The 72,089-nt window shown below is 35.0% G+C and overlaps 2 protein-coding genes across 2 annotated transcripts in view; both read right to left on the reverse strand.

Annotated features, from left to right (window-relative positions):
* Positions 1–857, reverse strand: part of LOC117694049 (protein PPP4R3C1-like) — a 3,229-nt gene extending 2,372 nt beyond the window's left edge. The window contains exons 1-2 of the mRNA XM_034484779.2: positions 758–857; positions 1–676 (exon numbers count right to left, since the gene is read on the reverse strand). The exon at positions 1–676 is cut by the window's left edge and continues 2,372 nt beyond it. Coding sequence (XP_034340670.1) covers positions 1–589 — 589 coding nt within the window. The 5' untranslated portion in view covers positions 590–676; positions 758–857. The remainder of the gene's footprint in view (positions 677–757) is intronic.
* Positions 858–32,574: 31,717 nt separating this feature from the next.
* On the reverse strand, positions 32,575–35,124 carry LOC117693953 (protein PPP4R3C1-like). The gene is given in 2 exon segments (XM_034484669.2): positions 32,575–32,925; positions 32,928–35,124. Coding segments are annotated over 2 exon segments (2,391 nt in total). The 5' UTR covers positions 35,107–35,124; the 3' UTR covers positions 32,575–32,713.
* Between the last annotated feature and the right edge of the window lie 36,965 nt (positions 35,125–72,089).

The raw sequence follows: 72,089 nt of genomic DNA on the forward strand, positions 1-72,089 counted from the left end.
GGTTCTGATGCTTTTCACAAGTTTTGAACAGCTGTAGCAATTTTTTAATGTAACTTTCCTTTTTGAAGATCAGCACCAGCCTTTCTTTCTGGTTTGGCATTTCATCAACACAAAAAAATAAATTTGCAACGTTTTCAAGGGAATGGAGTTCACAGTCTGACATCTCAATCAGAGTCTTGATTGGTGGCAGTTCTTCAAAGGTTTCCAGATCATCAGTGAGTTCTTGTGTGACTTCTACACTTGGATCTTTACCTTGAACTTCACAGATAACTTTCCAGATCTCTTGACAACCGTTTGGTGTCAGGAAATGTATTGCCATACCATGGGTCTTAGCTTCAGACCAAATGATTACCTCCTCTTGATATTTCTGATAGGGCACGTTAGGAAGAATCTTGTACTCCATAATTGGTGAGCCATCTGGTTCTGAGTGAACAAGCAGGCACACTCCGCTGAGCCGTTCAATGTATTTGGATGAAATTTGTCCTGCACCTATGACTTTCCACTGTTTGACTTCTACCATGACATAGACTACTACTTTATGAACTTTGTAGTCCATATTGATCTCTGGCCTTGCCTTGCTAGGCCACATTCTTGTACATACTTCAGCTTTTCTATTCTGGCCAGAGGTAACTATCCCTTGATACCGTGGCCAGGAATTTTGTCTGTGGTCACAATTCTGAAAAATCATAAGAGAACAGATTAGTGGGGTTTAATGAAGGGCAGAGGTTAAGAGAGGTTCCAAAGTCATTACACTTACTGAGGAAGAAGACTCTGATATTTCTAAATCCTCCCTTAGTGACCTATCACCAACAAACCTTTCTCAGGAGCAGTTGCTTCCTTGAGACTGCCTTAGTTCTGACAGAATCTTGTCATTCACCCAAGAATCTACTAGAAAAGAATGTGCTTATGTAACAGACTCTGTTAAAGGAGCCTGCTCCCATATCTTAAAATGGAAACCTAGAAAACACTGTATATACTTTCTATAACATATTTTGTTTCAAAGAATTATTTTTACTCATCATAAGTGTGGTACTATTCCACCTGGGTATCCATTCCATGTGCAGTCACCAAAGGTAGACACTGATATGGATGCCCGGAAGTAAATGCTGAAAAGAGACTGATATAGCTGTCTCTTTAGAGGTCTGCCAGAGTCTGATGCATTCAGAGGCAGATGCTCACAGCTAACCACTGATCTGATCAAAGGTTTCCCAATGGAGAAGATAGAGAGAAGACTGAAGGAGCTGAAAGTGTTTGTGGCCCCATGAGGAGAGCAATAATAACAACCAACCAGAGCTCCCAGGGTCTAAACCAGCAGCCTGGGAGCACACAGGGAGAGACCTATGACTGCATCTGTATATGTAGGTGAGGATGTCTTTGTTGGGCATAGGTAGGAAAAAAGATCCTTTGTCCCATGAAGGCAGAACACCAAGTAGGGGGGTGGAATTTGAGGGTGGGGAGGTGGGAGTGGAGGGGTAGATGGGGCCACATCCTCATAGAAGCATAAGGAAGGGGATGGCATAGGAGGTTCCTGGGTGGTTGGAGAATGGGGTAAAGGTATAAAATCTGAAATGTAAATATAATATCTATTTTTTAAAAAGAAAAATAAAGAAGTGTGGTACTTAGTCCCTTAAGTTCAATCCTGTGTACTTCACACTGCATGTCAATGAAAGGCTGGGGCTCATAAGCACACATATATAATCTACAGACAAGATTCCATCCCCAGAACTATCTATCACATGTCTGTATATTTAATGAAGATTTTTTTCTGAAAGCAAATGATATCACTTTCATCAATCCATTTTGTTAAGCTTGAAGTTTCAGCTTCCAATAAGTGAAACATTTCCTCAAATGTTTTCCTGTGCTTAATCTGGAACTTTGTTAGTGAGAAGTACTGGGTCAAAGAGGAAGTGAGTGAAACTTTGCTATGATTGAGAATTGACATATATAAAATATTTCATTTTCTTCCTCTTCTTCTTTTTTACATTATTGTTTTATGATGTCTTGAACTTGCTAAAGTCATTTCTGTGTGCTATCCTGGCCATCAGAAGTCTATTGACTAACTCAAGCAGAGAGTCTCTACTCAAACAGAGTCTACTTTGGCTAGAATACTCGTGAGAAAATGGAAACCAAAAACAAAACTGCCAAAAAAAAAAAAAAAAAAAAAAAAAAGAAGCAAAACATGTCAAAAGAGATCTCAGAAATTGGTACCTAGACCAATTATCACCACAAAATTAGATGCCTACACACAAGTGTAAGAATACAATCATTTTTTTTTGGCTTTTTGAGACAGGGTTTCTCTGTATAGCCTTGGCTGTCCTGGAACTCACTCTGTAGACCAGGCTGGCCCTGAACTCAGAAATCTTCCTGCCTTTGACTCCCAAGTGCTGGGATTAAAGGCATGTGCCACCACTGCCCAGCAAGAATACAATCATAGCATTCAGGGCAGCATGTAGGCACCAGGGTCCAGATATCCTACTATAGCAAACCCTCAATATTCAAGTACAGCTGAAGAAAAAGAAAGTATCATTAAAACCAACTTTATGAAGATGAATAAGATCTTTAAAGAGGAAATCAATAAATCACTAAAAGAAATCAAGGAAAACACACAGAAAAATTGGAGGAAATGAATAAATTACTCAAAGAACTTCTGGAAAACATAAACAATTAGATGATACTAATAATCACTCAAAGAAATCAGAGAGAAAATCAAACAATTGAAGCGAATGAATAAAACAATTTGAGACCTGAAAATGAATTGAAACACTAAGCGATAAACACAAACAGGAAATTCTGGAAATGCAAAGAACTAGAAAAACAAATAGGACCTACAGAAGCTATGATCACCAACAGAATACAAGAGACAGAAGACAGAACCTCTGATATTGAAATAACATTAGAAATAATAGATTTGTCAAAAAAATTGAAATTTAAAATATTTCTGACACAAAGCATCCAGGAAATCTGGGACATTATGAAAAGACCAAACTCAAGAATAGTGAAAATAAAGGAAGGAGAAGATTCTAAGCTCTAAAGCCAAGAAATATTTTTGATGAAGTCATAGAAGAAAATTTTACTAATCTAAAGTAGGACATGCTTATAAAGGTACAAGAAATTTTCACAGCACCAATTAGACAAGACCAAAAAAAAAAAAAACCCTCCCATCAAATAATAATCAAAATAAAAAAATCTACAGAAAAAAGACAGAATATTAAAAGCAAAAAAGGACAAAGGCCAAGTAAGACACAAAGGCAGAACTACTAGAATTATACCGAAGATCTAAACAGAGACTCTAAAAGCTAAAATGGCCAGGCCATATCTTGCATCTTTTAAAAAAAGGAAAGAGAAAGAGAGAGAGGGAGGGAGGGAGAGAGAGAGAGAGAGAGAGAGAGAGAGAGAGAGAGAGAGCCCAAAGGAGCTAAACTAGACTACTATACCCAGAAAATCTCTCAACCACCATAAAAGAAAAAGGAGAAAAGAAGTTATTTCAAGACACATCTAAATTCAAACAATATCTTTCTGAAACAAAACAAACAAACAAACAAACAAACAAACAAAAATACCCACAACAGTTCGACAAAAAATACTAGAAAAAACCCTCCAACCCAAGAATCATAACTACACCCAAGAAAACATGAAATAATTCAATAACAGCACATACAAGAAAATCACATAAATCTCTCTCTCTCTCTCTCTCTCTCTCTCTCTCTCTCTCTCTCTCTCATACACACACATTCACACACACACACACACACACACACACACACACACTAAAACCACCAACATCAAAATAACAGGAAGTGACAATCACTGATCATTAATATCTCTCAATATCAATGGACTCAATTCCTAAATAAAGAGACAAAGGATCAAAGAATGGATTCAAAAACAGGATCCATCATTCTGCTGCATACAAGAAACATACCTCAAGCATAATCATATGTATTACTTCAGAGCAAAGGGCTGAAAACAAGGTATCCAAGCAAATAGACCTAAGAAATAAGCTGCAGTAGCAAATCTAATATTCCATATAATAGATTTTCATCCAAAAGTACACAAAGAGACTGGGAAGAATACTTCATACTCTTCAAAGTATAAATCTACCTAGACAGTGTCTCAATTCTGAACATCAATGCCCCAAACAGAGCAACACCCACATTTGCAAAAGAAGCATTACTAAAGCATAAATCACACATCAAACTCAGTACAATAATATGAAAGACTTCACCACCCCACTCTCATCAATTCACAGGTCATCTTGAAAAAACTAAACAGAGAAAGAACTAAACTAATAGACATTATGCATCAAATGGACCTAACAGATATCTATAGAATATTTTACTGAAACACACAAAAAATACCTTCTTTGCACCTCATGGATCCTTCTCCAAACTTAAACTTACAGTCAATCACAATGAAAGCCTCAACAGATGCAAGAAAATTTCAATAATTAAAACAACAAGGGAAAGACCAGAAAGAATACACACTCATGGAAAATGAACAGTTCTCTACTCAGTAATCTTTGGGTCAGGGAAGAAATACAGAATGAAATTAAAGAGTTTTTTTGAATTCAACGAAAATTAAGATACAACATACATAAATTTATGGAACACAATGAATGTAGTGCTAAGAGGAAAGGTCAGAGAATTAAGTACCTCCAGAAAGAAATTAAAAATTTCTCATATCAGCAATTTAAAACTGCACCTGAATGCTCTCAAAACAAAAGAAGCAAGCATGCCAAAGAGAAGTATAATGCAGGAAATAATAAAAGTCAGTGCTGATATCAATCAGTTAGAAACAAGGAAAATATTACAAAGAGTCAACAAAACTAAGAAATGGTTCTTAGAGAAAATCAGTAAGATACAGAAACACTTAGACAAACTAAACAAAAGACATAGACATAGTATGCAAATAAACAATATCAGAAATGAGAAGGGAGACATAACAGACATTGAGAAAATTCAAGGAATTGTTAGGTCTTACTTCAAATAACTCTACTCCACAAAATTGGAAAATCTTACCAAAGTAGGTAATTTCTAGACAGTTACCACTTACCAAAGTTAAATCAGGATCAGGCAAACTATATAAACAGTCCTAAAGAAATAGAAGTAGTCATTAAAAGTCTCACAAGCAATATAAATCAAGAGTCAGTTGGTTTTAATGCAGAATTCTACCAGACTTTCAAAAAGAGCTAATGTCAATACTCCTCAAACTATTCCATAAAATACAAACAGAAGGAACACTGTTCAACTCATTCTATGATGTTTATAGTCACTCTGATACCTAAATCATACAAAGACTCAATAAAGATAGAAAACTTCTGACCAATTTCTTTTATGACCATTGATGCAAAAATAGTCAATAAAATACTTGTCAACTGAATCAAGGAACACAAGGAAAAACCATAATCAGTTAGGCTTCATTCCAGGTATGATTCAATATATGAAAAGCTGTCTACTCCACCATATATACAAATTGGAAGAAAAATGTCACATAATCATCTCACTAGATGCTGAAAAAGCCTTTGACCAAATCCAAAATCCTTTCATGTTAAGTATATTAAAAAATCAGGAATACAGGACACAAAAACATAAACAAATAAGATACATAATATACAGCAAGCCAATCGACAGCAATAGACTAAATTGTGAGAAACTTAAAGCATTTCCAGTAAAATCAGACACAAGACAAAGCCTCCCATTTTCTCCCTCTCTATTTGAAATGTACATGAAAATTTAGCCACAGTAATAAGACAACTAACGGATAACAAGGGGATACAAATTGGAAAGGAAGAAGTCATAGTATTGCTCTTTGTGGGTGATATGATAGTATACATACACAACCCAAAAAAATTCTACTAGAGAACTACAGCTGATAAATACCTTCAGAAAAGTAGCTGGACACAAAATTAACTCAAAGAAATCAGTAGCCCTCCTTTATACAAATTAAAAAGAAGCTGAGAAAGAAATTAGGGAAACAATGCTCTTTAAAACAGCCATGATTAATATAACATATCTTGGTATAATTCTATCCAATGAAGTGAAAGATCTGTAAGACAAGAACGTCAAGTCCCTGAAGAAACAAATTGAAGAAAATATCAGACGATGGAAAGATCCCCCATGCTTAAGATTGGTAGGATTTGCATAGTGAAAATGGACATTTAACCAGTCCATTTAACCAGACAATCAACAAATTCAATGCAACCCACAGAATAATTTCAACACAAATTTTATATACCGTGAAAGATAAATTCTGAACTGCATATCAAAAAAATCTCCAGGATATCCAAAACAATCCTGAACAATAAAAATCTTTAGGGGGAATCACCATCCCTGATATCAGCCTACACTGCAGAGTAATCATGATAAAAGCCGCATGGTATTGGTACAGATAACAGACATGTTGATTAATGGAATGGAAACAAAGACTCAGAAATAAACCCACAAAACTACTGACAATTTTTGATGAAGAAGCCAAAACTATTCAATGGGGAAAAAGCATCTTCGACAATGGTGCTAGACTAAGTGGATATCTACATGTAGAGGAATGAAAATATTTCTAAATTTACCACCTTGCACAAAATTCAGATCCAAGTGGATCAAGAACCTCTGCATAAAACTGGATATACAAGAAAGTAAGAAATACCCTTGAACTCATTTTGTAGGAGAATATTTCCTGAACACAGTACCAATGGCTTTGGTTCTAAGATTGATAAATGGGTCCTCATGAAACTACAGTGTTTCTCTATGGCAAAGGCCATGTCAATAGGAAAAATCAGCTGCCTACAGATTGGGAAAGGGTCTTCACCAACCCAAATCTGACAGAGGGGACAATATCAAGAATTTATAAACAACTCAGACAGAAATATCCCAAATAACCAAATTAAAAATGTGTCATAGTGCTAAACAGAGAATACTCAGCAGATGAATCTTAAATGACTGAGAAGCACTTAAAATGTTCAGAGTTTTTGACTGTGCTATGAAAATCCCTCCACTTGATGCCTTGTATTTCTACTGGAGGTGGAATCTTACAAGTTCCCTCTCTCCACTGTAGGTCATTTCATCAAAAGTCCCACCTTTTGAGTCCCGAGAGTCTCTCACCTCCCAGGTCTACTGGAACATTCTAGAGGGACCCATATAGTAAGGCTGTATATTTCCATTCATCCTGCTAGCCCTTGGTGATTCTATCTTGTTCCCCCAATAATGGATCATATTCCACTTTTCCCTCCCCCAATTCTCTTCTACCAAGGTCCCTCCCCTGTCTCCATTGATTGCTTTCTAGTCTCTCCCAAGTAGAATTGAGGCATCCTCACTTGGGCCTTTCTGCTTGTCAACCTTCTTGAGTTCTGTGGGTTGAATTTTGGGTATTCTGTACTTTTTTGTATAGTATCCATTTATTATTGAGTAGCTACCATGCATGTCCTTTTGTGTCTTAGTTACCTCATTCAAGATGAGTATTGTTCTTGTCTAAAAGAATTGCTGGGATAAAAGTGAAGAGACTAGTGGAAAGAAGGACCAGTGACCAGTCCATCTTGGAATCCATCTCAAAAAGAAGCTCTATGGCCTGATATTATTACTGGTACTGTGGTGTACTTACAGACAGAAGCCTATCATGGCTGTCCTTGGAGAGATGTGCAACAAACAGCTGACTGAGATAGACACAGCTACATAACCCAATCAATGAACTGAAGTCAGGACCCCTGTGGTTATTTAGGGAAAGACTGAAATAAACTGAGGAGGAGGGTGACCCCATAGGAAGACCAGCAGTCTCAAGTAACCAGGACCCCTGAGATCTCTCAGACCCTGAGTCACCAACCAGTCAGTATACACTAGCTCCATCTAGGCTTCCAACACATATATACAACAGAGGACTGTCTGACCTGGCCTCAGTGAGAGAAGACATGTCTAACCCTTGAGAGACTTGAGGCTGCAGGGAATAGGGAGGCCTGTGGGGAGGTGGGTTGCAAGCAGGGTATGAGGAAATTCTCTTGGAGATAGGGAGAGGAGGAGTGGTATGAGGAAGTATTGTGGGTAGAGTGGGAGGAAGATAATGACTGGACTTAAAAATTAAAAGTAATACAAAATGTTCAAAGTTTTTAGTCATCTGGGAAATGTAAACCAAAACAGCTCTGAGGTTCCATCTTATACCCATAAGAATGGCTAAGATAAACTCAAGAGATAGCACGTGCTGGCAAGGATGTCAAGCAAGGGGAACACTTCATTGCTGTTGGGACTGCAAACTTGACAATGCCTTTTAAACTATCATAAATATAAAACCCAGAATTGAAAATTGTAAGGCCATGAGAGGGATCTTGGTTTTTGGTAGAAACTCTGGCTAGAAGTAGCCCAGAGACCCTGCACGGGATGGTCATTTATTCCACCACATTCCCAGAATCCAGGCTCCTAACAAGTGGCATGGAACTCCATTAACCTACACCATTCAGGAACATAGGATCAAGCCCCTCCAAAAGAGCACAGGTAGAGGTCAGACTATAGGCTTCAGCCTCAAGAGATTTCCATATAATGAGTTACCTAAAGTCCAGAGGGCCCAGTTAATTAAGTATTCTTTTCCCAGTCCCTCCTTCCTTCTCCTTCCCTATTTAAGTCAGGTTCCCCCTGATTAAGTGTGGGGTGGGTGCATATCCAGACTTTCTACCATCAGCCATGGCAATAAAGCCATTTTGGAAATTCAAGGACTTTCTAGTGTTATTGTGGTCTGCTGTCGTGTTGCTGTTCCTGTGTTCTAGCAACAGGGACCCTCAGAAAGTGACTCATTAACATTGTGAGATATATATATCTATATCTATATATAGATATATATATCTATATATATATATAGCTAGCTATATATATATATATATATCTATATATATATATATCTATATATATATAGCTAGCTATATATATATAGATATATATAGATATAGATATAGATATATATATCTCACAATGTTACATATGTATACATATATACATATGTATATATCTATATATGTGTGTATATATATATATATGTATATATATCCTAGATCTAGTTATTATAATGCTAATTATTTCTAGGAAACAAAAAACACACAACTAGCAAACCAAAGTCATGGGAAACTTAATACTATGGAAACTGAGGAATGAGAACAGTAACTGTGGAGCTGTAATCTTTCGTAGCAAGCACGAACCAATAAAAAAGTGAACATATTTCAGATATCCGCCAAAAATCAAGAAATTATTTCAATCTGTCTCAAATGGATTAAATAAAGAATTCATATAGCTGGATGTTCAGAAATGGGGAGAATTCTAGGACAACCCCAAGAAGATTTTCACCTCTGTTTTTCTACAGATCCCTCTGTACACCATTTTTAAAGCATGACATTCTTATTACTAACTATTAAAACAACAGATATATAGGTTGATACGCAAGAGAAAGAAGTGTATGGAGTTTTCTGCTCTATTTTGACTCTAAGAAAATAGGTTCATAGTGCTGTTTTTACGACATTGGCTTCTACTGAGGTAACTGGAAGATTTAACGATTATTTAAAATGTCATAAACTGGCTATAATAATGTATGTACCAATGTACATACATTAGCTTTTCAAGAAATATTTGGAATAGTATATGGAATTTTCTTACTAATAAACACATGCACAATCTCAAGAATATCTACATTCCTACCATAATTGTCATGATTTAAAAATATTCTATCTATCTATCTATCTATCTATCTATCTATCTACCTACCTATCTATCCATCTACCCATCATCTACATATGTATCTCTCTGTCCATTGAATCTCCCAGGAGCCATCCAGGATAAGCTAAAAACTTAGCAGGTGATCCTCCTGAGATGGTTTCACCCTGGACTGTAAAGCCATAATGAATGCACCCTTGTAGGCAAAGACATAGGGACTACATTTTAGTAAATATTACTGCTATTAATATGCTTTCTCTGTTATTATTAAATATATAAAATAATCACTACATATTAGCCTACCCTTTTGAACAGATTTCTGTAGAACAAAAAAGATGTACTGTCTAGTAGTTATGCAATGTAAACAAATAGATTATTTCTTAAATATTAATGATGATTCTATAAGAATTCTTAAATTATACTAGTAATTATTAAGCCCTTTGTAAGAGTATTGCTATTAACTCATTTCTGATATTAAAACTGTAATGAGAACTCTACAAGTCTTCATGAGTCACCAGTTAATTGCTTCTGAGATGGAAAGCAGGCATTTACAACTTAGAACACATTCCAAGAGGTTGTGAAATAATTAACCACATGACGTAAAAAGAGAATTCACGATTTATTGCAGGTGCAAGGACAGAAAGTATATTGACTGGGTTTATCTATACAAAACGTCAGTGATGACTTAGCTGTTGTCTTTAACTCTCTGGGAACCTGTAGAGCTAGTGACAGATAACGAATGTTGAGTATTATTGGATATATATGTAAAGATCTCTGTTGTAAATGTCTTATTCAATTTACAATTTGAATTTATGTTTGAACTTTTACAGAACTTTGGTAAAAAAAAAAAGATGATTGGAAAAACCATATGATCTAATCCCCTAGAAAAGGTGTAAAAAGGCACAAACATTACATCCAAGGTGTTTTTACATCAAAGCAGGAGGTGAAAGTAAGATAAGGAGGACAGCAGTACAAAATAACTTAGAAATTTAAAGGAAACTTAGGAATTAATCAAGCAATACACAGAATGCAGATAGAACTAGGGACAAAGAAGGTGCTGAAAAGAGAGCAGAAAGAGCAGGCAAGCTTCTCTTAGCCATGGGAAGGAACTAGTATTTTTCTTTTTTTTTCTTTTGATATTTTATTTGTTTACATTTAAAATGTTGCTTCCTTTCTCAGTCCTCCCCCTGAAACGACCATCCCATCGCCCCTCCTCCTGCACCCACCCACCCAGTCTCTCCCTGTCCTGGATTCTCCTACACTGGGGCATCAACACTTCCCAGGACCAAGGGCCTCTCTTCCCATTGATGTCCAACAAGGCCATCCTCTGCTTCATATGCAGCTAGAGTCATGGATCCCTCCATGTGTACTCTTTGGTTGGTGGTTTCCTTCTGGGAAGCTCAAGGGGTTCTGGTTGGTTGATATCATTGTTCTTCCTATGGGTTGCAAATCGCTTCAGCTCCTTCAGTCCTTTCTCTAACTCCTTCATTGGGAACCCCATGCTTAGTCCAATGGTTGACTCTGAGCATCTGCCTCTGTATTTGCCAGGCTCTGGCAGAGCCTCTCAGGAGGCAGCTATATCAGGTTCCTATCAGCAAGTACTTTTTGGTACCCACAATAGTGTCTAGGTTTGGCAACTGTATATGGGATATGCCCATGTGGGGGCAGTCTCTGGATCCCTTTCCTTCAGTCTCTGCTCCACACTTTGTCTCCATATTTCCTCTTGTGAGTATTTTGTTACTCCTTCTAAGAAGGACTGAAACATCCACACTTTGGTCTTCCTTCTTTAGCTTTACATGGTCTGTTTATTGTATTTTGGGTATTCTGAGCTTTTGAGCTAATATCCACTTATCAATGAGTGCATACCATGTGTGTTGTTTTGTGACTGGGTTACCTCACTCACGATGATATTTTATAATTCTATCCACTTGCCTAAGAATTTCATGAATTCTTTGTTTTTAATAGCTGAGTGGTACTTCATTGTGTAAATGTACCACATTTTCTGTATCTTTTCCTCTGTTGAAGGACATCTGGATTCTTTCCAGCTTCTGGCTTTTATAAATAAGGTTGCTATGAACATAGTAGAGCATATGTCCTTGTTATATGTTGGCCCACATTTTGGGTATATGCCTAAGAGTGGTATAGCTGGGTCCTCAGATTGTAGTGTGGTCTTTTTCTTAACAGCAAGGCAGGCTTACTCTTAATATAGAGGGCATAGCTTCTTTCTTACAGACTTGTGTTTAATTCATTTTGCAATAATAGAGTAGAAGTGTTTTCTTTCTCCATGCAATAAAGATTGTAGCTCAGTTTAGATCCAGAATGACTGAGTTCTTTCTGCACTGGCATTTGGTCTTTTGCTTCATATGCACAGGTAAGTATGGATGTGTGTGTGTCTGTGTGTGTGTTAAGTATTAATTATGTTAAGTGTTTAAATATAAATATGAAGCTGGACCTAACTTGTTTGAATGAAGGTGTATGATTGTGTATGAATGCATTTGTATATAAATATATGTGAGTTTATGTATATTTGCTTGTGTAAAAGTTTATCCTTTTGCAAATGTAACTCTCTTCTTCTGGTTCAGTAAAAGTTTATTGCTCCAAACCTCCCTCTTTCCTGCCAAGCTAGAGGTGAGACTTCTGGGCAAGAGAGAAAAAAAGTCTTAGCCATTAATTCTTCACTTAATCCCCTGCTGTTAGGCTACATGTGTTAAACATTTAAGGCAGTGGTTTTTACTCCTCAGAATGAGGAAGAAAATTTTTTAATAATATTGAAGAAACTATCAGCAAGCTTTCAGTATAGTTAGAGAGATAGAAGGCCAGAGTTCATCAGTTGTTATAGGTACCTCTGAAGCCTTCAGTCTTTAAAGCTTATCTGTACCTTCAATTCGGTGTCCCACTTTACCACATCGCTGACCAGGCAGGTCCTTTGCACTAATTTATCGTGTGTGTGTGTGCGCGTGTGTGTGCATGCGTGCGTGCGTGTGTGTGTACTCATCTCTGAAGTTGCTACTTTCTTGCAATGTACATTCTGGTAATCAAATTTATGTCTTTGGGCTTGGTGTCAAGTACCTTTATACATTGTTCATTCTCACTGGTCCTCACACTGTCATTTTTAAGAAGACAACAAAACAAAATATTGGGCTGGGATGTAGATCAATGGTAGGGCATTTTGCCTATTATCCATGGGTCCTGGGTTAAACCCCTATTACCATACATAAATTGAGTAAACAAACCTGTTCCGGACTTAAGACATCTAAAGAGTGGGCTTTCATAACCCCTGAAGCAGTGTCTTGGTACTTCCTTACAGCCTGACACCAACCCTGGTAGCATTGTGCCAAAAGTTCAGTCAACCCCAACCACCTCCCCCTATCCCCATTGAAATACATTTCTGCCTCACTGAGAGGTGATGTGATTCAGGATAGGATCCTGCTTGAAGGGAAAATAACATGATTTGAGATAAACAGTTGGTAAAACAAACATCATGAGAATTTGGCCATTATATTAGATAAAGCTTTTTTGGCAATTTTACGCTTTCATAACCTGATAGCTGTACTTTGTACATGAAAGTCTATCATTATTCTTAGAGACTTATATAGTTATAAAAAAGGAACTAGATCTAAAGTGTAACTTTGCTTAGATGATTATGATAATAAATTTGAGTTTGTGTATATGTGTGTGGGATAATGACAATAAATTTGAGTTTGTGTATATGTATGTGGGATATATGATAGACAAAATCACTGCTACTGATCTACTGACCTACATTTCTAGTCTTCTTATTTGTTCCCTCTTTGTGTGTGCTTATGTGTTTGTATGTGTGTGTGTGTGTGTGTGTGTGTGTGTACATGTATGTTTGTGTGTGTGATGGGGATTGAACTCAGGTTCTCACATATGCCAGGTAAACACTTTACCATTGAACTATATTTCTGCCAAAGTTATTCACTTTTCCAAATTTTTGATGTATTGAAGATCACTTCAAAATAAAAGTTAAAAACATGTCATTCTTGTATCATTTTTGTATGCAAGATGTCTATATAATACAGATAATATCAATGTACCCATCAATTTAATTCTCTAGCATTTTCATTAAATGAAACTTCTTTCCAATAGATTCTTTACTTCAGATGCGTATTACTGTGAGATACAAATGGGACCTCATAAAATTGAAAAGCTTCTGTAAGGTAGAGGACACTGTCAATAGGACAAAACAACAAACAACAGATTGGGAAAAGATCTGTACCAACGTTACATTTCATAAAGGGCTAATATTAAATATATACAAAGAACTCAAGAAACTAGAATCTAGAACATCAAACGACCCGAATAAAAAATGGGGTAGAGAGCTCAGAGACCATATGAAGCTCATGAAGAAGGAAGACCAAAGTGTGGGTGCTTTGGTCCTTCTTAGAAAGAGTAACAAAATACTCACAGGAGAAAATAGGGAGACAAAATGTGGAGCAGAGTCTAGAGGAGGGACTGTCTTGAGACCACCCAACCTGGGGATCTATCCCATGTGTAGTCACCAAATGTAGACACTATTGTGGGTGCCAGGAAGTGCATGCTGAAAGGAGCTTGATATAACTTTCTCCTGAAAGACTCTGCCAGAGCCTGACATATACAGAGGCAGATATTCACAGCTAACCTTTGAACTGATCACAAGGTCCCCAATGGAGAAGTTAGAGAGAAGACTGAAGGAGCAGAAGGGGCTGGCAGTCTCATGGGGAGAACCACAATACCAACCAACCAGAACTCCCAGGGTTTAAACTGCCAGGCTGGGAACACACATGGAAGGACCTATGGTTCCAGCTGAATAGGTAGTTGAGGATAGCCTTGTCAGGCCTCAGTGGTAGAGCAGGACCTTGATCCCTGGAAGGCTGGATGCCCCAGTGTCAGAGAATTCAAGGACAGGGAGGTGGAAAGGGGTAGATGGGAGAAGGAACACTCATAGAAGTAGGAGGAGTGGGGATGGGATAAGGGGTTTTAGAAGGGAATAGGTAAATGGGATGGCATCTCAAATGTAAATAAATAAAATATCTAATAATAGTAATACTAATAATGATGATAATGATAATAGTAGTAGTAGTATAAACTAGCTTTTGCAGTCAAGCATTTGAGACTTTTTAAAAAAACAATTAGTATTATCCATAGTACCGCTTTAACTTACAGTCCTCAAGGACAAGGGACTGTGGAAGGGGCCCATGGGACTTTAAAACAATATCTTCATAAAATAAAAAAGTAGAAGGTATATTCCTATAAACAACAAAGTATTTAAGTCATGCTCTTTTTATTTTAATTTTTTAAACAATTTGCATGCTAAGGAACTTTCTGCTGTGTGCCTATGGAACCCTACAATTTGGCATAATTATGCCTAGATGAAAAGGCAGGATCCACTTACTGGCATATGGCATGATTCTGACCAGGTCTCTAATATGGGGAAGAGTGCATGTTTGCGTTTTTCTGCAGGATGCTGAAGGAGCATGGTGGCTGCTGGAGTGATTGGGGAGACATGCTGTTGCTGAAACAAAGAATGATGCTGACCTGTGAGCTTGCTGAGTGCCCTGACAATGGTGACTGGAAAGATGTATTGGACATATGTTCCTGGCCCACCTTTGCTTTCCTGTGTCCCAGATGGGACAAGCTGCCTTGCTTCAAGTTTTTAGACCTTGTGGGAGAGAAAATCAAAAAGAGAAGTTATAATGACACTTGGATTTTTACTAAAGGTGACCAGTTATTCTGACTTACTCATGTACTGGTCTGGAAATCAATCCAATATTGGAAATAACAGTCTTCATTTGGAAATCTGGTTCTGGACATTTTCAGAGACATATTTGGAAGTTAGCTGCAGTTCTCTCTGATGTTATGTTAGCAAGAGATAACGTTGGGACAGGATCTGGATTTCAAATAACTGTTAGTGCATGTGTTAAGGCTCTTTTAATTGTCAACTTAAAATTACTTTTGTTCCTTGTAGAGTATCTATTGTAAGTTGCATTGATTGTATACCTTCTAATTGTGTTAGTGTGTTGAAACCTGGCATATCTGTTATGGGAGTCTATCAACTAGCTTTTGTCTTATTGACCTGAGTATTACAGAAAATTGGTTTAATGAAAAAGTTTGCAAATACTGGAAGAAGTGAGTTGGGCTATAAGTAGAAGCAAGAGGGTAGTGGGCTTGATTATTGCTGGTATAACAACTTTAATTACATTAATTGCTGGCACCACTGCTTCTACAATTGCTTTGTCAGAAGTTAAGGTCTGTCTTACTTAGGTCATTCTGACAAGAATGCCTTCCTTACCCTTTGTTTAATATGCCCTTAAAAATGACCTTAAGAAGTTAAGACAGCTACTTTTCTTAATCATTTAACAACAAAAAATGTTGCTAATGTGTTCAGTATACAAGAGGATTTAGATAGGCATGTGGAAGATCAGACTGATGCTCTTTATAATTTTCAGAGTTTAAAAGTAAGGAGGTATCTCGAATGTCACGCCAAATACCAATGGAGTTGTGTTTCTTCAGAAATTTACAATGACAGTCATTATAATTAGGAAGAAATTTAAAGATACTTGCAGAGTATTATGCATAATTCTAACACCTCTCTGGATGTTTTAACTTAGCATATACAGATTATGAATTTCAAGAATGATGCTCTGCTGAGCTTTCATGTTGCAGATACTGCTGATAAAATTATCCATGGCCTGAGGTCAGTATTTCTATTTTTGTCAAGCTTTAAGAATGGCATATGTAGCTTGATCATGTTGGCCCTTTTTTTCTTGGTAATACTATTACTACTCTCCATCATGTTAAAACTTGTCTTTTACAACATCAACATGATGGGAGCTGAAGTACATGGCTTGAAATTTAAATAAACCCCGTAGACAGAGTTATTAATTTAACTGACTGGCAAGGCAAGGACAGGTAAGAATTTGCACAGAGCCTAACCAATATAAGACAGAAGTGCATTGCTTTTGATAAGGCATATTAAACAAAGGGTAAGGAAGGCATTCTTTTCAGAAAGACCTAACACAGGATCAGTCTTGTTTGTGAAAGGGGAGATGTACAGAGCTTTGGGGCTGCCTGGCAAGAATGTCACATTGGCCAAGGACAAGAAAATGGGCTTCAGACAGAAATCAATCTGACATTAAGCTAGAACAAAGAAGGAATTTCAGGCAGGAATCTAAATCTCAGGCTAGAACAAAGAAGTAGGCTTCAGGCATGAAAATGACTTTGGGCTAGGACAAGAAAGTAGTCTCAGATATTTTAGTCATCCCGATAAGCCCTTAGAAATAGTGATCACGAGAATGAACATGGAACTTTGTTTATTGCCTTGCTTGTTCTTTGATTATTTGTGTTCCTCTTGCTTATTCCTTGACTATTCACATCTATTGTATTGCTAGTTCCTCAACCTAGAACTGACCTTAATACTTGTATGTAATTAAAATGGTATAAAAGCAAAAAGGAGGAGGAGGTATGGGATAAGGGGCTTATGGGGGATGGGGAAAGGGGATAACATCTGAAATGTAAATCCATAAAATATCCAATAAAATAAGAAACAAAGAAAAGAAAGTAACCCATATATGTATATGTATTACTTGATTAATAGATAAAGAGAATGCAGACACACAAACACACACACATACACACACACACACATATATATATTATATAGAGAGGTATTTTATATCTTATATAACTAGAAAATAATTAAAATTCTTCAACTTGTGACACTGTGATTGGTATTATGGTAATTGAAATACTCTAGGCATAGAATGAAAAATATCTTATGACTTGCTTATATGTACACTGTAAAATAATTTATATTTATGAAAGCAAAGAAGAAAATAGCAGTTAACAAGGAATGGGAAGTGGAAATCAATGGTAACATGTTGATCAAAGTATACCAATTTTGAATTATTATTTTTAATTTAAAATTATTTTATATGTATGAGTGTTTTGCCCCTATGCATGTGTACTATGTGTGAGTCTGGTGCCTGGTGGAGGCCAGAAAATGATGCCTGATCCTCTTGATTGTTATACTGATACTCTTATACTGTTATTCTGATACTCTTAATTGTTAAGCTATATGTTTAAGCACCAATTTTGATTTGTCAATAAATAAATTTTAGAGACCTTCTGTACAGTATTATTAGTGTAGTGTTTACTAAAATTTGATGGAGGAATAAGGTTTAAATGTCTTTAACTTATCTCCAAAAAGTGACCACTCTGGATAGTGATGAGTGTATAATGGATTTGACTACTGTAACCAGTACAAGGTACACACACAAGGAATGTGTAATGGTTACATATATACATATTTATCAGTTCCTCACTTCTTGTCCACCTTGAATATATAGAATAGTTTTCAATTAAATGTTTTTGATAAAACATAAACACAATGAATATCCTTGATAATAATTCATCATTTAGATTTTGTACTGTTCCTTTTTTTTTTCTTTAATCAACACAAAAATCCTTAATTTTCATCTTGTGTTTTAAGCACAGCCTTTCTCTTGAGGCATTTTGCCTCTTTCTACAAAAGAAGAATATAAATAATTTCAGTATTTTTTGCATCTGAACAGTTAGCAATGTAATACATCCTCTTATTGCCTCAGGTGCATTGACTCAAGAACTGGGTCAGAGAATGCTGCTAAAGTAGCAATCAAATAGATGGCCACAACAAACAGGCAATTCTCAATTATCTTGCTATTAATTTGTCATCTTTTTTATTCACCTTTATGAAAGCAATATGGCATTTTTGACAATCTCGATACTTATTAAATTTAGAATTAGCTTAAAATAATAGTTAAAATGTAATTTTTATCAATAATATATTTGACATCTCCGTACTTTTCCTATCTCTCATTTCCATAGATTAATGTGAATGTGAAGACAATTATATTTACTAATATAAATTCTCCCCCAACACCCAAACAGAGAGAGACACAGAGAGAGAGACAGAGAGACAGAGAGAGACAGAGAAAGAGACAGAGGGAGGGGGGAGAGAGAGAGAGTCCAGAAGTCACACTAATGATGAAATTTATGTGTCATTTATTGTACAAAGTACTTTATATATTTATTGGTCTCAATTCCTTAAAGTGTCAATTTTGATGATGGTAGCCTTACTCCCATACTTAATTTTAATTAAATAGGCTCATATCACCATTGCTAATTCATGTACTCTAAAGTATTGGCATAGAAAAAACATGAATCATGTAGACTTCTGATAATGTACTTATATTAAGCAAAATACACAAAAGTGCTAGGTTGTTTAGGGATACCTCATTCTTATTTTGAGAATAGTTAAAAATAAAACCATGAAATCAAAGATAACAGATGATAAAACTTTGTCAGGAATGTAGAACATACAACAGTTCAGGACAGCAGAAGCTCTTGGTTGAGATTTGTTAAGGAGATAACCTATATGATTCCAAGCCTGAAACACAAATAATCTACTTGACCCTCTATGTGCAATTAGCAAATATTTGTATAATCATTTATTTTCCCAATTTTACAAAATAAAGGTAAAGCATGAGAGATGAATAAAGTTTTATATTTTGAAAAAGACATTATGTTTATATGATTAAATTCTACAAACAAGGGTATCATTACACAGTGATACTTCCTTTATAGACTTCTTTAGGTAAGATGTCTTTTGAAATTTCATCAAGTGCTTGCTTCATTTTTCTTCACTAGTATAAGGATACTATATTGGGCTTACATTAATTCTAAACAGATGCAATTAATCGCACCATTTTAGGAGGTACCAGTCCTTCTTTCCTTCTTTTATTTCCTTTCTTTTTCTTAATTTTTATCTATTCACATTTTGATTAGTTTTATAAATTGCTTATGCTGTAAACCAAGCATGAGAAATACTTTATACTTTGTGGTTCACATAACAAAACACATTTAGAAATATTTATAGTTGTTATTTATAATAGCTCATACTGAGATCATAAGAATATATGATGATATGGCCAAAGTTTTAGAAATTACAGTAGAAAAAGGAGATAAAGAGAGAAAATAGAAAAAAAAATGAGGATGAAGTTAGAACATGCCCAACTGTTGTCTGGCTTCTGTCACATCTGTCTCTATGAGACAATTTGAATTCATTTTCATCTGGTTCCAGTAAGTGCTGCTCCGGATGTGCCCTGTTCCATTATTCAGGTATAATTGTGTTCTGTTGGCTTGGTTCTACTTGCTTGCCTTTAGCTGCCAGGAAACCATTTGTGGTGGTTATTGCTACTATTATTACTTACCTGTAGAAACCTGCCAAGGTTTTCTCACATCCCATGAAAAATTTTTCAAGGAGAAAATAAATAAAATAAAATAACAGAGGTCTATTTTATTCTCAGATTTGTTTCTCCTTTGGAAAACACAATGTGATGCTTATTTCTCTATGGCTTTTTGGGGGAGAGAATAATTTTTATATTAAACTTTATTAGTATAATGGGGTTAGGACTGGTGGTTGAGTCCCTCAATTTTTGTTTTGCATAGATTTAATAGGACTCAGTTCTTTAGCATATATGATTCAGAGAACTCAGCTATTTTTCATCCTCTGTGGTCTGTTCTTCTCTAACTTCAATAGAAAATCACATGTTCATAATGTAGGCTGAGAGTCTATAAATGTAACAAATATATTTTGTTGGCTTTATATTGCCTCCTTATTTTCAAAATGAGCAAACATGATTTTCATTATTTTCTCTATGTTACCTGATGATTGTTGATAACATTAATTTTCATACTGCATATGTGAAAAATGTTTAATTTAAAATGAAGAATACTTTGACAGTGACCTCATTGATCTCAAATGACAACTGATATAAAGGATGTACAGGATATTTTGTGAAATTAACTCAGTCCTCTTGAGAATGAACCAAATAATAGATCCTCATTAAATCATGGACCTGTTGCTTAAAGACACTTCAATATACAAAACAGTCCACACCTCCCTGCAGCCTGGCTCTCTGTTGTTAGCAACAATATGCTAACAAGGGTTCTTTCTCATCTTTGCCTCTGAAAACAAACCCAGTCTCTCTTCTGCTGTTCAGGACAAAGACAAATTTGAAATATGGCCCCCCTTCTGAGCTTCACTTCTGTCTTTTGAGTAAAGTTATGTATTCTAGACCAACTAGATCACTGCATATAAGCCTGTTCATCTCCACTAAAAACGCTAAGACTTACAAACTCACCTTGTTCTGTAGCTTAGAAAGCAAAGCTCTCTTTGTCAAGACTCCTTCATGGTTGCCTGTTTCCCTGATACTATATCTCACTTGATATCCTGGACATTGAAGAATCCATCTCTCATTTCAGGACCCCTATCATACTATACATAGTAGCTGTCTCTTCTAGTGATCTCGTAATTCAAAAAGTGATTGTGGCTTTCCAATTAGTTACTTTTGAAATATAATTTTGGATCAGTTCTTTTCTCCTTACCTTTTCCTTTCTTTTTTCTTTTCAAAAAATGTTCTTATGTTTGGATTATTGATAGATTTTAGGGTTTATATGCAATTATTTTGATTATATATTTCTTATACACAATTTGAACATGTTTATCTTTTCTTCACTGACATTATTTAGAGTCACTTAAAGAGAGAAACATTTTTAATTTCTTTTTATTGTGAGACTCCATATTGATTTTCACAGTGGACATACAACCCTGCCTCCAATAGTCTTTAAGAGGTCCCGTTTATCAGCACTTTCTCTGGCATTTGTTATTTATTATTATTATTACTACTCTTTTAATTATCACTCTTCTGACCCAGGTGAGATGGAATATCAACATAGTTTGTAAGGCTGCATATCTTTCTCAGCGCTGGGGTGCCTGAGCTCCACTGGCAAGCCACTCAGGGGAGACAGAACACAGTTTTTAATAGGGGTCACACTCTGTGTTTTCCCGGGTGAGAAACTGCAAAGTCTAGGATGGATGTTGTAATTCCCAGTGTCCTGTGTACCCAGACTCTGCTTGGATACCATTTGGAGTGAAGAACAGGGATACTTTGGTCTACACTTCCCCTCAGGGCACCTATATGCCAGGCATGAAGAAGATGGCTGAGCCTATGACAGGAATAGAATTCAGTTTGGGTCTGAGTGAGTAGCTAGAGTACCAACGGCCTGCAAAAGCGAAGGCATTCTCTGGAAGATTTAGGTGCATCTCTTTACAAAGCCCCCCTCCCCCCATGGTGATTCTTGATGAAGGAGATGATTCTTGCTTATCCAAACTGTTTTATTTGATGGCAAATGTAAATGCATACACCTTACTCAGGGTGAACCAGGGATTAAATAACATTTGCAGCAAGGAATGCCCTGGAAGGGAAGCTCATTGGCTAAACACTAGGGTTATATGTAGATACTTCATTAGCATGGAGAACTCCAGGTTTTTAGGTTAAGTGACCAATTGTCATAGTCTCTTAGTGGGGTTGTTATGGTTACATGTTCTAGATCAGGTAGTTTGGCAGACATCTGGCTCTGTGCCTGCCATTCTCCATTCTGAGATTCTCTGGTGTTTAAGCCTGCTAAGCCTTACCAGTTCTTCTGTCTGGTGGCATGGTACACTTGTCCCACAGTAGTTTGAATTCATATTTCTCTGATGACTAATATGGTTGAACATTATTTCATATGCTTATTGGCAATTTTTATTGCATCTTTTGAAAACTGTATGTATGTTTTTATCTATACCTTCTTGGTATTTACCAGACTCCAAGCCAACACATTGCAGAGATACTTGTACAGCACTAATTATTAATCACTATTTATAATAACTAAGAGACTAAAACAACTTAGGTGTCCATCAATAGAATAATGAAAATAAAATAAATAAGAGACCAAGTGCTACATTTTTCTATTTAAATAGCATTTACATTCAAATTATAAAACAACATAACCCCTTAATATTGGTCAAGCTCAAGGTGCTATATATTTAATAAATATATACAAATAAAATGACTTCCAATAACTTAAATCCAACATAAATTTTTATATTTATATATTATTTATGTATGTGGGCCTACACCAGTTTATTCACATAATGTACATACAGATATTCATACAGACCAGAAGGAGGTTGTGTATGTCCTGTAAATTAAACTAAAAGAGTAGTTGTTAGTTGTCTGGTATGGGTTCTGGAAACTGAATCTGGGCCTTCTGCAGGAACTACTTCTCCAGCCTCCACTAAAGTCAGTTTACAGAGAAATATTTATTTTCAGCTATAAGCACACATGTAAGTGTGCATTTATAAAATACTATGATGATGAAGGTCATCATAGAATCTATATGAAAATTTTCTCATCATTCATGGGTTCTAAACCCACAATGACCTCTGTGCCCTCGATCCAGAATGAGTATAAGCCCCAGTTGCTGTTTGAACTAGCAGTTCTGGCATTTGGAAGTAATTTTCTAGAGTCTTAGCCTTCCAACCAGGCTCACAGGCTTATTTCTTTCTGCCCCATAACCCAGATATATTAACTTTTCTATTTGGGCTTGGCATCATTTACACTTGCTTCTTTCTTAACAGTTTGGCCCCTGCTTTCGTTTTGTGCACCATGTGACCAATATTGCAGAAGAATTCCTGTAAATTTTTTGTGACCAAAAGTACTGAGTCACTACCTGTGTTTGTGCATTTTATAGACATTTTAAACCATGAAACATTTCTTTAAAAGTAACTGTGAAGAATTTTAGTTTGCTTAGAAACAAGAGGTATATATGATATATATGGAGACTGAGACTATTACAGATGAGGAAATGATTAGCAAAGCCAATTGCATAAATATATAATGAAAACATGAGTATGTTAGTTAGTCAAGAGGACTTATAGGAACTTTGATGAAACTATAGTCTGGAATGAAACTGTAGATGCTTTTAAAGCTAAGATATATGGAGGTATAGTTACTGAGAAGTTGCTGAAGTTTTTTGATGATGTATACTTCATAATTAAGGTGACATTTGAAAAAATCTAGTGACGTACAGATCCTTAGTTTGTATATTATGGCTTTCAGTTTAGTGTATTTATGGGACTCTTGAGTGAGAGAATGAGTGAGTCTTGAATTCTTATGTCTTCTCTCAGGCTCTTTTCCTTCTGCTGGTTTGTCCTCTACAACTTATATGTGATAGTTTTTGTTTTAACTTATTTTATTTGATTTTATCATATTTCTGAATGAATGAATGAATGAATGAATGAAATCTGAGTCACGAGGGTAAAGGTTAATAACTAAACTGTCATTTATACCTGCTGGGAGAGGGAAAATCAATTTTCTCCTCTAGTGTACCATTGGATATATCAACAGCTCAAGGCAGGCCTCATTTCAGGGTACATCACCTACACTGAATAGATTCCACAATTTTTGTATGCTTTTATTTAATTATACTTATTTTTTTCTTTTCTTTTTAGGACATATTTTTATTTTGTTTTATTGATTTGAGGGATTTGGTTGTTTACTTGGGGTATTATCTATTTTTTTTAGAAAGAACTTAAAGTTGGCTGGGTAGCAAGAAGGAAATGATTGAGAAGTACTTGGGAGAGGGGAAGAAAATAAGCAAAAGATATTTAAACTTAAGAATTGTTTTAAATATTAAGTGAAACATAAAAGCATTTGGCTATGCAAGTATGTTAAAATTTGTTTACTTGTATTCCTTATTTGCCTTGTTTTATTGAAGAAATACTATCATTTAAATTATATAACATATCTAGGACTCATATTTAGCTATATTGAAAATATGGATTATAGGCCCACTGAGAAGCTTGCTATTCCAGGAGGACCTCCACTTTCCTCCCACATCTCCTCTACCTTTATCAGAACTGAGACTTCTGAACCATATATGTTAGCTTCTCTTCCCCAGCCTATATTTTCTTCTTGTGGAGACATCTAGGCCTAGCCAAACTTCCCTGAGCATCCTGATTTCCAAAGGAGACCTCCATTCTCCTACCACCTCTCCTTCACTTCCTTCAGATTCCAGAAACATACAGTAAAGTATCACTTTCCCATCCTATCTTCCCTGCCTTCTTAGCCCTCTGGGCCAAGCCAAGAGGCCCAAGAAGCACGCTATCCCAGGAGGTCCTGTATTCTCCTTCCAACTCTCTGCATACCTTCATTGGACATATAGTTCCTGATCCATATAGACATTTAACTCCTAAATCATACAGACCTGCAGACTGTGAACCCTAAAGACCTGCTTTTGTGGTACTATATTACCCAAGTATACCCATAAGAGGCATGCCACACCAAAACCTTTGAGGTCAACACCCTGCCAATACCTACAACACCAAGAACATCCAGGGACTAAAAACATCAAAAAATATAACTATAAATAAATGCTGAAATGTCCTTGATAATCTTGGTTTTCCTTGTAGAGTTAATTCATGATACTGAGTTATCATACATGTGAAAGAAACAAATGACTGGATGTGTGCATGAGGATGGACAACCATGATTCTCACTGTTGAACTATGAATTGAAAATGGGCAAAAATAAGAAGCAAAAATAATTGGAAACATCAGTTAAATATAAAATAAATATATTTGTGTTTTATATTTAAATGTAATATACTCTTTCAGTTGTTGTTAAGACAGTGTAAAGAAACAACAGCATAATTATCAACTAGAAGACCTAGCATGGAGTACCTGTTTTCTTTTTAACTTTTAAACTTTGATTTACTTTCATTGATATAAATATATATCAATTAAATGATTTCTCAATCACCAAGCTGGGATAATTGAAACACCAAAGTTATTTAAAATTGTCATACCACCAACAGAATAAAAGATGGAGCAATGAGTAAATGTCAATATAAATATGAAGTTTAATAAAGAAGAAAAAAATAAATGTCCCATGAAGGCACAATTAGGAAAGAGGTCAGGAATCATAGATGTAAGCATCACAAACAGAATACAAGAGACAAAAGACAAAGACTTGGTTGCAGAAGATACTATAAAAAACATTAACAAAACTGTCAAAGAAAATGCAAAATTCAAAAAGCTCCTAACTGAATACATCCAGGATATCCAGGGTACAATCAGAAGACTAAACCTAAGGATAATAGGTATAAAAGAGAGTAAAGGCTACCAAATTAAAGGTCCCATCAATACCTTCAACAAAATTAAAGAAGAAAACTTCCCTAACCTAATGAAAGAGATGGCCATGAACATACAAGAAGCCGACAGAACTCCAAATACACTGGACCAGAAAAGAAATTCCTCCTGTCACATAATAATCAAAACACCAAAATCACAAAACAAAGAAATCAGTAAGGGAAAAAGTTAAAATAATATGTAAAATATACCTATCAGAAATACACCAGACTTCTCGCCAGAGACTATAGTATTCATAAGATCCTAGGCAGACCCTAGAGAACTGTCAGCTCAGCCTACTATACTCAGCAAAAACTCTCTATTGGCATAGATGGAGAAGCCAAAATATTTCATAACAAAACCGATTTTATACAGTATCGTTCCACAAATCAAGCCCTATAAAAGATAACAAATAGAAAACACCCAAGAAGAGTAAACACAGGAAATAAACTTGGGGCTGAAATAAAAAAAATAAAAAATCACCAGATCCTACTACAAAAGCCTATATACAACCACACTGGAAAATCTTGATGAAATGGACAATTTTCTATACAGACACCAGTCACCAAAGTTAAATAGGGGTCAGATAAACCATATAAACAGTCCCATAACTTCTAAAGAATTAGGAGAAGTTATTAAAAGTCTCCCAACCAAAGGCCCAGGATCACATGGGTTTAGTGAAAAACTCTATCAGACTTTCAAAGATTCCCTGTTACCAATTCTCTTCAAAATCATCCACAAAATAGAAATGGAAGGAACACTACCCAGTTTCTTCTATGATGCCACAATTACAGTTATACCTAAACTGCACAAAGACCCAACAGAGAAAGTGAATTTCAGACCAATTTCCCTTATGAACATTAATGTAAGAACACTCAATAAAATTTTTGCCAACAAATCCAAGACTGCATCAAAACAATTATTTACCAAGATCAAGTAAGTTTCATCCCTGGGAAACAAGGATGGTTTAATATAAGGGAAACCATCAACATAATCTACTACATTAACAAACTCAAAGAAAAAAAATCCACATGATCATTTCATTAGATGTTGAGGGAGTATTTGACACAATTTAATTCCTCTTCATGGTAAAGTCTTGGAAAGATAAGGAATTCAAGGACCATACTTAAACATAGTAAAATCAGTATATTACAAATCAGTAGCCAACATCAAACTAAATGGAGAGAAACCTGAAGCAATCCCATTAAAAGCAGAGACAAGACAAGGCTAAACACTCTCTACCTATCTAGACAATGTAGTATTTGAATTTCTAGCTAGAGCAATTACACACCAAAAGAGGTCAAATTGATACAATTTAGAAAGGAAGAAATCAAAATATCACTATTTGCATATGATATGAGACTATACTTAAGTGTTCCCAAAAATTCCACCTGATAAACATCTTCAGCAAAGTGCCTGGATATAAAATTAACTCAAACAAATTAGTAGCCTTCCTCTACTCAAAGGATAAAAAGGCTGAGAAAGAAATTAGGGAAACGACAATCATCACAACAGACACAAATAATATAAAATACCTTGTTGTGAATCTAACCAAGCAAGTGAAAGAATTGTATGACAAGAACTTTAAGTCTCTGAAGTAAGAAATTGAAAATGATCTCATAAGATGGAAAGATCTCCCATGCTCATGGATTGGCAGGATTAATATAGAAAAAAATGGCAATCTTGCCAAATGCAATCTAATCACAATTCACTCAATTCTTCATAGAGTTAGAATGAGTAATTCTCAAATTCATTTGTAATAAAAAAAACCCCAAAGAACAAAACTATTCTCAACAATAAAGGATCTTCTGGTGGAATCACCTTCCCTGACTTCAACCTTTAGTGCAAAGCCATTGTGATACAAACTGCATGGAATTGTGTTGCACCTGAGCTGCCCCACGTTTAGGAGCCAAAATGTCGGGAACCACTCTATCAATATTGGAACCTGCACTGTCAAAGGCTTGGGGGCTAAATTGCTAGAGCAATGGGCACAGGGGAAATGTTTCTGAACAGAACACCAATTGTGTATGCTCTGAGATCAAGAATCAACAAGTGGAACCTCATAAATTGCAAAGCTTCTATAAGGCAAAGGACACAGTCAATAGTACAAAACAGCACCCCACAGATTGGAAAAATATCTTTACCAATCCTACATCCAATAGAGGGATAATATCTAATATATAAAAAAAACTCAAAAAGTTAAACTCTAGAGAATCAAATAGCCCTAATAAAAAATTGGGTACAGGTCTAAACAAAGATCCTTCCCATATACAATCACCAATACCAAAACACTATTGTGAGTGCCAAGAAGTGCATGGTGATAGGAGCCTTATAAAGCTGTCTCCTGAGAGGTTCTGCCAGAGCCTGACCAATACTGAGGCAGATACTTGCAGTCATCCATTGGACTGAGCAGGGGTTCCCAATGGGTTCCCGATTGGGGGAGTTAGAGAGGAAGGACTGAAGGAGCTGAAGCAGTTTATAAACCCATAGAAAGAACAATAATATCAACCAACCAGACCTCCCAGAGCTCCCAAGGACTAAACCACCAACCAAAGTGTACACATGGAGGGACCCATGGCTGCAGCCACATATGTAGCAGAGGATGGCCTTTTCTAGCATCAGTGAAAGGAGAGGCCCTTGTTCCTGTGAAAGCTTGATGACCCAGTGCAAGGCAATGAGTTCATAGAGAGGCTGTAGTGTGTGGGTCAGGGACACCCTCCTAAAAGCAGGGGGATGGGCTAGAGAGTCTCTGGAGGGGAAATCAGGAAAAGGGATAACATTTGAAATGTAAATAAAGAAACTATCCAAAAACAAATTTAGAAAATAATCCTCAAAAATGCTAGTCCTTGTGGATCAAGAACATCAACATAAACCCAGATACATTAAAATAATAGTGGAGAACTTGGAGGATAACTTTGAACAGATTGACACAGGAGACAATTTCCTGAGCAGTAGATCCACAGCTCAGGCAATAAGATCAACAATTAATAAATGGTACCTCGTAAAACTTAACAACTTCTGTATGGCAAGGGACATTGTCAATAGGAGAAAATGACAGCATACAGAATAGGAAAATTCTTTATCTACCTTATACCTGACAGAGGGTTAATATTCAAAATATATAAAGAACTCAAGAATTTACATACTATCAAACCAAGTAACCCAATTTAAAAAATGTGGCACATAGCTAAACAAAAAATTCTTGACAGTGCAATCTCTAAGAGCCAAGAATCACTTACAAAAATGTTCAGTACTCTTAGCCATCAGGGGAATACAAATAAAGGACTCTGAGATTCCTTCTAACAAATGTAAGAATGGCTAAGATCAAAAACTCAAGTGAGTGCTCATGCTAGCAAGGATGTGGAGCAAGGGGAAAGTGTGGCTGGTTGGAATAAAAATTTGTAAAGCCACTTCAAAAATAAATATGACTGCTCCTCAGAAAATAGGGAGTTGATATACCTCAATACCAAGCTAAACCAATCCTAGGCACATACCCCAAGGACACTCCAACCAACCATAAGGACATTTGCTCAACTAGGATCATAACAGCTTTATTCATGCTAGCCAGAACCTGGAAACAACTTAGATGGCCCTCAGCCAAAGAACAGATAAAAAATATTGGTACATCTGCAGAATGGGTGTTGCTCAGCTGTTAGATAATATCATGGAACTTGCAAGAAAATAGATGGAACTAGAAAAAAATCATCCTGAATGGTGGTAGAACCAAGTATGACTGGCAAAAACAAAATAGTCAATGAAATGATTACTTTTGATATTGTGCTATGCTCATAGATAAGTGCCTAGCTCTATTTTCATCAGACAAGCATCATCTAGCACCCAAACACTAGGCAAACTCATGGAACCCTGAAGAAGAGGTAGAGGAAGGGTTCTAGGAACCAAAGGGATTAAATACAGCAGGAGAACACAGATCACAAAAGTAACTAAACAGGACACAGAAGGGCTCAAAGAAATTGAAGCAAAAATCTTGGAGTCTATATGGATCTGAGCTAGGTCATCTGCATACATGTTATGGTTGCTTGCTGTTCTTGTGACACACCAAATAGGGGAAGTGCAGAATATTTCTGACCCCTTTTTAATATAACATTTTATTGTTTATTTGGAAATTTAACTTAACATACCCCAATTAGATTCACTTCCTAGTCCTCCCTTGTCCATCACAATACTTGGAACCCCTTCAGTACCAAAGAAAAATAAGAGAAAAAAATACCAAATTAAATTTGCATTGCTTATATACCTAGTGCAGCATGATCTATCTCTCAGTATCCTGTCCCTTATAGAAAACTGTGTCCTTCCCTACTCCCATCCCTGCCTTCCACAGAAATTTGTCAACTGTGAAGAGCTGTACCTCAGCATTCTCATTATTCTTTTAAAGATTATTTTTATGGCTTTCTATCTAAAATATTCCTCTTGAAGTTTGAGTTGTGGAACAGAAGTTGACACAGAATCTTCCTATGTCTCTCATATTCAACTGTAAGCCTGCAGGCCCTGATACCTATGTAGCTTATGTGCCCTTCATATCCAGTGGCATCATGAATCATAGACTTCCACATGGTTTCTGGTGACAGCACAGTCCATGGATATCAACATGTCCTCAGGTGGTACAACAGACAGTGGATATCCCCATAGACTTTGATAGTAACATGGGCCATGGACACTGCCCTTGATGCAGCAAGGCCATGGATACCAACATGGACACCACCAGCAACACAGACCTCAGTTATCAACAGGGCGTCATGAAGGAGACCAGGCCAGGCACAATAATATGGTTCCTGATGGCAGCTTGACCCTCTGATTACATGTCTTCCGGTGGCAGCATAGATGATGGATATCCATATGGCCTACAGTCTTAACATGGGCCAAATGGCCTCCTGCTGCAACAGGACCAAGGACTCAAACATGGTTCTCAGTTGCACTATGAAGCATGGGAAATCTACATGACCTCATGTGGTATCACAGGCCACCCTGTGAGAACCATGATAGTGCCCATGGTCTGTTTTGACCATGGTCTGAGGGTCGTGTTGATGTCTATGATACGTGTTACCAACTGGATGCCATGGGAAATTCAGTGTTCTGTGCTGCCATCTATATCAATCTTGATTTCTATTGACTGTGCTGCAGCTCATGGATGTTTGGTCTGTGTTTCTGCTACAGGCCATGTTGATGTTCATTCAAATCTCTGCACAGTCTTGTCTTATAACTTGGTATGTTATGTTCAACTGATATCCTGGGAGGACAGCTCATTCCTTTGAAAAGAAGGGAAGGTGTAGTGGATTTAGGGCAGAAAGGAAATGGGAAAGTGTGCTGGAAAGAGTAAAGGTAGGGGAAACTTTAGTCAGAATGTAATGTATATAAAGAGTGAAAAACAATACACAATATGATGTTATTACAAGTCACTCTCATATAAAACAACCTGGAAAAAAGACTGACACCAGGTCTCCTGCTGCAAGAAGCACAAACCAGACAAGCTGCCTTGAAAGAGGTTAGGACCAACTGAGTTGCATGAAAAGGACACTCCCCAATGTGTTGCATGCAACTGTGCATGTCCCAGAGTTTCAAATTTTATGATTTCTCATCCTTTCTGTGATGGGCTTTGCTGATACAACTGCCTTTGTGTCATTGAAGCTTACCTATATTTCTGAAAGAAACCCCAATTGCATACATTGGCTCAACAATTTGGACTTTGGTAGAATCTGTATTTTGGATTGTCGTGGGTTCCATTTCTGGGATGAGTAAAGTTGTGTATTTAATCTCCACAGAAAAACTTTTGTCATATGACAGCATCATTACATAGCTAGAGTCCTACGGAATACAGAAGACATATGGTGAGTAAAATGAAAATTGTCCCCACATCATTGGTCCAAGTATTTGAATACTTGGACCGTATTTGGTGACACTGTTTGACAAGAATATGGAATCTTTAGCAAAGTAAAGCTTTGTTAAAGGGTGAAATTCACTGAAAGTTGGCTTTAAGAGTGTATAGATCCTTCTTATTTTCAATTCTCTCTCTCTCTTCCTCCCTCATTCCCTCCCTTACCCCCTTTTCCCTCTCTCCTTCCTGTATAAGGATAAAATATGATTGACAGCTTTCTGTTTGGTCATCTGCTGCTATGTTTCTGCTGCCTTTTATGGTCTCATATATATGAGTACATGACTGTGTGTGCATGTGTGTGTGTGTATGTGTGTCTTTATCCAAGTATTTAACTATTACTGCTAGCAAAAGTACAAAGCTTCATTAACTTTCACAAACTGCATATTTGATGCATCGTGTGTTAGATGCATCGTGTGTTATCCCCTGAAAATCACATAGAAACCACATTATGAATAATACAATATTGATACTAATAGTTAATATTTCTTTTCTACAAAAGAACTACATTAACAATAGCTTCTTTAGGATCTAGCATAGCATTTTATTCATGAAAATATGGACTAAAATGTACTGAATGTTGTTTCCCTATTAATATTCATAATAATGTAGGATTTCTTTTAAATCTTCACAGAAATGCTGAAAGTCTCACTTTAGTTTTCCTTCCATATGACGTTGTCTTCCATATAAACGAATGATGCTTTAAACAATCTTCAATTTATGTAAAGAATGTCAGTGCTAGACCATTTTAGAAAGTGGGTTTTGCAATAAAACCTTTGTAGTCAATTCTATTATAAAGACCTTAGTAAAAATTGTATTACTTAATCAAACTCTTTCCTCCCAATCCATACTGATAAAGTAATATGTTCTTGATTCAAAGTTATTACTCAGTTGTTTTTTATTTTATATTATGTATCTATTTTGTGGGAGGTTTTCTTTATCTAAAATTGAAGCCCCTTATTCATTATTTTGCTCCACTTTCTACTATACCTAAAAGTCCGTTGGAGAAAGATTTTTTAAGTTGGATTTTCAAATTTGTGATATTTATAGAGTTCCAATTGAATTAGGAATTGGGGCCTCTTATAATTTTATGAACTAAAAGTAGGTCTTTTTTGGGGGTGGTTCTTCATCTTTATCTTTGTCTTCATTTTCCTTTTCATTACCATAAGGATCATTGTCATTCTCTCCATCACTATCATATGGGTAATCCACTAAAGTAACCAGGCTGTTACAGGAAGACCTACTCATTCTGTTAGCAGAAGTATCACCATGAGATGGACAACATTTAGAGGCTTCAGATGATTTTCTTTTGGGTGTTCTATTTCATTTTTTCTCTTATTTGTTTTTTTAATTTTCATAAATATGTCATAACGACTTGGAAGGTCATTTTCCATTGGTAGACTAGCATCTTCTGCTCTGATTCCTCTACAACATATGTCTGCCTTTACTTTTACCTTCATAAATTTGATACGTCGACAATATATTTTTGGGTAGATTGTTTTATATAAATGTCTTCTTATTTGACGTTCTCTTTTCTTCTCCTCTTCATATTTAGTCTTCAACCCTTTAAAGGTCTGAACGTACTCAATTGATTCAAAAGCCACAAAAAATTTTTCCACGATGTTTGCAATGAGAGACTTGATGTTTTCTTCTCTTATAAATTCAAATAGCTCAATAATAGCTGAATTTAACATATTGTACCGAGTTCCATTAGTCACAAAAGCATTTATAACTGGTTCAAAAAGGTTTTTCTTAATTATGTAAAGATTGTAAATTTCGTCTTTAAGACCAATCATCTTTCTCATAAACCGGACAGCACTCAAAATTAGAAAAGTGTGCTTTGAATTCATCAGCACCAAGATTCTACTGAGCAAGTTGTTACTCAAAATACAACTTTTTATGTAAGTTGAGTGGCACTGTACACAAAACGTAAGTAATTCTAAAACTGCACCAAGCATTTGTGCATTTTGATAATCATCATGGCAGATGTTAGCCCTATTATTGTCGCTATCATTTTCTACTCTGGTAGACAAAATAGGTGCTATGAGGTTACTCATGCAATGTGTATAGAAGAAATTGAGAAATTTCCTTTTCTTAGCTGTGACACGTATATTTTCTATATCAAGAAGAATATGCAGAACTGTTGTCATAATAATGCCTAATGAAAATTCAGGGTTAGCATCACAGATCATTTGTTCAATCATGACATTAATGATAAGCTCATCATTATCTTCACTGTCTTGAGCTTCTTTCATTGCATAAGCTCGAACAAGGCATGGACAATATTTTACTAGATTAGCAAATATTTCCAGAGCAGCTACTTGTATTTTGTAATCATGTATGTATACTACAGATTTCAGTGCACTCATGATTCCAAGCCTTATCATTGATTTCAGTAATGAATGTTTCTTATGAGACTGTAATGTCTTAACAAATGCACAGAATTCCTTGAAGAATAATAACAATTCATGTCGTCTCTCATCACCTACAGTGTTATCTTTTAGCTGAGAAAAAACTTGAAGCAAAAATCTTTTATCTTTCTGCAGCATGGTAACTATTTCAATTTTATTGAAAAAAATCATGGCAGTAAGATTAGAAAGATGATCTGCTTCAAATATGGGTGGGGTGGGCTCCATAATATCATGAACATATTGCATTCTATAGGTCTGGTGTATTTTTTGCTTGAGTTCTGAGTGCATTATTGGCAGAACTTCCTTGAATTTGGCAGTTTGAGTCAAGAAATTCCTGTGCCTCTTTGGCTGATCAAAACCAGGGCCATGTTCAAGGCACCCTATCACATCCATGATGAATTCATCAGAAAACATCATCTTAAACAAGCATGTATCATTTAGAAGCAGGATTCCTTTAACGATGCTATTTAAATAGTGTAAGCCTTCCAGGTTCTGATGCTTTTCACAAGTTTTGAACAGCTGTAGCAATTTTTTCATGTTACTTTCATTTTCGAAGATCAGCACCAGCCTTTCTTTCTGGCTTGGCATTTCATCAACACAGGAAAATAAATTTGCAATGTTTTCAAGGAAATGGAGTTCACAGTTTGACATCTCAATCAGAGTCTTGATTGGTGGCAGTTCTTCAAAGGTTTCCAGATCATCAGTGAGTTCTTGTGTGACTTCTACACTTGGATCTTTACCTTGAACTTCGCAGATAACTTCCCAGATCTCTTGACAACCGTTTGGTGTCAGGAAATGTATTGCCATACCGTGGTTCTTAGCTTCAGACCAAATGATTACCTCCTCTTGATGTTTCTGATATGGCACGTTAGGAAGAATCTTGTACTCCATAATTGGTGAGCCATCTGGTTCTGAGTGAACAAGCAGGCACACTCCGCTGAGCCGTTCAATGTATTTGGATGAAATTTGTCCTGCACCTATGACTTTCCACTGTTTGACTTCTACCATGACATAGACTACTACTCTATGAACTTTGTAGTCCATATTGGTCTCTGGCCTTGCTTCACTACGCCACATTCTTGTACATACTTCAGCTTTTCTATTCTGGCCAGAGGTAACTATCCCTTGATACCGTGGCCAGGAATTTTGTCTGTGGTCACAATTCTGAAAAATCATAAGAGAAGAGATTACTGGATCTTAATGAAGGGCAGAGGTTAAGAGAGGTTCCAAAGTCATTAGGATTACTGGGGAAGAAGACTCTGATATTTCTAAATCCTCCCTTAGTGAACTATCACCAACATACCTTTCTCAGGAGCAGTTGCTTCTTTGAGACTGCCTTAGTTCTGACAGAATCTTGTCATTCATCCAAGATTCTACTAGAAAAGAATGTGCTTATGTAACAGACTCTGTTAAAGGAGCCTGCTCCCCTATCTTAAAATGGAAACCTAGAAAAAACTGTATATACTTTCTATAACAAATTTTGTTTGAAAGAATTATGTTCACTCATAAGTGTGGTACTATTCCACCTGGGTATCCATTCCATGTGCAGTCACCAAAGGTAGACACTGATATGGATGCCCGGAGGTGCATGCTGATAAGAGACTGATATAGCTGTCTCTTTAGAGGTCTGCCAGAGTCTGATGCATTCAGAGGCAGATGCTCACAGCTAACCACTGATCTGATCAAAGTTTTCCCAATAGAGAAGAGAGAGAGAAGACTGAAGGAGCAGAAAGTGTTTCTGGCCCCATAAGGAGAGCAATAATAACAACCAACCAGAGCTCCCAGGGTCTAAACACCAGCCTGGGAGCTCATAGGGAGGGATCCATGGCTCCAGCTGTATATGTAGGGGAGGATGTCCTTGTTGGGCATAGGTAGGAGAAGAGATTGTTGGTCCCATGAAGGCTGAACAACCAAGTGGGGTGGGGGGCGGAGATTTGAGGGTGGCTAGGTGAGATTGGGGGATTAGGTGAGAGCACATCCTCATAGAAGCATGAAGAGTGGGATGGAATAGGAGGAGAATGGGGAAAAGGGATAAAATCTGAAATGTAAATATAATATCCAATTAAAAAAAAAGAAAGAAAGAATAATAAAGAAGTGTGGTACTTAGTCCCTTAAGTTCAATCCTGTGTACTTCACACTGCATGTCAATGAAAGGCTGGGGCACATAAGCATACATATATCATCTACAGACAAGATTCCATCTTCAGAACTCTCTATCACATGTCTGTATATTTAGTGAAGATCTTTTTCTGAAAGCAAATAATATCACTTTCATCAATCCATTTTGTTAAGCCTGAAGTTTCAGTTTCCAGTAAGTGAAACATTTCCTCAAATGTTTTCCTGTGCTTAATCTTGAACTTTGTTAGTGAGAAGTACTGGGTCAAAGAGGAAGTGAGTGAAACTTTGCTAAGATTGAGAATTGACATATATAAAATATTTCATTTTCTTCCTTTTCTTATTTTTTACATTATTGTTTTATGATGTCTTGAACTTGCTAAAGTCATTTCTGTGTGCTATCCTGGACATCAGACGTCTATTGACTAACTCAAGCAGAGCATTCCTTCTCAACAAGAGTCTACTCTGGCTAGAATACTAGTGAGAAAATGGAAACCAAGAAAAAAACTTCCCTCAAAAAAAAAAAAAAAAAAAAAAAACTCAAAAAAACTTAAAAAAAAAAGTCAAAAGAGAACTCAGAAATTGGTACCTAGACCAATTATCACCACAAACTCAGATGCCTAGACACAAGTGTAAGACTATAATCCTAATATTCAGGGCAGCATGTAGGCACCAGGGTCCAGATATCCTACTATAGCAAATCCTCAATATTCAAGTACAGCTGAAGAAAAAGAAAGTACCATTAAAACAAACTTTATGAAGATGAATAAGATCTTTAAAGAGGAAATCAATAAATCACTAAAAGAAATCAAGGAAAACACACAGAAAAATTGGAGGAAATGAATAAATTACTCAAAGAACTTCTGGAAAACATAAACAATTAGATGATACTAATAATCACTCAAAGAAATCAGAGAGAAAATCAAACAATTGAAGCGGATGAATAAAACAATTTGAGACCTGAAAATGAATTGAAACACTAAATGAAAAACACAAACCAGAAATTCTGGAAATGCAAGGAACTAGGAAAACAAATAGGACCTACAGAAGCTATGATCACCAACAGAATATAAGAGACAGAAGACAGAACCTCAGATATTGAAGTACCATTAGAAGTAATAGATTTGTCAAATAAAATTGAAATCTAAAATATTTCTGACACAAAGCATCCAGGAAATCTGGGATAGTATGAAAAGACCTAACGCAATAATAGTGAAAATAAAGGAAGGAGAAGATTCTAAGCTCTAAAGCCAAGAAATATTTTTGATGAAGTCATAGAAGAAAATTTTACTAATCTAAAGTAGGACATGCTTATAAAGGTACAAGAAATCTTCACAATACCAATTAGACAAGACCAGAAAAAAACCCTCCCATCAAATAATAATAAAAAAATCTACAGAAAAAAAGAATATTAAAAGCAACAAAGGACAAAGGCAAGTAAGATACAAAGGCAGAGCTACTAGAATTACACCCAGTATCTAAACAGAGACTCTAAAAGCTAAAATTGCCAAGGCATATCTTGCATCATAAAAAAAAAGAGAAAGAGAGAGAGAGAGAGAGAGAGAGAGAGAGAGAGAGAGAGAGAGAGAAAGAGAGAGAGAGAGAGGAAAAAAGATAAAGAAAGACCCCACAGGAGCCAAACTAGACTGCTACACCCAAAAAATCTCTCAATTACCATAAAAGAAAAAGAAGGAAAGAAGTTATTTCAAAACACATCCAAAATCAAACAATATCTGTCAAAAACAAACAAACAAACAAACAAACAAAAAACCCACAACAGTTCGACAAAAAATACTAGAACAAACTCCAATCCAAGAATCATAACTACACCCAAGAAATCATGAAATAATTCAATAAGAGCACATAGAAGAAAATCACATAAATATCTCTATCTCTCTCTCTCTCTCTCTCTCTCTCTCTCTCTCTCTCTCTCTCTCTGTCTCTCTCTCTCTCTCTCTATTTCTCTCTCTCTCTCTCTCTCTCTCTCTCTCACACACACACACACACACACATACACACACACACACACACACACACACACACACACTAAAACCACCAACATCAAAATAACAGGAAGTGACAATCACTGATCATTAATATCTCTCAATATCAATGGACTCAATTCCTAAATAAAGAGACAAAGGATCAAAGAATGGATTCAAAAACAGGATCCATCATTCTGCTGCATACAAGAAACATACCTCAAGCATAATCATATGTATTACTTCAGAGCAAAGGGCTGAAAACAAGGTATCCAAGCAAATAGACCTAAGAAATAAGCTGCAGTAGCAAATCTAATATTCCATATAATAGATTTTCATCCAAAAGTACACAAAAGAGACTGGGAAGAATACTTCATACTCTTCAAAGTATAAATCTACCTAGACAGTGTCTCAATTCTGAACATCAATGCCCCAAACAGAGCAACACCCACATTTGCAAAAGAAGCATTACTAAAGCATAAATCACACATCAAACTCAGTACAATAATATGAAAGACTTCACCACCCCACTCTCATCAATTCACAGGTCATCTTGAAAAAACTAAACAGAGAAAGAACTAAACTAATAGACATTATGCATCAAATGGACCTAACAGATATCTATAGAATATTTTACTGAAACACACAAAAAATACCTTCTTTGCACCTCATGGATCCTTCTCCAAACTTAAACTTACAGTCAATCACAATGAAAGCCTCAACAGATGCAAGAAAATTTCAATAATTAAAACAACAAGGGAAAGACCAGAAAGAATACACACTCATGGAAAATGAACAGTTCTCTACTCAGTAATCTTTGGGTCAGGGAAGAAATACAGAATGAAATTAAAGAGTTTTTTTGAATTCAACGAAAATTAAGATACAACATACATAAATTTATGGAACACAATGAATGTAGTGCTAAGAGGAAAGGTCAGAGAATTAAGTACCTCCAGAAAGAAATTAAAAATTTCTCATATCAGCAATTTAAAACTGCACCTGAATGCTCTCAAAACAAAAGAAGCAAGCATGCCAAAGAGAAGTATAATGCAGGAAATAATAAAAGTCAGTGCTGATATCAATCAGTTAGAAACAAGGAAAACATTACAAAGAGTCAACAAAACTAAGAAATGGTTCTTAGAGAAAATCAGTAAGATACAGAAACACTTAGACAAACTAAACAAAAGACATAGACATAGTATGCAAATAAACAATATCAGAAATGAGAAGGGAGACATAACAGACATTGAGAAAATTCAAGGAATTGTTAGGTCTTACTTCAAATAACGCTACTCCACAAAATTGGAAAATCTTACCAAAGTAGGTAATTTCTAGACAGTTACCACTTACCAAAGTTAAATCAGGATCAGGCAAACTATATAAACAGTCCTAAAGAAATAGAAGTAGTCATTAAAAGTCTCACAAGCAATATAAATCAAGAGTCAGTTGGTTTTAATGCAGAATTCTACCAGACTTTCAAAAAGAGCTAATGTCAATACTCCTCAAACTATTCCATAAAATACAAACAGAAGGAACACTGTTCAACTCATTCTATGATGTTTATAGTCACTCTGATACCTAAATCATACAAAGACTCAATAAAGATAGAAAACTTCTGACCAATTTCTTTTATGACCATTGATGCAAAAATAGTCAATAAAATACTTGTCAACTGAATCAAGGAACACAAGGAAAAACCATAATCAATTAGGCTTCATTCCAGGTATGATTCAATATATGAAAAGCTGTCTAATCTACCATATATAAATATTGGAAGACAAATGTCCCACGATCATCTCACTAGATTCTGCAAAAGCCTTTGACCAAATCCAAAATCCTTTCATGTTAAGTATATTAAAAAATCAGGAATACAGGACACAAAAACATAAACAGATAAGATACATAACATATAGCAATCCAATTGACAGCAATAAACTAAATTGTGAGAAACTTAAAGCATTTCCAGTAAAATCAGACACAAGACAATGGGCGTTTCAGGGGAAGGACTGAGAAAGGAAGCAACATTTAAAATGTAAATAAATAAAATATCAAAAGAAAAAAAAAGAAAAATACTAGTTCCTTCCCATGGCTAAGAGAAGCTTGCCTGCTCTTCCTGCTCTCTTTTCAGCTTTTTCTTTGTCCCTAGTTCTATCTGCATTCTGTGTATTGCTTGATTAATTCCTAAGTTTCCTTTAAATTTCTAAGTTATTTTATACTGCTGTCCTCCTTATCTTACTTTCACCTCCTGCTTTGATGTAAAAACACCTTGGATGTAATGTTTGTGCCTTTTTACACCTTTTCTAGGGGATTAGATCATATGGTTTTTCCAATCATCTTTTTTTTTTTTTACCAAAGTTCTGTAAACGTTCATACATAAATTCAAATTGTAAATTGAATAAGACATTTACAACAGAGATCTTTACATATATATCCAATAATACTCAACATTCGTTATCTGTCACTAGCTCTACAGGTTCCCAGAGAGTTAAAGACAACAGCTAAGTCATCACTGACGTTTTGTATAGATAAACCCAGTCAATATACTTTCTGTCCTTGCACCTGCAATAAATCGTGAATTCTCTTTTTACGTCATGTGGTTAATTATTTCACAACCTCTTGGAATGTGTTCTAAGTTGTAAATGCCTGCTTTCCATCTCAGAAGCAATTAACTGGTGACTCATGAAGACTTGTAGAGTTCTCATTACAGTTTTAATATCAGAAATGAGTTAATAGCAATACTCTTACAAAGGGCTTAATAATTACTAGTATAATTTTAAGAATTCTTATAGAATCATCATTAATATTTAAGAAATAATCTATTTGTTTACATTGCATAACTACTAGACAGTACATCTTTTTTGTTCTACAGAAATCTGTTCAAAAGGGTAGGCTAATATGTAGTCATTATTTTATATATTTAATAATAACAGAGAAAGCATATTAATAGCAGGAATCTTTACTAAAATGTAGTCCCTACGTCTTTGCCTACAAGGGTGCATTCATTATGGCTTTACAGTCCAGGGTGAAACCATCTCAGGAAGATCCCCTGCTAAGTTTTAGCTTATCCTGGATGGCTCCTGGGAGATTCAATAGACAGATAGTTAGATATGTAGATGATGCATGGATGGATAGATAGGTAGATAGATAGATAGATAGATAGATAGATAGATAGATAGATAGAATATTTTTAAAGCCTAACAATTATAGTAGGAATGTAGATATTCTTGAGATTGTGCATGTGTTTATTAGTAAGAAAATTCCATATACTATTCCAAATATTTCTTGAAAATCTAATGTATGTATATTGTTACATGCATTAGTATAGCCAGTTTCTGTCTTCCAGTTACCTCAATAGAAGGCAATATTGTAAAAACCACACTATGAAACTATTTTCTTAGAGTCAAAATAGAGCAGAAAACTTTATACATTTCTTTCTCTTGCTTATCAACTTATATATCTGTTCTTTTAATAGTAATATGAATGCTATGCTTTAAAAATGGTGTACAGAGAGATCTGTAGAAAAACAGAGCTGAAAATCTTCTTGGGGTTATCCTAGAATTCTCCCCATTTCTGAACATCCAGCTATATGAATTCTTTATTTAATCCATTTGAGACAGATTGAAATGACTTCTTGATTTTTGGCGGATATCTGAAATATGTTCACTTTTTTATTTGTTTGTGCTTGCTTTGAAAGATTACAGCTCCACAGTTACTGTTCTCATTCCTCAGTTTCCATAGTATTAAATTTCCCATGACTTTGGTTTGTTAGTTGTGTGTTTTTTGTTTCCTAGAAATAATTAGCATTATAATATCTAGATCTAGGATATATATATAATATATATATAATTATATATATAATATATATAATATATATATAATTATATATATATAATATATATAATATATATAATTATATATATAATATATTAATATTATAATATATAAATATATATAAAATTATAATATAATAATATATATAAATAATATATATATAATATATAAAAATATATATAAAATTATAATAATAAATATATATATAATTATATAATATATATAATATATATAATATGTGAGATAATGTGAGATAACTCCATAGATTTGTGTTCTTCAGGCATGGAAGGACCAGGCCCCTAGCCCCTCCATAGGTAGAGGACATGATAATCAGGGCATGTAGCCTCAAGATTGGTGTCCATTTTAATGAGGTACCTAAAGGCTGAAGGGCTTAGCCAATTAAGCTTTTCTTCCCAGATACTCCTCCCTGCAAAAGATATTTAACTTTAGGCAGAACTTGAGAAAATGGGTACAGTTGTTTTTCATTTACTTTCCACCATGACAATAAAAGCTTTTAAACCATGTATTGCCTTCTTTTCATCAGGTTCCACTATGGGGAACAATGGAACAGGCCTTTGCCTAAAGAGCAGCATCTAATCTCCTGCAGAAGACCTCTCTGTGTTCCCAGCCACTGCAACTACCATCTTAATCTGACCACTGCTACAAACCAAGAACTCTCATCCCCCATCCCAGTGGGACCCAGCTGGAGCACTCTCCCTCTCTCCCCCAGGCCACAGGCCAGTACAGCCCATAGGCCCCCACTTTGTTCTCAGCTTTTCCAAGGCTTCCAGTCGTGCCTGGGTGCCCAATAGCCTGAGAACTAGACAATCCCCAGCCACCCTGCAGGCCCCAGAACCCCTGAGCCAGCTCCAGCTGCCCCAGGAACTCAGACTGTGCTCCCCCACCCCTGGAGTGGTGGGTGTCTCTGTGCCTTCACATAGCCAGACTCTTACCTGGCACCTGAGTGGGGTAAGCACAGTCAAACTTCCTGCGTCCTGCCTCCCCAAGCAGCCCTAGCCCCATGGTGGTGCAGTCACTGGACCCCCTTAACCAACAGATAGCTACTGTATTTTAGATAATACAACATGTGAAAATAAAATTACAAACCTGAAATTATGCTTAATGAAATTACAGAAGAACAAGACTAGTAGATGGCAAACTGTGGTTCATGATCTATATTTGGATGCTATTAATTTTACTAATCAAGTTTATTGAGACAAAGTTAGCATATATTTAATGTTTTTTTCTATGGCTGAGATCACATTGCAAAGACAGAGACAATAAGTAAGCAATATTCCTCTTTGACTTCTGCTTCAAGTTCCTACTTAAGGTTTTGTCTTGATTCTCCTCAATGATAGACTATGATCTAGCAGAGTAAGCTGAAATTAACCCTTTCCTACCGAAGTTGCATTTGTTCATTTTTTTTTTATTTTATTAGAGCCACAATAGGCAAACTATCCAGCTTCTATGGTTGAATATATTAATACACATGGCTTTTAAAATTGTTAAACACAACTGTGTAGTACCATTTCATCATTTATTTGAAAAAATTCTTAATGTTTCTGATCTGTATTCTAGAAAGGAGTCAACAATTTTCTATTTCTTCAATAACAAATCATTTTAATGTACTTAAATTGATACGAAAAGAATTGTATAAAAAAGTTGTTATCTATCTGCCTTATGTTACAATCCTTTAATCCTACTAGTTGTTCATGTTGGGGTGACCCCCTTCCATAAAATTGTTTTGTTGTTGCTATTATAAATCATAATGTAAATATCTAATATTTGACCTCTATGAAAGGGTCATTTAATTCTCCAAAGATGTTGCCACCCACAGGTAGAGAACCACTGGTCCAAACTCTTTTTCAGAGAAGTACTTGGTTATCCAGATTCTTCTGGGTAATGCTACTTTTTCCCTAAATTTAAATCACAACTCTATCTTTTCTGTGACTTCTATAAAAAAATACAAACTGGGTGGCTTACATGCAACAGAAACCTATTTTTCATTTTTTCCTGCAGCTATGAGTTCCAAGACCAGTATTCTTGAAGATTCAGCTTTCAATGAAACACCATTCATCATAAGTGGCAACTGTTTACCATATCTTATAAATTAGAGAGGATCCTTCTTGGGACCCTTTTAAGAATGGAATTAATTTCACTAATTTGAAATCCATTCATATGACTTACAATGTTTCAAAAATTCTTAACCTCCTAATATCAGCACTTTGAGATTAAGATATCAAGAAACCAATATGGGGGATCCAAACACTCAGACCATTGCATATAACAAGAAAGGAGATAGCTTTAGACTGGCAATAACCACAAGAAACTCATTCATCTTTCTTATGTTTTCCAGATTTGGCAGTTTCATCATTATTCTGTGTGGCCCATGCAAACTAATATAGTCTTCTCCATGATAGTAATCAATATGTCTTCATTTTATTTTAATCAACTTTCAAATAGAGATTAAAGATTATTTTGTCTCACCTTCTCCATAACATACCCACCAAATCTACTTACACTTTCAGAGCACATATGAAACAATCCATGTTCCTTATGTGCATAGACTTCAAGCTACCTTTATCTCCAGTCTGTAGTTCCACATATTTGGCCAGGATTGTTCTATTATTCACTTATACAGCAAATTTCTTCAAGTTCTTTGTCTCATAATGCTTATTCTCATCAAAGTGTCCTAAACATTATTTAAAACTTGCCCAATGATGTTACATATCTACTGAGAAGATGACAATAGCTTCATGTTCTTCTTCTAGTCTGAGCTTTCCAACTTGATGCAACATTGGAATAGTTATGTTGTTCTTCATTGTATGCTAAAGAATTAAACTTATTATGATCATATAAGTGATATTCACAGAAATGTTACTCTATCAAATGGATTCTTTTTTGCTACATATATTTTTTGATTACAGTGATGAGGAAGTTCCAATAAAAAGTTATTATTTTAAGATAAGTTATAATAAATAGTCTAATGCAGTATGTATTCCCAGGTGAATATGAATACAGATTTTATTTTATTTGACCTGCCCATATATCTAAAGATTGGACTCTTTAGTGATCTCAATACTTATGACTGCCAATGTCGATTTATTACTCTGATGAGCAGAAATCTTGAGCAGTCTAGAATAAAGGAAGATTGAAGAACATTTAAAGAAAGCAGGGAATCTGAAACTAGCATTCTGTGATGTTACAGAGAACCATATTTTAAATTTTCACTTTTTTGGACAGATTGCCAAATTGTCATGTAACTCCCTTATTCTGAAATTATATATACTGCTATATTTTACTCTCACTGAAATATTTTTGATTGACTTTACACATCTACCTTTTTTCTTATTGATTCTTTTAGTGAAAATAATTATTTTCATATAATATATTATGATTATGGTTCCTTCCATCTTCTTTTAGTTTATCCCCACTTTCCTTTTTATCAGATCCATACCTCTTCTGTTTTTTCATAGACAACATACATGAATCTAAGGAATAATAATAAAAATAAGATAAAACAAATGAAACAAACTGGAATAGAAAAAAAACAGAAGAAAAAGAGCCAAAGAAAAAGCACTAGAAAAACATAGATGCAGACACATAAGTACACACACACAAACAAACACACACACACTAGAAAAACATAGATGCAGACACATAAGTACACACACACACAAACACACACACACTAGAATAACATAGATGCAGACACATAAGTACACACACACACACACACACACACAGAGAGAGAGAGAGAGAGAGAGAGAGAGAGAGAGAGAGAAATCCCATAAAAACACAAGACCAGAAGCCATAGTATTTAAAGAAATGACCTGTAATGTAAAATGAAAAGTATCAACTACCTTGATACAACATTTTGAAACAAAGACACCCCAAAGATGCCATTTAGGTAAAATTATGTTGGCCATCTACTTCTAGGCATGGGGCCTACCATTAAGAGAGGAGTTTCCCTAGTGAGAGTTCTTTGGAGAAAACTAAAATTTTTATTTGCAAGCACTTATCAATTGGAAATAGCTTCTGTTTTAGTGATAGGGGTTTTTATCCACTTCTTTTTGTTCTAGGACCCATTCCAATATAGATCCATTCAGGCCTTGTGCGTACTGCTTTAGTCTCTGTGATTCCACATGAGCATCAGTTGTGATGTGTTTAGAAAACATTGTTTCTCAGTGTCCTTTATTCCTTCTGGCTCTTACACTCTTTTTACTAATTCTTCAGTAGAGTTCCCCGAGCCCTGAGGTGATGAATTTGATGGAGACATAGCATTTAGGAATGAGTATTCTAAGGTCCTTTACTCTCTTCACTATGTCTGTCTGTGAGTCTCTATATTTGTCCCTATCTATTGCAGAAAGAAGCTTCTCTGACAATAGAGGATTGATCTATACATTTTTATGATTTTCTGATTACAATACAAAATTTTTTAGAATTGTAGACATATATTCTGTATTGCTCCAAAGATCATGATTCTTTGAATGACTACTTTTATCTTTTAAGCACTAAGACTTTGGATCCAGGACATATTTCTACTTGATCTATCAGCTAAGAAAAGTAGTGGGCAGTATCCAAGCTTTGTGGAGCTCTAATATTTCAACAAATTTAACATATATATATATATATATATATATATATATATATATATATGTATATATATACATATATGTGTGTGTCTGTGTGTGTGTTTGTATGTTGTGAAGAATGCACATCTGTCATATCATACATGTGTATGCCAGAGGACAACTTTTAGGAGTGGTTCTTTCATTCTACAATGTTTGTTATGGGGATAGAATTCAGATATCTTCAGTCTTGGAGATGGCAAGTAACTTTACCTGGTGAGACATCTCACTGGTCTGAAAACTTGAACTTTGAATGAATTGTTATCCCATGTAATCAAGTAAGTTGTCTCAGATAGCATCAAATGAACAATGGTTATTTGTGTTCTTCATCTTTGCTTTATCCCACAATGAATAATCACTGCCTTTGTGACTCAGCTTATCCAATGGGGTACAAAGGAATGCTGTATCCATTGGGGCATAAAATTTTAAGGTACTTGTAAACTTCATGCTTTTATACACTTAAACATTCTGAGCTATCATGTATAAACTTTGCACAATAAGAAACAGCTAAGAAAAGTCTCTAACACTAAGTTGAAAAAGAAAGAGAGCTAGTAGACCTTGTGTCCTGACTTCTGCCTGTCTGCCATCCTTACCAATGTGTCAAATATATTAATGAGGTATCGTGAATGTTCTAGTCTAGTCATACTTTCAGATTATGGCAATACAGTCTAAAATCCTATGGAATAGAGACACAGTATCCAAATGAGCCAGTTTCATAATCATAAAATAAAGAACACCAAATTTAACAGTAAATTGATAGTAAAATTGAATTTGTCTTAGGTGACCAGAAAGTTTTCTGATGTATTTTTGTATGCTTTTATTTTTAAGAGTCTCAAAGAATCTTCTGAGAAGATTTTGTATTTTCTGGTACATTTCCAATACCGTTTACCTGACAAATCTCAGGTCATGCTAGCCTTACAGCAATTCCATTATAAAAGTACTTTATTGACATTTATTTTACTGAATTACAATAAAATATCACATATATTTTCTCTAACTTTATCAGTACTCTTAGAAAAATAAACATTTACAATCTTTTCTGTTTAGTATAACAAATTGGAGGCCAATAGGTATTTTAATGTTTTCAGTTAAAAAGATAAGTGAATCAACAATTTACAAGCACAAACAACTTATTAAACTTGCAATTAGATGAATGGAGAATTGAAATTACTCCCTTGTAATCATCAGCGTTGTTTCCAAAGGATATGAATGTAAGAAGATGATAGTAGTATACTAACTTGAAACCATTTTGAAAACACCACAGTCTGGAAACAGAACATGCAAAAAAGAAGGTTAAATTCCTTCATAAGAAATTTATATTTTCAAAGTACCCATTTTAAATTGCAACTCGTTTAACAAGCAGGTGCTTTTAGAAATATGTCACCATTTTTCATATTTTCAAAAGAGTTTTTAACTCTTTTCCAAGTAGCAATACCATTTATGAGTGAATAAGACATAAAAGGTCACACATCAAGACATATTGTGCCTAATCCCTGATGACAATCTAATAATTCACCTGTTCAAGAGCATCATTTTAAAGATGTGCAACATCTACCTGGCTGTTGGATTTACAAACGGCTACAGAAACTAAGAAACTTTTATTATGCTAAGCCAAAGCAAAATTTTGTTGGGGGCCGACTTTTAGCAGAAAGTGGCTATCAGCTTTGCAGCCATCTTGAGCCATATACCCTGACATTCGACTTGGATTACAATAGCCTATAACAGCTGAGCACACTCTGATAATCTTGGTTTAGATACCTTGAGTGTGTGAGATTAAAGGTGTGTGAGATTAAAGGTGTGTAATTTAAGAGTGTGACTTAGAAGTGTAGAGATCAGATTTAGAGACAAGACCTAAGGGCATGATTAAAGGTGTGCCCAAAAGGCATGGCTTAGAAGTGAGACATATAAAAAGGCAGAGGCAGACGGGTACAGAATCAGACAGAGATCAGAGAATCAGAATCAGCAGAGAGAAGACAGAGAAGGAGACACTTAGAGGAAGAGAGACTGAAGAATAAACAGGATTGAAACACACTCTGTCTGGTCTCCATTCTTCGAGTCCATCCTCACTCTCTCTCTTGCTGAACCCCTACCCGCGGACCGGAGCGGCAGCTTGGGCTGGGATACAGTGGCCACAAACACGGGGTAGCCCGGGCCTCAACATTTTGCTCAGGTCCCAACATTTTTTGGCCGCCCAAAGTGGGCCAGCTTAGGCCTCAACAAAATTTAGTATTAGTCCCAAGGATATAGTCATTTATTGACTGAAGAAAAGAAATACATTATATATCACATGAATACAGTAGTAAAAGTACATAGGGTTCACAAAGGGAACTAACAAGATGGAAATGGGTTGAGAAAACAGAAGGTAGAACACTAAGGGGAAATGCTCTTGAATTTTCTGGGAGGAAAGAAGTTGGAAGAAAGAGATAGAAAGGTACATGTAATGTAGATGTAGTATTCATGTATGACTTACTCAAAAAACAAAATAATTCAATTAAAAAATAAAAAAATCATCACTCTATCAAGTTATGGAAAGCAATCACCATTTTTGTTTGCTGGTTATTTTGAGAAAGCATCTCTCTATGTGGACAAGGCTAGCCTGCCGCTCACAGAGTTCCACATTTTGCTGCCACTGGTGTCAGCCCACCCAGATTCAATTGCCAATTTTTTTGTTATTTCTTTTATTATGATTTTAATAATCATAAGGAATACACTAAAAGTTCTTTATTATATCTTTTTGAGATTATAGCTTCAATATCAACTATCTTCATGGGTTTGTGGATACCTGGGAAAACATCACCTTTGTTCAAAACTATTTTGTGATTTGTTACAGAAGTATTAAAGAGGAAGTTTACCAAAACCTTCAATTCAAAAAATATAAATAATCATTTCCATTAGTAGTTAGTGTTAATTATCAGTTTGACAAAATATAGCATCTTCTGGGAGATGGGATTCTGTGCATTCCTGTGAAGCATTATTTTGACTGTAGTTTAATTGCAATGACAAGAAGTTGCCAATATAGTATGTATCTGTTTCAACTTCATAGAGCCTTGATTTCTTCATGATGATGGACTGGAACCTTGAGCTATGTGCTATAATAAAACTTTTCTTCTTCAAGTTAATTTTTAGGGTATTTTTATTACAGCAAATAATTAAGGCTGTGCATCTCCTAGGAAAACCTAAAATTTGGAGAGAGAAATGGAAGAAAATGTCACACTACTTCCTATTCCTATTAATTTCCTCTCATAAAATTTCTTGATAAAGTGATCCAGTATGCATGGGTAATGAGTATAAAAGTGATTTGTCTACTGTATTTTTCACATTGATGTCTTTAGAGTATCCCTATAGACTGTTTAAACTCTTGCTTTCTATTCCTATCACTTTCAAAATATCAACCAGAAATCAGAACTATTTTATCATTCTGGTATAAAAATTTAAGTAGATCATAAAACAGAATTTATTTTATTAGCATTTATATCATGCTTATGCAATTTAGAGCAAATGTGAAAATTATAGTAAAGTATGCTGTTTCATTTTCCTGTTATATTTTCTGTTGAGTTACTTTATTTTGTTTGTTTGTTTGTTTTTCCCCAAGCTCAAACTGATGTATGTGCAGAAGCTCACTAGTTTGGGGGTATGTGGATATGGGAACAAGTCCATCTCTATTTCCTACATGGCAAACAGCTGTCATTACTCAGTGACTTCTAATAAAGCACTTTTGACGTCTACACCTAAAAAATATCAGCCTCGATTTCTGATTGTAATCTATAATCAGTGGAAAAATGAGTTTTAGACACAAATAAAGGACAGTATGGCATTCAAAGAAGAGGAAAACAAAGATTTAAGAGATAGGGCAATGCTTTTTCTGAAGCAACACTGCTACCTAAATTGTGTATGTTAGACTATATGTTTTAAAATAATTATTTATAGTTTAAGGCATTATGGAAAAAATAACTTATTTCTTTAGAAATCAATTTGAATCTTAATTGGCTAATACATTAAAATAATAGTACTCTGTATGAGGAAAACAGAAGAGAAAAATGGAGAAATGTCAGCTTGCGAAGTACATGTTTCAATATCAGTTTTGAGATGAAAAGCTCTCAAATGACATTCAATAGGACAGAGAAATCTTCACAAAGATCAAATTTAACTAACAAGTGGATGAAAAGGGAAATGAATTTTCCTCCAGGCATCCAGAAACTCTGAGGCAGAATAAATTGGCATCAGTTTAAAATTTTAAAACTTTACTCCTGAATGTTAAAAATCACCTGTATGGCATTGTATATAGTAAGCAGGTTTTCTACCATGAAATTCCATCTATAGTCCTACCCATTTTAATTTTAATCTGATAAAACCCTAAAATATTACATTTTTTAAAGTTTCTTTATTTTTGATATGGTATTGCAGCAATAAAAAACTCATAATGTTCATAAAGTAATAGCTTATTTAACATGGTGACATAAATATTATACCTATCAACATGTAATCTCAGTCGTATAGCATACTGGTATCTCCACCACAAAATGAATCTTTTTTAATGATTAGATCTGTGGTCTCTCCTACCCATAGAGATGGATCTTTTTGCTCTTTGAATAACAGATTCTCCTTTATGGGAACTACCATGCACATATGCAAATGAAAATGTTAATATTTTTAGTATGAGCAGTCTGATATTGTTGCTAGTGTATTGTTTGAATATGCATTTTAATATGTGTTGACTGATAGATCTGTTATTTACTCTTTCTAATTCTCTGTTTTCAATTATCATTGGGAGTCTCAATTTTTTAAGGTAATCATTTTAGTTTAAATTAATTTATATAGTATATTCTTATTACAATTTTTCCTCTCCCAACTCCACCCAAAATTCCTCAAACTCTTACCCACTAAAATCTATACCTTTCCTAGGCTCACTTTCATTAGAAAACAGACATCTTAAGAGAAAAAGTAAGAGAAAATAAAAACAAAACAAAATGGGGAAACCTAAATAAAACAAAACAATCAAATGAGCAAAAATAAAAGATTCAAAAAGAAGTACAAGAAAGACATATGTAGGTAGAGACTTACACATTCACATACCCAGAAATTTTATAAAGACATAAACTTGGAAATAATAATATATAATCAAAAGATCTGTAGAAAAAGAAAAGTACCACAGAAAATAACAGATAAAGCAAAACAAAACCCCTCCAAAAATAATACTGAGTTTATTTTGGGTTGACCTTATACTGCTTAGCATGGGACCTTCCTTCTGTGTGGTTTACATATCCAGATTTCATTTTTTTAGTGCTCATGTGGGAGCTAGCTTCTGGGATAAGAATAGGGGACTGTGCCCTCTTTCCCTCTTATTACTTGAACCCTATCTGGCTTAGACCACTGCAGGCTTGTGGGGAGCCAACAGAAGGTGGCTATCATCCTTGCAGCTATCTTGAGCCATACACCCTGACAAGAGACTTGTTCTCAACAGCCTACAACAGCTGAGCACACTCTGATAACATCTTGTTTTATATACCCAGGATTGTCCCTTGGGTGCATGTGACTTAAAGGTGTGACTTAGAGGAGACTTAAAGGTGTAACTTAAAGGTGTGACTTAAGAAGTGAGACTTATAAAAGGCAAGAGGCAGACAGAAGAAGGACTGGAAAACTTGGAACTTGGAGGCACTAGAGACTAGGAACTAGAGACTAGGAACTCAAGACTTGGGACTTGGACTAGGAAGAGAGATTTGAGAATAGACGGGACTGAATCACACTCTGTCTGGTCTCCATTCTTCACGTCTACCCTCACTCTCTCTTGCTGAACCCTGACTCACAGACCAGAGCAGCAGTACTAGCCAGAACAATTTAACCCCCAAAGCTTGGGGTACTACAGGCTTTAACAATTTTGGTCCTCGAGCTTTTGGCAGTGTGGGTTCCAACATTTGGCAGAGCTGTCCCCGACACAGGCTCTATGAAGTTACCAGTCTTTGTGAATTCAAACGTGTATCAGTTCTGTCATGCCTAGATGGTATTGTTTCTGTGGTATATTTCATCTCCTTTGACTCTTACAATCTTTTTGCCCCTCTTTTGCAAAGTTTCATGACCCATAAGGAAGGGATCTGATGGAAACATTCTACTTAGGGCTGATTATTCCAAGATGTCTCACTCTGCATTTGGCCCAATTGTGGGGTTTTCTATCTATCCTATAGGCACTGGGATACAAGATTCCCTGATAGTTTCAGAGTATGACATTAATCTATGAGTACAGCAGACTGTCATTAGAAGTCATGATATTGCTATGTACCTTTAGCAGCATTTCATTTGATTTTTGCCCAAATTCATGGCCTAACTAATCTTCCTCTTGACACAGGGCTTAAATAGTGCCAAGTTTTTATTTTGTGGTAAGAGATGTATAGTTGTTGTTTTCTCTCCTATTATTTGGTGATTCCATGTAGAGTTCTTACATATATGTGTATATTTTAAGACGCTTGTACTGTAGTAGATTACTATATAATATCACAAATGTCCCTTAAGCTTACTTGTACCTAAACATACTCTCTCTATTACCATGCACATATTTTGTTCATTCCCAGTTTGATTCCCCTATTCTAATCTCCCTATACCCTCCCTTTAATTTATAAATGAATGAAGAATACAATACATAGTTGGGTAATGCCTTAAAAGTTGAAGAGTTTATAAACTTGTAAGAATGAGATTGACACACAATATAGTTTTCAGTAGAAACATTAGTCTGTTAACTAGTAATATTTAGACAAAAGTTTAAATAATTCAAGAGAGAAAATATTCTCAGAAATTGGTCAAACTGGAGAAGGAAGTAAAGTGTTATGTATTTTTGTAGATTTTTATATTGGAATAAGCATGTTTCCACATAGGCTACAGTGTAAGAACCAAATAGTCACAAAATGTTTGAATAATTAAAGTGGAGGTTATTCTCTCTGGGTATCAGAGCCTGTGACCTGTGAAGCAATGTGGTTTTTAGTTCTCTATTTTGAGCTATTTGAGTTACTTGCTGATCTTCCTTTTGCTGCCAATCCATCTACTGACGTTTTCTTTAGTACCTCTTACACTATCATAAAAATCTGTCTACTTCTAACCATGTTCAGATAATGTAGGTTTTGGGGTGGGCCAACTCAAAGTTCTGGGTCTGGGTAGTAGTTAACTTGTTCTTTTATCTGAATTTCCTGCATCAGTACCACTAGGGCAAGCTCTCTAGTCTTACTCTAGCTAGGCTACCAAATGCCTCCATAAGCACGAGGCAGGGTCACCTCTCCTGCTCTTTATGCTCTAGGGGCCAGCTCAATTGCAACCACTTCTCTAAAGTCAGCTCTACTTTCCTATCCAGTCCAGTTACAGATCCCATTCTCCCAAATGTTGCAGGCTAGCAGGCTATGAGGGACTGGGGAAGATCCCTTGCTATCACACCACGGTGGCTGGCTAGCCTCATGCTTTGGCCATCAACACCAGCTCCACTCTGTTTCCCAGGATAAGTGTAAGACCTACTCTCTTCAGTGCTACAGTCAGTGAAGAATTAGGACCAGCTCTCCAACTCTCATTGCCCTTGGGGTAAGCTCTCCTGACTACTGCAGGTGACCAGGGGAAAGTCGGGGAGAGCATCACCCCTGTACCCATACCACCTAATGTCAGAACAGTGGTGTCATGAGATAACCAGATCTCACAAGATTTTGCCTTCAGGGCTGATACACATGCATCCTCTCCCCCCAGTGCCAGCGTAATGGTGCTGCTCAGACAAGGTTCAGTGTCCATTCTCCCAAGTGCTGTGGCCTGGAAGAGACAGGGCCAACATACCCAAATGGTTGTGATGCATGGAAGGTATAGTTCTGCTGATTCAAAGCTTCAGTGTCTCCATGACACAGCAACAAAATGACAGGGAAGAGTCCTAATGAGAATACAATTTTGATGTGTCATAGAAACCAGACATCTTGAAACAGACTACTGACTCATTGCAATGAACATATACAAGTGAAGATATGAGGACAGTGGGATATAATGTGGGACACACTGTGAAATACTACACCTTCCATAATGTTATGTTTCTATGCTTTGATTTGTTTGTCTGTTTGTTTTCTGTGTATATGTGTATGTGTGTCTGGGGAAGAGGTTGCAAGGGTGAAGGGCAGATATGATGGGATAGGAGGATCAGCAGGATTAGGGCTCAAGATGTAAAACTCAGAAGAAGACAATAATTTTTTAAAAAAAAATTCTGTCTACTTTCCTACATTACCTTTTTATTGATAGCTGAATTATGTCATTGCTCTAAAGTCAAAATATAAAATCAACCTTTTCTTCAGAGTCAATCATTGTCAAGTATCTGAAATAGTAAATTATAGAACATTCATATAATAAATTTGGTGAGTATAAATATGAAGTGGGCTTTTTATTCATATCTTCATATCCTATTGGAATCTATACCTCTATGTCTCCTCATATCTCTCCACATTTCTATCTCTATATTTCTATCCTTCTATATCTATACTAAATTATCTATATAGAAACTTTTTCCTTATAAGTATTGTATAAGTACTCACTAAGACTGTATAAAATACTTATAGCATTCCCTACATTTGGTAAATATTGTTTTTTTTTTAATTCCTTCCTTTTCATTCATTGATCTCAAAAAACCTTAACTATAGGCTAAATATTCTTCTATATCCTTGGCATACTTTAATGTAAAAAAATAAGAAATTATGACAATGTGCAGCGAATGAAAAACTTTGTAAAACTCAGCCCCAAATTCAATGTCTTTATCACATCCTCCCCTCAAGGCTCAGGGATCTATTTAGAAGAAGTGGGAGAAAACCTGTAGAAGCCAGAGGTTGTAAAGGACTCCAAGGAAACAATGTCTTTCATAAATACACTCACACATGCATAGAAATAAATAAGGAAATAAAGTAGAAAAAGAAAATAACTTATCTTTCAATTTGATATCTTACAAAAACAAATATTTAAAACTAAAGTGATTACAAACCTATATAGAAATGACCTTTACACATAGGAAATATTTGAAGAATATAATATTTTTGAAAGAGTTATATAAAAACAAAGAAATTAAAACTAAGCCATTAAACCACTGGCAAAACAGTTGCAAATGTATCAATCATGGGGGAAACAAAACCTCATGAATACTCTTAAAAGAGAAGCAAGTTGGATATGGTATACCTAATACAAGTGTTACTTATACTTAGTCCCAATTTCAAAATGAAGTTTTTGAATTGAACAGATGGCTCTGTTCAGCACTGTAATTATTAGCAGCACTATATAATAAATTTTGTTTGCTTATGTTAAATGCCAATTATGTCTGTTTTCCTTATTCAAATTAAAACAAATTCTCTTTTAGAAATGAATTTTATAAGAAAAATGGTAAGTTAATTATAAATTATAAAATTCATATTTTGTTTAAAAAGCAAACTATCTCATGTAAATGATTTATATTGATGTCTTCTTAACTTTCAAAATTATATTATGATATGCAAATGTTTTAGTGAGGTTTTCAATTTTTAAAACATTTCGTACCAATGATTTCACTTCAGACAATTGACAAATATTAATATTTTTATTCATACCAACACTGGAAATAGTACTTAAAATATTGTCTTCTATAAGTTAAATATGTCCTCTAAAAAGGGTTGTTGAGTAAAATATAATACCAAGAAGAAGTTAAAAATATTATTGGCAGTTAGAGAGGTGGTACAGGGTTTAAGATCAATAGCTGCTCTACCAGATCACCAAAGTTCAATTACCACCACCCACCTGACAGCTCAGAAGTATCTGTAACTTCAGTTCTAGAGGATATGTCACACTCATACAGACATGCATGTAGGCAAAACACCAATGGACATAGAAATTAACTAATTAAAATTACTATATAAACTTAAGTGCAAATACTTTATGTATTTATACATCCATAGAATCACAATCAACTTCAAATTCACTACACAAAATTGTTTGCTGTAGTTTTTGTGCTGAAAAGTCAATACTAAACATATTTATTCTTAACAAAAAGGGCCACATGTATAGTTTGGTATGTGTTGTGACAGGAAACATTTGTGAACCCCAAAAAGACCACTAAGGAGCCAATTACAGTGCAATCACATTAGGGTCTCTTTATTCAAGCTGGAGTTGGGCTACCTGCCAACCCTGATATAGCAGGAAGGTTGAGCCCTGAGCCTAGTTTTAGGCAAATTCTTCTAGAGGCAAGAAGGGTATCTAGCCTGATAAACATTTGATTGGGGGGTCATTATGGCCTTTAACATAATTGGCTGATGCTAGGAGTAAACAATAAACTTAACTTCTGTTTCCTCCTGATTTTTGGTTGTTAGGAAGTGAAGTATCAGGGGTAAGCTTGTAACCTGGAGGTGAAGATTTCTTGGGGAATGACCTGGAATTGGTGCTAGACACAGATCTTGTTGGGGGATAACCTGGAAACTGGTGATAGGTGCTGGTTTGTTAGGTAACTTGAGTTCAAGCTTAGGTCAAGTTCTCTAAGATGGAGTCTGAACCCCAAAGAATGAAATTATCAAATGAACTCATCCAAGTTTGTTTGTATACTACGTCAAACTACTTCAGTTCACTGTCCTGGCAGGAAGTTTCAGAGGTAGCCCACAATCTGATTTGGACTGTTCTGAAAGCTTTTCTGTCAGCCTCCAAAAAAAGGGAACTGACTTTGATCAAGTAGAAACAACTCTGGAACCTATGCTTGAGTCTGGTGCCTTGCATCTGTTGTATTGCTAGACCTTCAACCTAGAACTGACCTTAATATCTGCATGTAATTAAAATGGTATAAAGCCAAAAAGGAGGAAGGAGATGGGATGGGAGTTCTAGGAAGGGGAAATGGGGAAAAGGGATGACATGTGAAATGTAAATTAATAAAATGCCCAATAAAAAATAAATTAAAAAAGAAGAAAAAGAAAGAAAGAAAGAAAGAAAGAAAGAAAGAAAGAAAGAAAGAAAGAAAGAAAGAAAGAAAGAAAGAAAGAAAGAAAGAACTGACTCTGGAAGCAATGGGGCATAAGAAGTTGGAAGAGGACAGGCATACAATAGTGACTGGATGTTTTCTATAGAAGTACCTGAAATCTTGTTTCCAGAAGTGAGGATGAAAGCGGGTAAAGGGCAAATGCTCCTGTGAAATAAGGAAAAAGAAAAAAAAAAAAAACAAAAGCCTGTAGTGTAAAACGACTTTTTAACATTTAGGCAAATTTTGCCCCTGTTAGGTTATTCCCTACTGGAAAACATAGGCAGATACAGAGAAACTATCAAAGTAAATTTCTGCATAGAATATCTTTGAGATGGGCAATACACCATGCTATTTATATATCCTTTCTCTCAACTCTCTTTCTCTCCCTCAAGACCTAATACCATTTTATCCCTAGGATTTCAAAGAGAATATCTCTTCCTTGGGCAATGGAGAGATGGCTTAGTAGTTAAGAGCTCTTGCTCTTGCAAAAGATCTGAGTTAGATTCCCTGCACCCACTCAAGAGCTCACAACAATCTGTTAGTTCAGGATGCAAGAGATTTGTTGTCCTCTCATAGTACTGCTCTTTGAGTATTACATACACATGGTGCAAACAGTACATGCAAGCAAACAATCATACAGATACAATAAAAACAAGCAAATCTTTAAAAATGTTTCTTCCTCTAGAAATTGTAACAACTTGCCAATTTATTATAGAATTATTTCTTTGTCATGTTACCTTGATATCTAGGACTACCATGATCATATCTATCATCTGGGGAGTTTTATTTAAATGTATGTGTTTTCTTGTTTAAGACAGTCTATATAACTGTTACTAGTGATTTCTAATCTTGAAAAACTCAGCATATTGTATTTGTTGAATGAGTTAATTTAGGAATCAAATAAACTATTTAGGTCATGTGTGAATAGATTCTATATTTTCCCCACATCCCTTCAAGTTTTCTTTATTATTTCTAGGTGTTAACATGTTCATAGTTCATTCAGTTTGAATGCTGGTTGTTAAATTCCACCATACATTCTAGGTATATATGAGCAACCAATGACTGGATCAAACTGAAAGAAGCTATCAACAGTAACTTGTAAATAGTCTCTACCAAAAACATTAAAATTATGTAAAAGAGGAGCTTAAAAATTAATGCTGACTACTGCATGAATTGGAAATATAATTTCAAATGTATGGTGGTTGCAGATTTTGGAATTAAGTATATAGTTGAGTATATAAAAATCATTAAAGCTTTGAAAATTCACTTATCAATAGTATCTTTGAGCATCAAGTTATTACAGTGTACAAATCAGAAATATAAATGATATTATAAAATTATGTATGTCTTGAAATTATTAGCCTTAATTTTAATTTTACTATCAGTTGAATAAAAGTTTACTGCATAATTTTTCTGCTTTTTTCTAAACAAAATAACTCCTCCCCCTGCTTCTAAAACAATAAAATGAAATGTCTAAAATCGTGTTATTTTATGATAACAGTTTTATAGCTGCTAAAATGGAGGCATTTCTAACCTCCCATATCTATTATAAATGACACTGAAATTATCATCCTTAGGTTAAAAAGGACGTTGAAATATTTGTCACAATACAGTCTCTCCACCCTGCCATTCTGAGAAGAATGCTATGACTAAAATTAGAGAGTGCAGGCAGCATTACTTAATTTCAGTCTTTTGCAGAAGGAGGAGAGCATTGGGCCTGAGGAGATAAATAGACATCAGAACAAAAAGAAGCTAGGCAGTTCCTGCTGGTTTCTTCACACCCTGGGTGTTAAGCTTATAGTCATCCAAGAAGCAGATGCTAGGCTTAAAACTCAATTAAGGGTGTTGGTAAATTGCACTAAAGCTTATATTTTGTTTTCTTCTGGATAACGAAGAAAAGCACATTTCTTTTATCAAACACAAGCCTTGATTTTTCCTAAGGTTTCACTTTAATGTCACATTCCTTAATGTGTTAAAATAACCCTTAAATAATAAATTAACTTACATCTTACATGAAACATCCCTACAGATCAGTTAACAGGACCTTTCTCAAAATGCTTAACTTTAAAATTAAATAATAGCACATCATCATATATTTAAAATTTCAACATCTCTTTTGTTTTGAAGAGTGATCTTGGATTAGAGAAAAACAATAGCAAATTACATTAGTGGAAAAACTGCAAAGATATTTAATTGTCTGAAAAATAATATATTTGAATTGTTTCATGTTAAACAGCCACATCTTACTTTTATAACCAAAGCCTTGAAAAACATAGTAGAGGAATACAATGATTGAGTGTTTCATTTAATTAAAGAACAAATGTTTTCTTTCATTAAGTGTTTCTAAGGGAAGCTGTGCTACTAATGGAGACTGTTTTTTTTTTTTTAAGTCATGAATTCTTGGTCTTGCTTTGAGAAGTATGCAGTTTATTATTATTACTGCTGCTTTGATATCTAAGTACATATTTTATATTTAAATTCTTAATATGGTGAATAAAACGTGTCTGTTTATAAAAATATTCTAATACAAAAAATTAGGATTTACAGTCATGAATATCACAATGATTTATAAGCCTGTACTATTTTTGTTGACTGCGTTTCATCCCCTTTTTATATCTTATTGAAATGGATGGTATATATCATATATACTTACTTACTTATAGATTATATGAATTCTTTAAATGACTTTTAAATACGGGTTCCTTCCCTTCAGACCTCTTCTTATACTTCCTTTTTCTGCTTAGCTATCCCATGTATGTGTCTGTGTATGTCTATATTAGAGAGAGAGAGATAGAGATAGATGGATAGAGAGAGAGATAAAGGGATAAAGACAGAGAGACAGAAAGACAGACAGAGAAAGAGATATGTGTGTGTATAGGCATATATATATATAATATATAATATATATATATATATATATATATATATATATATATATATAATATATGTATATATATGCTTTCCATGTCCTTCTTTCTCAATCATTTTTTCTGCAGTCACAGACATCACTGTCATACTAGCTTCCTGGTTCTTTATAGACAGCTGGAGCTGGGATCATGGGCTTCCATATGGATTCTGGTGACAGGACAGAACAGGAAGAGTACCTCCAGCTAATGTAGTATCATGGATAACAAAGCAATCAGGGGCAGCACAAACCAGGAACATCAACACAACTTTAGGTTGCAGTGCATGCCACTCAAGTCAATAAAGTCCCTGGTAGGAGCACTGCCCTCAGACATCATCATGGCTGCTGCATAGACTATAGACATCCATGAGGTCTTTAGTAGTTATCATGGGCCACGAACATCCACATCTCCTGACATGATCCCCTGAGGCAGCATGGCCCCAGGCAGAAGCTGGACACACTGACATCAACATCCATAAATTTTCAACAATAACATTGCCTACACATGATTTATATAAGACTATAGCCATTGACAAACAAACTTATATGGGTGAAAGATTCACAAGACCCTCCCCTGCATCCACTATGAGTGAAGAGCTATAGACAGTCAACAGCTACTGAAGGATAATATTTAGGGATAAACTTGAAGAACTCATAACCAAGAGATTGTTCATAAACCCATTAAGGGCAACACTAACTGGACTCAGCCATGAATTTGGAGGAGTGTGGGCAGGGGTATATGAGAAATTTTGAAATGTATAAAGAGAAAGGAGAAATGTTGCAATTAAATTATAATCTCAAAAAAGAAAAGAAAATCAAGAAGGTGTAAATGTGATAGAGAGATGGTTGAGTAGTCCAAACCACACAGTGTTAATGTGTAGACCCTGTTGGGCACCTTGTGACCCCAAGTAAATCCAGTGTCTGGCCTTTTTAGCTACCAATACGCATCCACACATACTCATAAACACATACAGATAATTAAAATCAGTTAAAATTAAAAAGACTGTGGCATGAGTCTTTGAAAAAGGAGATTTGGGCAATTGACTTATTCAGTTGAATAATCAATAACATATAACAATTGAATTGAAGCTCTAATAAAATTAATTATACATTTCATACATTGAACTTTCTTTTAGTACTGTTTCAACTCAAATAATATGAACATATGTTAGTAACTGATGTGTTTATAAAAAGATAAAGAGATATAGAATATGTTCTATGTGTTTGTGGTGAGGTATGGGGGAAAGGGTTTGTCTCAGTGGGCCCATGCCGAGGAATCTCTTCCCCCTGAGGGACCAGCCACAAAATGGTATGGTATAGATAAAGTTTATTCAAGGCATAGGGTGGGGAGGTAAGAGGGTAGTGGAAGCAGAAAGAGGCAGAGACAGAGAATAGAAAAGTAGAGGAGTAGAGGCTGGCCATGAGCATGTGGAGAGAGGGGGAAGGGAATGGGGAAAGGGTGAGGGGACAGAGTGAGAACAAGAAGGCAAGAGACCAAGAGAGCAAGAGAATAGGAGAGGGAGGAGGGGGCATGCAGCCCCTTTTATGATGGGTCAGGCTTACCTGTTTGTTGCTAGGTAATTGTGGGGTAAAGTTTAGACAGAATGCTAACAGTAGCACATGTTCTTACTCATTTAACACACACACACACACACACACACACACACAGAGGAATCTGGTAACATGTTTTTGGAAAATCTGAATTTTGGTCAAAATGTATATGTGTATGATCTTGGGAGACCTAGTAATATGTATATATTCATGATCATTATATTTTGGTGTTTTACATTAAACATCAGGAACATTATTCTTTCATTTGGAGCACGGATGAGACAAACTTTTCAAAATATTTTATGTGTTAAAAATCGGTGCTTAATATTCTTTATATTCAATTATCACTAAACATATTTTTATTATTTCAGAATACAATATTAAATATAATAAAATTATGACATATAGAATGTATAAAATCATATTATATGCATATATGTACATTCCATACACCAAAATAATTAAAATTTTATTCATAATAATTTAGAAATATATTATTTGAATATTTTAATATAATTTATTTCTAACATATATATGTGTATGTGTGTGTATGTGGTGTACATGTATATGGAGATATGGTTCAGTGGTTAAAACTACTTCCTGCTGTTCAAGAAGACCTGGGTTTGGCTGTACCACTACCATGGCAGCTTACAAACATAGATCAATTTCTAGAGAAACCAGTAGCCTCTTCTGGCCTCCATGAATACTAGGGACACACAAGTAGTGCATAGAAATGCATACAAAATACTCATACACATAAAATAAAATAAATAAATTTTAAAAATCTAATATATGTAATATTTTCTACTGTGTAGCTTCAGATAGTTAAATATGCCTTATAGTAAGATTCAATGATTCTTAGGAAGTTTGTATAATTACAAATAAAAAGTTTAAAGTTAAATGTTTTTTTAAGTATAATATTTAATATTTGTTAATGTTTATTGTTTTACATTTAAAACTTTCATTATTATTTTCCAAACTAAACCTGAGAAATTGTAACATATATTAAAAATGTTCAAATCTAAATAAACATTTCTTTTTATTAAATAACTTATACAATAAAAAGTTGTCTTGAAAACTTAATGCAGTTTGCTCATGCAGATACTGTTTTGGCCATGAGACCCGACTAGACTATAAGGGGAACAGAGACACAAGAATATGAATTACCTAATGAGGATGAATATATAATTCCTACAGTTCATATTCATATGCTTCATGAGAACAAGTGAATCCCTAGAAGATTCTCAGTCAAGTCATAAATTGCATTCCTTCTGTGCCTCTACGAGCTTAGTAAAACATGTTGGGAATGTAGTAATTTTTTTAAGAACAAAAGACCTACAAATGACAGAAATTAATAGAATATATTTAACATTCAATTTCTTCTTAAAATAACAATTTCCCATTTCATATCTGCCACTCAAGATATCTCTATAAGAAATAATGAGGTTTTTGGGGGACTTGTACCTCCAAGTACTTAAAAAAAATCTAACAGTAGTCTGTGGATATTTTTAATTACATGAGTGAAAATTATTTTTTAAAAAAGGTCTATGTGGTAAAGAATAATAGGAGATCTCAGTTGATAAACAAACTGAAAACAACAGCTCTAACATAGAATTTCTCAATGTATAATAAGAACAATTTTCTAAACATTCATAGGCATAGTAGACACAGAAAAAAATAATTGAACTACATTTCTGGGGCTAACAAGGTGGATTAGTGGTTAAGAGACTAGTTCCCTTTCCATAGAACTCAAGATCAATTCCTACAACTACAAAACAGCTTACAACAGTCTGTAATCCACTTCAATGAGATCTGATGCCCTCTTCTGGCCTCTGAGCAGACCAGGAACACATGTAGTACAGAAATATATGGATAGGTAAACTATTCCTGCACATTAAATTTAAGGAAAAAATGTTTAAAATACATCCAGGACATACTCTATTTAAAATGAATAATTGGTCTTTCTACACATCTTCAGAAAACAGTAAGATTTCTCTAATTGATCTTTTGGCCAAAGGTCATTTTTTCAAGGAATATAGTAGAATAACTATATTTAAAAGACGGCCACAGTCAAAGTAGCTACATGCCAAGATAAGACCATTCATCTAGTCTTAGATTATATTAGTTCATTTTCAAAATGGTAGAAGAATCTAGATGTTACTATCTTTTCTTTGAATATCTTCTTTAACCAAAAAGTCAGGAATTTCACTGTCACAGGATTTACCACTTGAAGTTTACTTTATGCCTTTCTCTATAGCCTGCTTTGTCTAGTTTTTCATAATGTGAATTCAGCAAAGTAAATTCTGGATTTTTTCTTCTTAATCACCAGGTCATGATTCAATTAAATTGCAAAGCACAGTGTAGCAATTATTTTATAAAAAATACAAATGAACAACATACTATATAATTTGGCTGGGAAAATAAGAGTCCTAAGAACAATGAGATAGGAATGAATTAAATCAGAAAGGGATTCTGAACTAAAATACTAATATGTTATTTATACTGACCTTAGCATTTTTAGAAAACAATGTAATTTTCAAGCAGTCAGGAGAAAAGGTTGTAATGATGCATGTATGACGTGATATCTGAAGTAGAAACTGTGAGTTTGAGGCTAGCTTGGGCTACTAAGCAAGGTTCTATGACAGGATGGATAAGATAGGTGATCTAGGGCTGGAAAGATGACTCAGCAATTATGAGCACATAACTGTTCTTACAGACAACCTGAGTTTAGTTCCTATCACCTACAACTACCTATAAATCTAGCGCCAGTGAATCAGACTCTCTCTTCTGGACTTTGCAGGTTTCTGCACTCATGTTCACATACCCACACAGAGATACACAAATGTATACACATAATCAAAAGTATAAATGAGATAAATTTTAATGACATATTAAACTGTATATATTAAAAATCCAAATCCTACAGAAATGCTGTTATTTTTACCATGAGGTAGATTTGAGGAAGGAAATGGAAGGGAGAAGTGTTGCAATTATATTGTAATCTTAAGAGGTAAAATAAAAAATAAAAAAAGGTCATTTTTTCCTAGTAATTATGAAATATAATTAAATCATCTGGAAAGCCTTACAAGTAGGCTTAAAAATACATATGAATTATATAATACTCAGTGTATAAAACTAGAATGTAAAACAATAGAACATAATAGACACCCAAGTGATAAAAATTGCATTAATTTGATGCATTACAGTGTTCTACAGACTATTTTTAGGTAATTTGAATTTGAACTGGTAAGATGGTACAGTGTATAAATGTACTTGCTGTGCAAGCGTGAGGACCTGAGTTAGAATCCCCAATACTCCGGACAAAATTTGGCTTGGGGCCTGGTGAGGTAGCTCAGCAGTAAAGAGCACTGCCTGCTCTTCCAGAGGACCTAGGTTCAATTTCTAGCACCAACATGGCACATCAGAAGTGTCTGTAATGCCAGGCATCCTAGGCAATCTGCCAATCTTCTTTTGGCCTTCATGGAGCATCAGGCACTCATATGAGACACAGAAACACATGTAGGCAAAATATTTAAACACATAAAATAAAAATTTAAAACATGCTCAGCATGGCTGCACATGCCTATAAAGTCAGCAGTGGGGAGGCAAAGACATGTGTATCCCAGGAACTCATAGGAACTCCAGGCATGTTAAGTCAGTGAGGTTGCAGTTCAGTGACACAGTAAGGTACCACTGATCACCTTTAGCCTCTAAATGTGCTCTCAATGCTGACTTGCACCTGGATCCTCACATGCATGCAAAACATGCACACAAAACCACACAAACACACATACATTCACAAAATATAAAACAGATAATTTTATTTTGACAAATATGATTCCTATAAAATTGATTAAAACAACTTGGAAAAGCTGCTGAGTTAATCTAGTCAGTAAATCATACAGCATTAATTTTCTTGGCAACCATTTTCATTGATGCCTTAAATCAATAAACACAGTAACTTTATTTTCTTTCTTTCCTTTACTGGACAAAACATTTTTATTGCTAATGAGTTTTACATTTCAACCTACAACAGGTTTTCACATTAAAAGGCTAATCCTCCAGCAGATGTTAAAGACAGCATATGGTTGGGGAAATGTGTTCTCCTCTTTGACTCTTTAAAATATTTTAACACATTTAGGAAGCAGTATTTGAAATTATTCATTTTGTTACTTAATGTGTTAGACCCTAAATGCCCACTAAAAATTAAAATGCTTTAAAATAATCGTGGTTACTGTTTAGGCCAATAAAATGAAAAACTGTACTTATTTCTTAAATCTTCCCAACTATATCATAGAACTAGTTTTCTAAATGCTAAACAATAGTTGGCTTAGACTGTAAACATGTTCAAAAATGTGCCCATATTTAGGGCATAATTAAGGCAGTTATGAGGATATAAAACAAGAAAAACTTCCATCGAGCCCAGGGCCATCATGCTTTTGGCATACATCTCCTTTTATATCCAATAACACGTTACTGGTAAATGTTCCTTACTTAGTTCAACCTGACTTCCTGCAAACAAACAACATGTAATTGGGATGTTCATAGATTGATACTAGATGAGCTTAATAAAGGGTTCTACTTCTGCACTTCTCTAGAATTAAAACAAAAGGCACAAAACCTACAATTAACAGCTGAGATAACATACAATTTTCAAAAGCCCAATAGCAGTTTTTATATCCCTACACTATGTTTCCTATATTGGTCTATCTGCTAAAGATTCTTTCTTGGGGAAGCTGACCATTTATATGTGCTGAATTGAAGTGTCATTTTCTGTGAACTGTGCAGGTTAGTTATAAATCTATACTGTTGGGGAAACACAGGCACATTTCTACTTTTAGAGATGTTGTCATTTGCATCTCACAGAGAAAATGTTTGTGGGTTGCACCACAGTGGAGACATAGTTTGTCAAACATTCTTAATCAGCAAACATCAGTAAGTACAGTCAAAGCTTGAAGGATCTTTCCCAACACTGTGACTCACAAGCCATCTTGTCACACACTTTGCCAAAGACATTGTTGAAATAAATCACTGGGGTAAAAGAACAATGACATATAAATAAAGAGAGAGAGAACAGTAAAAATCTTAAATTTTTTTTGGCAGCTTACTGTAGATGTTAAATTATTTGTAGGTGTACTTTTCTTTAAAACATAAGACTATCAAATAATTGAGCTTGTTTCACCAGATTTTATACACTGAATCTTAGCAGTGTCAAAGGGGATCATTTATGGAGTCAAACACATATGTATAACACCATAAATACAAAAATATTTATCCTTAGTTTATGAAATTATCTGATAGTAAAATGCAAATGGGCAGAAAGAGATGCAGATATTATATCTGAAAATAATTTTTGATACATGAATTTTAAAGTTTTATATAAACATTCTAGAAAATAAGTATTTATCATTACATTCTAGTTTTGGGAAGTGTATTATAAAATTATAAGAAAAACTCATTATTCTTTGTCTAAATATTATAATATAAGGAAAAATACCAAACATAGGACATAATAGTAGATCTAAATATAGTAAGTCCATTGAAATCAACTTTTTTTAAAATATGAAGATTAAAAAATTTATTTTGAAAAAATATTGTACAAATATCCCATAAATGGTGTAATAATATAAAAGATCTGCAGCTTTGTGAATAAATGCCCTTAAACATGAAAACTCTGAGGTTTATAGAGATGCCATACAATTTTATCACTTTTAAATCTTAAAACAAATGCATGTGATTATCTCTGAAATATGAAGTTGAAGCAATTTTGGAGTTGAGCCTGACAATCATTTAAAGTTCTTCGAAGGTTTAACTAATTTAATAAACAAAAAAGACCTTCTCCCTTTTCTGTCAGTTGCCCCTTCACTGTTGATTGTTTCCTAACTTGTAAAAGGATTTTTAAATTTGATGTAATCCCAGTTGTCTACTTTTGCTTTTATCATCTCTACCTTTCATGTAATGGCCAAAAACCATTGCCAAGACTAAACCCCAGAAGCTTTGCCCAAGGTCTCTTACTATAGATGGATACATTCAAATATTAAATAGAATCTGTTTTGACTTTATTTTGGTACATGAGTTTCATTCATCTGCTTTCAGAGATCTGTTTATCAGTAGGATTTATTAAAGAAACAATTCTTTTCTCACTGTTTTGGCACCTTGAGCATAAACGTAAAGTTGCATTTCAGGGCTTCATTCTAGCCATTTTACTTAAATGTTTGTTCTTAATACCACTTATATTTCATTATTTGATTATTATTTCATTATTTGTAGTAGTAGGACAGTACTTTCACCTTTGGTCTTTTAGTTCAAAATTATCTTAGCCATTAATGATCTTTTGTGGATAGATTTTTAACTCTGTAGAAAATGTCACTAAATCTTGATGAAAAATGAATTGAATGTGTAGATCTCAAGGAACTATGGGCTAATTTTTAATTTTTGTGGACTGAATTTAGTGCCTTGAACAGGACAGCCTGGTACACTAATTTAAGCTAAAACCCTAGCTCTCATGGACATTTGAAAATGCTGATTTTTCCAGTCTATAATCATGGAATCTTCTTTTATTTGTGTCTTTAAAATTTTGCTACAATAGTGTAATTTTCAGTGTATATGTCTTTTACTTTATTTAAATTTCATTTGGCAATCTTATAGCTATTGTTAATTGTATTGCATTTCTTTTCAGATAGTTTGTTGTTTGTATATCAGAACAGTTCTAGTATGTTCTAGTAGTTCTAGTGTGTTGATTTGTGTTTGTGTGTGTTAGTGTGATACTAGAGATTGAGCTCAAGTCTTTATATATATATGTTAGGCCAGCATTCTATTATAGAGCTATACACCCAGCCTTTATGTTTTTAAGCTATAACGCAAAGTCACTAGTCTGTGTAGCTGAAGTTTGCTTCAAATTTGCAATCCTGCCTTATACTATCAATTTCTTGGATCACAGTTATGTATCATGATATCAGATTTGTGGGCAGGGTAATGTTTTATTCCAGAACATTACTCAGTTTTTGTTAGATTTAGTATACTTTCAGTGTTTAAAGTTTTATATAAATCACAAATCACACTGTCTGTAAACATCAACAATTTCAATTTTCTTGGTGACTTAAGATGCCCTTTCCACCTTTTTCTTTTCCTGGTTACTCTCATGATAATATAAATTATTAAGTAGAATTCATTTGCTGTAGTGGAATTTCATATCTTATTACTGATTCTGAAGTTACTGAGCATGATGTTAGCTTGTAATTTATGGTACTTATCATCTTAAGGTGTATTCCTTCTATACCTGATTTAAGAGTATTGCATCAAATTCTTTTCATAAAGCCATTGAGATAATCCTTTGACTTTTGCCCTTTATCCTGTATATATATATATATTTCAGGACAAGTGAATGAGAACTGATTGGATGAGTGATCCTTTAAAAATAGCTATTGATTTTGTTTTGTTACATTTGATATAAAATGTATTTCAGACAACTTTGTGTAATATTTAATTTTCCAAAACCTACTTTTAGTAACAGTTCTCAAACACTTTAACCTCCCTTCTAGCCCACCGCTTGCCAGTGGTAATGAAAATTAAGGTTATTAGGATACAGGAGAAATAGACCTGTTTAGAAATGATTCTTTGGAACAACTCCTGTTACTTTGGTTTTTTTAAACCCTGTTTTTGATGGTGGTTCTTAAATACTTTAGCCTTTCTTTTAGCCCATCACCTACCAGAAGTAGTGGAAAAGAAAAAAATCAGGGAAGTATATCTGTTAAGAAAGGTTCTTTGGAGCAACTCCCATCATTGTTGTCTAGAAATCAGCAGTTCAGTTCACAGGTTAGCAGCAGCAGCTCGCTCAACTCACAAACACTCTAAGGATATACACTAAATATCAATCAATATAAAGTCATTCAAACAAAAACTTTAAATTTCTATCAATATAGAGTAATTAAATTAATACATTAAATTTCTACTAATATACAATAATTAAACAAAACAGCCTACTACCCTACATGGTAATATCCATAATACATCAAATGACCAAAGCCACCACCCCCAACTTAAGGGATTGGGACAATGGTCTTCTGATATATATTTGTTTCCTGATGAATTGAGACAAATTATTTATGTTTTGTGGCCCCATGAGAAAAAAAATTAGTCTGAGAAAAGTTAGCTGTAGCATTTATTGCTCAGTCTCTGTATTTATCCAGTCTCTGTATTATCTGTCCCATCTATGTCAATATGACAATAGTCTGTCTCTTTATGATCAATTATCTGGGCTAGCCCTTTTTAAATTGATTTATATGTTTTTGGTTTTTGTTTATGTTTTCTGAAGAATTTGGACAGTCTTTGAATCATTTGGGAAATTTGCTTTGTAAAGACATCCATGTCCCAAGTAATGAGGTTTTCCTTGGTCAGATTTGAGTATTATAAGTTTTGTTAGTCCAATCTAATCTTTAAAATTCATTTGTGTTGTCAGGAAATGAGCAGTTCTATTCACAGGGCAGCAGGGGCAGCTTGATCCACTCGCAAACACTTTATTAATATGCCAGCAATCCGTTTCAGTGTGCCAGTATAGCAGCAGCAGTGGTACAACCTACCAGGAAGAGCCAGGCCTCAGCAAAAGCAGCATGAGTCATCAGAAGGAATTAAGACCACCATGGACACCAGGAAAATGTTTTTGTCTTTCCCTTTCTCTACGAAGCAAAGATCAGTGATGACAAGAGATCACGAATTGTTGCAAAGCTATCTCTACAAGAAATTCACTCTCACCATTCATTATGTATACATCCATCTATACTCCCTCCAAACATCATGTTCCCTCCATGAGTCTTACCTCACCTCTTGTCTTGCCTCAACATGTGATTCTGTCTTAGCAAAACTACACTTGAGTCTCCATAAGTTGAGATCACTCTGTCAATTGGCCTGAGTCCATGTAAGTGGCAAGAAGCTGCCAGCACACCACCAGAAGGTTCTCTGGTGTGTTTCTCTGTATGGAATCCTGAAAAATGGAGCTTAACTCCTCAGTGTAAGGCAGGCCAATATATGCAAGTCATTAGCATCATGTGTACTTTCACATGCTTGCTTTAGCAGAACATCCTTTCACCTGTGTCTGCTTCAGGAAAACACACATTTTTTGTGTGTGTGTGTGTAGAAAAACACCATATGACATAACTTATTTTCCCAACAACACTTAAGTTTCTACTTCAATGCAAATAAAAAAATACACAACCCAATTAAAACATGAAAAAAAGACTCAAAAACATATTTCTTAAAAATGAACAAAATCATTAATCATCAAAAAATGAAAGTTAATACCAGTGATGCCAATGATACTTCACACACTAGGGTGCTTGACATCCTGGGCTAGATTTAGCAGAATGGTTCAAGAAATATATGTTGTGGGATTGATCCATTCAGACTTGTATTTTGTGAAGATTAATAAGTATTGATCTATTTGGCTTCTTTTACATGTAGCCATCTAATTGGACCAGCACCATTTCTTGAAGATCCTGTCTTTTTTCAGTGTATATTTCTGACCTATCAAACATCAGGTGTCCATATGTATGGGGACTTACTTTGCTCTGGTCTTCAATTCTCTTCAATTAATCCATGTATTGTTTTTTCTTGTGCCAGAATGGTGCTGTTTTCACTATTACAGCTTTGTAGTTAAATTTGAGACTGGCAATTGTGATACTTCCAAAATGTTAATTCTATTATTCAGGATTATTTTAGCTATCGTGTTTTTGTTTGTTTGTTTGTTTGTTTGTTTGATGCGTGTGTATGTGCATGAACATTTCCATATAAAGCTGATAATTGTCGTTTTAAGTTCACTTAAAAATGTGTTGGAATTTTGATGGAGATTATATTGCATATATAGATTCCTTTTGATAGAATGGCAGTTTTACTATGTTAATACTACTGATCTATGAGCATGGGAAATCTTTCCATCTTCTGATAACTTCTTGAATTTCTTTCTTTGTTGATCAAAGTTTACATCATTCAAGTTTTATGCTTCATGCCTTTTTCTTAGTGCTACTTTAGATTTTGATGAAAACACTGTGCTATATCCATTTTCAATACACTTGTCATCTCAACCGTGC

The sequence above is a fragment of the Arvicanthis niloticus genome, chromosome X (genome assembly GCF_011762505.2).
Source record: "Arvicanthis niloticus isolate mArvNil1 chromosome X, mArvNil1.pat.X, whole genome shotgun sequence".
Taxonomy (NCBI): Eukaryota; Metazoa; Chordata; class Mammalia; order Rodentia; family Muridae; genus Arvicanthis; species Arvicanthis niloticus.